The sequence below is a fragment of the Styela clava genome, chromosome 12 (genome assembly GCF_964204865.1).
Source record: "Styela clava chromosome 12, kaStyClav1.hap1.2, whole genome shotgun sequence".
Taxonomy (NCBI): Eukaryota; Metazoa; Chordata; class Ascidiacea; order Stolidobranchia; family Styelidae; genus Styela; species Styela clava.
In genome coordinates, this window is record NC_135261.1 from 20528521 (window position 1) to 20600609 (window position 72089).

The window sequence follows — 72089 nt, forward strand, 5'->3', positions numbered from 1 at the left end:
AAAAAGGGATAGTATGATAAATTATCTAAGTTAATTAGAGCAAGTACGAACGAATATGGGGACTATCTAACTAAACAATGACTTATACACAGGCCTGAACAAGGTAGTTTCTTTATCATTCATCAAATTCTTCTCTTTGTTAATGTGGTATGATTTGAGAAATAGAATATACCTGTAATGAGTTTCATATTCTAATATCCTGTCGTTTTGCCAATCAATACTGTGATGTAGAATTATTCTAGGGGAAATGAAACTATTCTAGGAAAAATAATACTATTAGTTGTGTACTGGATTCAGTTCAGCTTTTCTGAATTTCGATATAACGATCGTTGTTCATAACAATTTCTTTTTTGTGTCGTCCGGATCACAAAAACTCACATCCCGCCGACAAAACATGTTGTTTTGACAGGATAGTCAAGGTTTATCATGTGTCTTGTTTGATAATCCATTAACTTTGAGACCACAATATATATGTATGTATAAATATATATACAATCAGATAATAAAATGAAAGAATAAGGCAAAAAAGGACAACATAGAGATACAAGATAGCGTCGAATTGTGACGAACAAGATCGGACACAACCGCTTCAATATGTCCTTTTATACACCAGGGTGGTCCAAGACACAGTGGTACACCGTGTTGGTGGACGAGGAAATACGTTTTCTCTCAGTTTTACTCTGCCAACTTTCTTTTGACACTCATTTTAAGATGAATTGTTACTTTTGACTAATTAAATAGGGCTATCGTCAAAGAACAATTAATTCGTCTAAGTTGGGATTTCGGAACCTATAGCTAAAAAAACTGGATGGCGCGGCGCTGAGTCAGCTCCGCGTTTCGTCACAGCTATGGCCAACGCTTAAAAATAGAGTAGTGTTATTACTAAAATAAATGCACAAAACGTCTCCCAAATAAAGAGTTGCTTCACGCGAGCACAAAGCTGCGAAGTTGATATAAAAAGTGCGACTCATTTCATCGGCGGGTCCTGTTTGCACACGATAATTCATTCTCTTTGTACCGATCACAAGGTCGCAAGCAACACGGGGAATACCGAAAGATGAGGAAATTTTGAACATTGGTTTATTTTATATAGGCGCATTAACAGTGCGCTCGGCTTGAGAACATTTAATACACACAATAAGCCTGCATACTAATGGCCATCCAAATCACCTACCTTTACGAGAAAGAAAACTGTTAAATTATGGCTAAATTATAAATTTGATCACAATCATAGCTTTGGGAACACGGCACGTTGGAACAGCTAATATCTTTACCACTTCCGATTGGTCGCTTCTTTCTATCAATTACACGTCTTTGTACAAAAGAGTGTTATTTATTGCTTGCTTATTTCAACTGAAAATAATAATGTATTTCATATTTTTCCCAACTCCAAAAAACATAAAATGCTTTCGGGTAAAAGTCATGTGTAAAATATTAGACAACTTGCTCACAGAAAGCAACGTAAAACATGTCACAAATGATTGCGAGTCATCAGATAAAATGAGCAGCTGTTTGGGATTCTATGTTCAATTTCTTTGCTGATTTGTTTAAAATATATTAATGTGTGATTTTATTCCCGCAATTTGCTCTGGGAAACTTCATCAGTGACCTCGGGGCATCTAATCATTCATTGAAATAGGAATTACTACTTGTACTTGTGAATAAAGATAACAAACATCACTACTAATCCAAAAGTATACCAATAAATAAATAGTATGATTGATTTTTCCCGTCTGCTAGTTGATTGAACGTGGATCTGGTCCTAATGCAAAACAAAGAAAGTAGTTCACCGCCTTCCAAAATGAAGATTTATATTTGGTAGGGAAATATTTACGACCTAGATTTTCTAGAATCTAGATCAACTTCGTGATGGAATCGTTGAAACAAAACTAGGTCAATGTAGTGTTACCGGATTACAGTATACTTGTCGTTATTCTTCGCTTCGATAATCAGTAATCAAGGCATGCAATGAAAATGTTCAGATGGATTTTCATTGTTGATTGTGTATTCTCTAGGCATATGCCATCAGTATTCAGTCAGATTAAATTGGCAAATTCCGGAAAAATTGAACATGAATATGCAAGTGATGTATGAACAAAATTAGCAAAATCAAAAAAAATTATCAGTATATTAGGTGTAAAAAAGTTATATGGTATATAGTACATACAGTCTGATCCAACTGGTGATAAATATGACTTTTAAACATTATTCTTTATTTTTGATATTATAGATTATATTACGTTATTTCGGTATATAACCAACTTCTAAGTGTGCTTTTGCACGTCGAAAACTGCGATTAAAAACAATCCGAATATCTTACGCTGTAAATAAGTTTAATATATGCGTGCAAAGTATAATAAAGAGATCAATCGTCATTTGCACATGACTGTTCGTGAGTTGCTGTCGTGTCTATTGTCCGATGTTTTCAGTAATAAATAGACTTAAGTGGGGCATATAAGCTGTAGCTAATAAAGATATTGCCAACTCAGTGTTTAATGCGCTATATCTTTTTATTGTAGGAGTTCTATTAAATACAAATGTTTGTATAGTTTCAGTAATAGAATAGAGGAGTAAAGTTATGTAATGTAGCGTCTGTATTCTTTATTGTGTGGTACAATAGTGAAATTCTAGATTAATTTGGTTTCATGGCATGAAATGATTGTCTATCTATCATACAATATATTTATATATGGAAATCCGTAGATCATTTGGGTTAGCCTCAAATATAACAGAGACTGAATACAATGAGCAATTGGCAAAATGAAAATGATACATCAAATGGATTCAAACACAGAACTCGTACGTTTTATGCATGCTCCATCGGATTTGCTGGTTATGTTGGTGCAACTGTATGTGAGTAATTGCTTTATATTCAAATAGAGGAGTACGTATGTCCGAACACTGGATTCTATGTCCCATTTATTTAAAGTTCTCCATCATTAGAGAAGAATCGGTACAAAAGCGGTTTCTTTACCGTCGTATGTTGAGTAGACGATCATATTTGTGTGCGTATGCATTCTCGCATTTTTACTTGAATACTTCCTCGATATCAAGATATTTCCGCTCTTAATTCATATGTGTCACCCATGACACACCATGAACAATTACACTTTATGTTAGTTTCATCATGGAGGGTATAGAAACAGAATGATCATTAATTCACATATTGATTGGTTTTCTGATATTTGTGTGAGTTTGATTTTTATTCATCAATGAAGATTAAGAGTGGGAATGTAAGTAAAACTTCAGCTTAAAATGAACGAACATCTCCGCAGCAATACAAAAATGTGCAATTTTGTGATATTTCAAAAAACATTCTCAAATTTCATGCACATCTTCTCAAATATTTCATCTCCAAATTTTGAAGCGTCGAAAATCTATAGTGCGTTTTAAGGTTTTGTCGATATTAAGCGCGCATTCGAGTATAAAACAAATGATAAGCATTGTTTTATATCACCATATAATTTAGTATCCTGTAGGTGTAGGAAACATTAAAAATAATATTTTAAATATAGGTCTGGTAACACTTCAGAGCAGTATCAATGTAAAGAATGATCTGGGACCGAAAAGTCTTTTCATTTGCTTTATTTGTGGATTTGGTGGGATTTTTACGGCACCGTATGTTTTGAAAAGATTTGGACCAAAAGTGACATTGATAGCCGGAGAGATCATCGCTTCGTCCTATACCTTGGCGAATTTTTATCCAAGTAAGATTTGATGATCTGTTTAATCTATGCATCAGTTTGATTTCGTTTTGTCTCATTTAGTATATCCTGAAATTTATACCAAAGTTAATGATATCAGTATAATTTATTTGTGAAGAGAGTATATTATTATTAAAGCATGGGTTCTCAATATGCTCCATACGAAGCCCACGGGCTCCGTGGGAGGAACTTAGGGGCTCCGCTAGCTAGTTGTTCACTTGCTAAAACACTGCCTGTCTGAAATGAATTAAGTTTAACATTCCAAAGAAGCAATAACTGCTTTATTGAAATTTGACAAAGGTAGCGTCAAAATGTGGCAACATGACCATAGTCTAAATATGACATTAACTATAATTTTCAATAGATAATGGCATATTTCAATTACCGCCTTGTTGCTACATTTCGACACTACTTTATTAATATTTTTGTATCAAATTTACAGCGGTAAAGTAATGTGATCTGTGATTTGTAGATTTATTTCTAGTTTATTTTTACCCCATTAATAAAGAAAGGTTTAGTATTAAATCTGTTCAACAGTGTGTTTTTATAAAATTATTGCGGGGCTCCGTAAATAATAGTCAACCTCTTCACGGGGTCCATAACACCAAAAGTAAGAAAACCATTGCATTACTTCATTCTCTCCAAATGTAACTAGGTTACAGAATGGAGAAATTATTTTATTTGATTCAAGATTATCTTTTTTTTTTGTCATAGTTGGAATATGTTTGTCTGAAGGGTCTGACCTTGGTCAGAAGAAACGTCACATAAATACATTTGTGTTGGTGTGCATCAAGACTCTTGAATCAATCAGAATCCCGGGACTGAAAGTGTTAATAGCGCTCTCCGCTATTTAATTCTTTATTCTTTAGTCGTGTATGATTGAAAAATAGTTTTCAGCCACGACGCTAAGTGCGAATTATATAAATATCATCGATTTGAAAATGGCGAGTATTCGTTGCATTAGTGAAGCCCGCGTGCAGTAATAATTAAGGTGTGACGTCATCAAAATTGTCAACTGAAGTGTTGAATTTGTACATTCGTAAATACATATGTGAATTTCTGGGTAAAGATTTCAGCTATAATAGTGGTTGTGGTAACCTTTTGTTAAAAAATAACACAAAAAACCGTTAAAATTAAAACCAATTAGTCTTAATCTTCTACTAGGCACAAAAACAAAGTTTAAGGTTGTTTATTATCAATTTTGCGACATTAGGTCGCATAAATAAAACAATATTATAGAAAAGCTTTATAAAGTTATATAGCCGAATAGAAATGTAACATACGCTTTGAAAAAACTATCAGTGAAGCTTTAGGACCTGGATTTTAACGAAGTTTTTTTATTATTAAATGACCCATGCAAAATAGTCTCAGGGAAGCGGACTGAAAAGGGTTTTAAAAACCATATATTATACATTTGAGCCTATATCATATACATTATGCTGATATATAATGCGTAAAAATCTTTGCAACGAGGATATATTTAGTTTTCAGTTATATTTTTTCATTCACTGTCTCGTGGAATTCATCGCTATTTTTGGGTAGTATACGCATAAAACTATTATTGCAAAATAAGGTGATTGTTTGTTATTGGACACGTAGTGGACCTAAGGGTCGTTTTATTATTATGTTGTTGTTCCTTGACATGGAATTTTATCGTTGGGAAAAAATATTTTTTTCTTTGATTACTGGACCAATTGCCTTGGAATTTTCAGCGCTTAGAGATTGAATAGAAGGCTATCACTTTCATTCATTCCTAAATGTTCTATGAATCATATAATGTATGATATTTCATCCAAAAAATCGCTATATTTTTTACTCATGGGAGCACTGTTCTTACCTTATTTCAAGCGGTTCCTCGATCGAATATCAGCTACACCTACACAGGTACGGTACTGGTAAGTTACCGCACCGCTTACGATTTTGGGGGAATCGATGATAAAATATATTTGAGCATCGTTTTCTTAGTTATTTATTAGTACGATTGCTGGGCATCTTGATTTACATTTTGGCTTCCATTTTATTGCTTCGATATCCAATTACAAAAATTGCTCTGTCGAGAAGATTGAGGTACCACAATATTTCGTCGAATCCTACCAAATCCTATTACATGTAAAACACGAAATAAACAGATTTCATTTTTGCAGGATGGTTTACTATGTTTCCAACAGCTGGATTGTCAGGATTGATATCATCATCATTTACGTGGTCAGCAAGTGCAGTGATTGTTCACAGAGTGGCTACTGCTGAACTGACGAATAAAATTGGAAATCAAGCTGATATTGCTACTCAGAAATATTTTGGGATATTCTTGGGTATTCTGGCATTTGGGCAAGTGAGTTCTTGGACATAAAGTAAGAAACGTAGTTATTCCTGTATGGAACTTCAAATTAGAGCGAATGATATTTGATTAATGCTATTTTGCCAAATAATAAACCTTATATTCAAACATTTATCCAACGACTGTTAATTATTGTTTGTATGAAGCCCTTAGTAATTTAGAATGACTATCTATAATATATCATGCTATTTAAACGTCCGAACTATCATTCGGCTAATCATATGTTGGCTAGTTAACTCTCTCTCTCTCTCTCTCTCTATTTCTATATATATATATATATATATATATATATATATATATATATAGTAGATACCGAAAATATTTCAAAGAGAGGAATCAATAACTAATATCGGTTCAATAACTTATAAACCTTATTTTTACATTCATCCAAATGATGTCTATGATTAAACACAAAGCTTTGATTTTCTCTATGTGATTTTCAGATATTTTGCAACGGTGTCACTGTGTTGATTCTCATGTTTTTCAACGATTATATGTTCCCTATCACACAACAATCTGATACACAGATATCAAATGCAACAGCATATACTCCAGTATCAGAATATACAACCGTGAATTTCTCTATTATTGACATCTCACAATGTGGTTCAAGGGATTGTCCGGTAGGTATCATAACGAAAGTATTAACAAAATCAGAGAGTTGAAGTTTTCTTCAAAGTTTCAATTATTTCTTGAGTCATTGGATGCTGTTTTCGCATATTATCAATATATATATGTATATTATATTATCGCAAGTCATTATAGTTCGTGTTATTCACAAGAAAAAATACCAATATAAATGAAAATACAATTAGGCTTATAATTTTTCAAATTTTACACTAATGCCTACGATTAGAATATATTAAATCGACTTCGTGGTTTTTTTTTCAGAGCGAATATGCATTCAGCGATTCCAACAAACTTGCAGCATTTGTACCGGGTCAGACTACACGAAATGTGCTTTTGATTTGGTATTTAATAATGCAGTTAGGAGCCGCTTTACTTCATTTTATGTTAATGGATAGTATCGCGGACGATTTTCCCAGTCAAATAGTAGATGGTAAGCTTCTGACGCTGTTGGTAGGCAAATAATTTGGAGTATAGTAAATTTAATAAATAAAAAATTGTGGTGTTGATGTGGTAGTCTTTATTCTCGGTCATTCATTGTTAATCAGGAAAACTTGCCAAGCAACAATGCGTACCATCTTGTCCCACCTGATTGCCAACAAAACATTAATTGATACATGCTATTTACTTTGTTATATAATTATATGAATCCGAATTCCATTATCTCCGTAAACCGTTATCATCACATTAGTAAAAATTGGAAATATCCCAGAGCTCAACTTATTTCTTTATTATGATTGTAAGATATTGTGACAGTAATAGTATGCAGTTTCTGGAATTGACTGTTTCGGGATTATGACCAAATTACGTTCGGCGGATCAGTCTTTTTGGTCAATTGTTTTCGTTTCCTTATATAGTTGTGTCATGAAATAATTTTGTTTTACCAGTTTCTAGAAACGAAGAAGAATCTCCAACTCAAACCTTATTGAACAAGCCAAAAGAAAATGTTCATTGGTTGTTCAAATCAATAAAAATATCCTTCGTTTATCTCGCGTCATTGCAAGGAATTCTTTCTGCACCAGTTTACCTTTTATATGGATTAACAGTCTCATTCATCTGGTCGGAATTTAGTCGTGCTTTCGTTACATGCATAGTCGGATTAAGTCAGGTAGACTATATCCGTGAGTTTATGTAGCATTATGTATTTTAAAGTAAGGAGCTTAAAAAACACAGGGTACGGTTATGGACAACGTTTGCAAGTCTCTCACAAACTCGTCTTTCAGATATGATCTCAATAATTCCGTATTGCTGGCTGCAAACCCCCTCACTACTCCAAAATGGTATTTAGAATATTATTTATTAAAAAAAAATCAACATATGTAAATTAAACACTTAAACGTGGTAATTTAATTTCATTTATAAATCTCTGGTGTGTGGCACTAGTACATTGCTGTAGACGTTGTGAAAAAGTGTATGCACCATCGAATGAGTACAGTTCTGGACAATACAATCACACTTCCGAATTGGAACCCACATATAAGCATGTAAAACCCTGTCATTACTTATCGACGTTTCACACTGGGTGAATTTAAAATAGTCTGTCTTTTGTTAAATTATCAGGTTGGAATAACCAGCGCCCTCATTGAATTAATAGCATTTGTTGTATCTATGGCCATATCGAGGTGCGCCTCTACTTTTGGAATGTTCCATATCTTCGTGTTTGGTCTATGTTTCGACGTCGCGATGTACTTGGTGGTTTTACTTTGGGCACCAACTGTTTCTACATCCTATCTCGTCTATATTGTTGCGTTGATGTTTGGAATCACTCATGCTGTTCGGAGAAATACGCAATATCGTAAGTTTATTATTGTCGTTAGATTGAACATTTTCCTATAAAACTATTTCATATTTTTTTTATTCCAAATCCGCTTCAATAATCTTTGCTTATTTATAGTAACAACCTCTGCTTTTTGTCCGGATAAAGAAATAGGATTCACACTGCAAAATGTAATTGGAGGAATGGGCTTGATGCTGACATATTCGTGGACAACTGCTTTCTGTGTTGATGTTAAAATATATGTTATGATAGGAGTCGTCGTTATCACAACTGTACTTTGGATGTTTTCCTATAGAATATACAAGCAAAAGGTAGTAGCAAAAACTAATGAATCTTAGTTTGTGCTCCGGTAACGGACTTTGTAAAATAAATATATACTATATGAAAAGGTTTTTGAATGTGTATATAAGTTGAACGGGAAACGTATTAGTTTGAGATAATGAGGTTAAGCGAGTCCTAAATAATAAGACAAATAACCAATTTAATTCTGAATAAAAAATGAAGTAATTACAATATATATTTACGGAACCAACAGCGGGCAGTTTTCTGTTTTAAATAAATTCCATATGTAATGGGATGGATGAACAGTGCATGAGCTCATTTATTGTTATTTTGGCATGAGCTCACTTATTTTGGAAATTCATTATCTAATGTCTTTTTTTAACAAAATAATTTTGACATGAAAACAAACAATACTTTTAGTTACTAGATAGTTAACAAAACGCTATTATGGGATTCTATTTTCAAATTGCCATTCAAGCGAACCTATTTTTTGGATTTTCGATCATAATTGGGTTTTCAGTTGGTATTCTCACTGCCGCATATAGATCATCGGCAAAGGCGTCGTCTGACAACCAACTCCACGCTACTCGAGCGATAACAAGTCGGTTAACAGCTCATATTCTCAAATTCCATATTTGTTATTTTTATATATTCCTCATGGCTATTAGTTATGTGATTAAGCAGTCTCTGAATATATTTTAACCCAAGATATTTATGGAAATCCTACGAGGCACAACACTCAACACTCATCGACGACTTTGAATGAACAGATTCTATAATCGCAGTAAAGCTGACATCTAGATCATTTCTCAGTGATCATGAGAACACTCTATATTGTACGTAAGCAAACACCGAAATTAGGATATAAATAACATATATACGCGGTTCATTAAAATAGAAAACAACAAATGTTTCTAAACACATTATATATGACTAAGACTGATTTTTTGAAATATCCGGCAATTTCTTTTTGTGGTGTATTCTATCGGCAAGTATCCAAAGTACTGTTGCGGCAACCACTGATCCTATCATAATATATATTTTAACATAAACGCAGAAAGCAGTTGTCCAAGCATAAGTCATCATCAGGCCTATTCCACCGAGGACATTCTGTATCGCGAACCCTACATCTTTATCTGGACATAGAGCGGATGTTGTTACTGAAACACAAAAAATTGTAAAATGAACCTGTCAAATTAGTGATAATCGCAATTCTTTGTCCCATAAAGTGAATTTGGGTACGATAGCTTGTTAAATATTGTATCCTGGCCTAACAAAAACCCAATGGTTGGAAAGTTGCCTTGTTCAGTGTTACAACAACTGTGGAAATAAGAAGATATAATTTAATAATTAATTATCAGCCACTGAAAACAGCCTAATTTTGAGGACCGTTCGCTGGTGAAATTTCGCTGAAATTATTACTTACTAATGTATTTAATAATAATAAATCAGTTATTTCAAAACAAGTTAAAATATCACATTTATTTATCTCCATTTGACCTATTCGTTGAATATTGCAGGGACATGTGCATCTATCTACACACAAAAAAATTGTAGAGAACCAAAACAGACTGGAAAATATACGCGCGGATGCATGCGATGGCCAGCTGTTTTTCAACTGTTTTTCACAGGCTTGTCCATGGGGCATATTTTTCTGTCCCATTCCCATCCCATCCCATAGCAGTTATGCCTGTCCCATCCCATTCCATGGAATTCCCATTTGAATAAAAATTGTTAAATTTAGGTTTAGTGTCGACAAAGAAGACTACATGTGCGAAGAGACATGCAAAACAACAAAATTTACGGGATTTGTTAACTTTATATTCATACCTATTATAAATGTGTCCATCACTACCTTTACGAAGTGTATTGTTAATGCTGAATATATTTTGATCTTTATAACTAACAAGCAAGCTATGCTCAAATAATCGGACACGAAATCCATAACGAAATGTTTTACCATCATTTCTCCGAAAATCATGCGTTTTTCGTGCCCCATGGGAAATACAAATGTTTGCTGTCCCATCCCATGGGACGTTTTTCATAAACAAGCCTGGTTTTTCAAGTAAATTGTCCATCATTCCCATATCATTTACTTGCAATTACATGTGTTACATTTGGCGCACTTACATTTTTATTTTAGAAGCTGAGACTTTTATTTTGGCAGCATTACCCAAATATATCACGAGTAAAAACAACTCACGATATTGTGTATTCCTTCTAACTGCATGAGTGACTCCCAAAAGTGGAGCAAAAATGTAGACAACATATGAAGTGGATGATGTTGGAACCCAGACCAGAGTAGCAACGTACAATGCAATGTCGTAACACATACCAAAGATGAAAATGTAAAACATTCCAAAATTTGAGGCACATCTTGATATTATCACAGATACAGTAAGTGATAGCAAGTCGACCAGCGCACTTGTTAGTCCAACCTGAAATATAAAAAGAGATATCATTTCTATTTGAGATCATTTGGTGTAATTAAATTTATCTTCTGAAGTGTGAAAGGCATATTATGTTAATTCAAAAAGTGCCCTATACTGGGTGTAACTTCTATATAAGTGTAATAACATTATTTTGTTGATATTGAATTAATTGTACGTTAAAAACTAAATTTTAATTCAGCTCTAAACACTAATGAGCAGTATTAAAATTTGCAACCATATCAACATTCGTGGTTGTGCACACGAAAGATTTTCTCAGGTGCATGATGGTTTCTCCTCACTATTTGATATTAAGATATTTCAATACCATATATTTGACATTTCATTGCAGGCTGGGGATGACCTTGCAAACATTTGCCGGAGAAATGTTCGAGTCACTCCAAACCCCGTCAATCATTACGAGATTTTTTGAGAAAAATCTTATAATATCATGATATTTTTCCAAACAAACAAACCTGACTTAGCCCAACCACACATGAAACGTAGGCACGACTAAACTCTGACCAAATAAATGAAATCGTTAATCCATATAACAGATAAACCGGCGCAGAAAGTATTCCTTGCAAAGAAGTTAGATGCAGAATTGATATTTTTATTGGAGCGAACAAAGCCGAGCAATCATTTTCTTCTCTTGGTTTGTTCAGTAATGATTTTCGAGTGGGAGATTCTTCGTCATTTTTGTTGGCTGTTTATAAAAATAATTCTATTTGCAAAACATGTCGAATTCAGTTAATAGTTGCCTTCTTAAATATATATTGGTATATTGAGAACGTTTGCATTAACAAATGCAAATTTACATCAACTATAAAAGGAAATGAAACAAAAATTCAATACTGAAATCACACAACAACACAACAAATATTAAGTAATACCAACCAATACTGTCATAGTATCCATATTACAATCATTATGCAACATACACACAAAATAAACAAAAATGTTCATTGGCTGAGGTTACAGACAGTCAGCAATTTTGATTCTTACTGATTATATTTTTTCTATGAGCATCAACTGGGATTGAATCCATCGCTATTGAATGCACTAAAACGGCTCCTAGTTGCATGAGTAAATACCAGCCCAACAGTACGTATCTAGAAGAATCGTCTGGTATGAATACATCGAGTTTGGTAGAATTACCGTATGCATATTCAGCCTGAAAGCAAAGTAGAAAAAAGTTTCTGATAATGATTAATAATCAAAATCGAAATGGAGTAATTTGAATTAATATACTAACCGGACAATCTCTTGCCGCGCATTGAGAAATATCGATAACGGACGAATTAGTAGTTTTGTATTGTGGACCTTGTGTAGGCAGTGTTGAATTAGAATCAAAATTAGTGTCCGCTGATTTATGATCAGGTCCAAATAAATCGTCGTTGACTAATTTAAGAATCAAAACGGTGACACCATTAGAAAAAATCTAAAAATAAGAATATTATACAAGTGAATAAGTGATGATAAAATGGCAGATTTGTAAAACTTCCAAAGATTATAAACTATATTCGTACATCTATAACTTGGCAACCATGGCCGACAAATGACATTTGTTGCGATTGCAAACGTAGGTTTAGATGTATTCATATTATATGCATTCCTAATATTCGGTAATTGGTATTAATCAAATACAATTTATTAGAGACATGACAATATTTAACATCTGCTAAATTTGAATTGCAAACCCCAAAAATTCCTTAGGTAGGAATGTATATATACAGTATACATTATATGTTCATAACTATTGAGCATAATTTATTTGGAAACATTGAAATCTGACATATTTAGAAGGAATCGGAACTGGGGCCTCACCTCTTCCTGAATATGAACGACTCACCTGGCCAAACGCGACAATTCCTAAATATATTCCAAAATACTTTTGAGTGGCAATATCAGCTTGTTTTCCAATTTTATTACTCAGATTAGCAGTAGCCACTTTATGGACAATTACTGCACTTGCCGACCACGTGAATGATGATGACACCAATCCTGTTAAAGCTGCTGTCGGATACATGGTAAACCATCCTGGAATTAAAACACAATCTATATTTGTGAGATTGTCTCGGCACCAATACTCACTCGTGTTTACCATATATCTAACAATTTCAAGAAGTCATTGGTACGATACAGAATAAGATTAAAAAACTTTTTGATCGAAACTATTTGTATTTTGAAAAGCATGTTTGAATTAGAAAAAATCTTAATCCCTAATCAGTTTTATTATTGATTTCAATATGTTGTAGCACATGAGAGTCTCTAAATTAGTAAATACGGAAAAAATTAATCTTACTTGGATAAAAGTTCGCTATTGTAAAGAATGATGCTATGATTTCCCCAGTAATTAACGTTGCTTTTGCACCAAACCTTTTCAAAGTATAGGGCGCTGTTATGATACCGGCTAAGCCACACAAAAAACAAATCAGAAGACTTTTTGGTCCGAGATCATTCTTGATATTTATACTGCTCTGAAGTGTTGCCAAACCTGACAAATAACATATATATGTAATAGAACTGACGCAAGATAGAATGAAACTATCTTGTCAGGGTTCTAGATCTGTTATGAAGTTTTGCGACCACTTCACTAAATAATGGGTCATAGATGTGAATCACTATTTAAAAATGACCATACAAAGTTAACTGGAATAAATTGATTTTAAGTATAGACAGATTTTTAGCATTTTATAGAATAACAACTGCCTTTTATGGTAAAGAAAACACTGATAAACGTGATCAAATATGATTTTAGTAACTGTAAACACTAACCTCCGGAAATTATTATATTTAAACATCAGTGGTCAAAGCTAGGCTTCAGAAAATACAGTGAGTGTACTAAGATCACACTATTTTTCGACCTTTAAAACTTCAGATCATTCAAACAGGTTTATCGGAGAACGACTTTATTTTTGACAAAATCCTTTTCATTTTTATCTCATCGAGTAATAAATATCATACAACTAATAGACTGTCAAACGAGGTACAACAGTGTAACGCTTAAAATTGTGTGAAAGCGTTTTGATCTTGACGATGAAATAGGTCAAATGTAAAGCAAACAACTCATGCCTTTGAATACAGAAATAATATTTACAAGTTCCAGTCAACGGCATATGGTAAACGGGTGTTGACACGAATGCAAACGTGATAAATTCCATGATCGCAAAAGACTATTCATTTAATTGAAAGGAGAGAAAATGTAATAGGATTATAAGATACAAATCCGTGGTGCTATCAACAATTATAAACCACTAATCGTTTATTCAAGATATATGTAGAGACAAAATTTACCTATTTTATCTATGATCAAGTTTCATAACAGTGTAACATGCAATTTAAAAATCACATTTCAGCACTAATTCAGTCCAAAATTGATTCTACTTTAGTGACTATACTTCTGACACGTTATATATATTCGCTGTGTGAGAATGGAAGTTATTGTCACGAGATTTTTTTAAATATTCCAGATCATAAATATAATTTCCACATAACACGCGTCCTACAAAACCCACTAATTGTTGACTGGCAATGTAACTCAACCGAAACATAAGCACAATATTCCTCTAACATGACATGATATAGGAAACACTATATACCATATTTGATTTGGCCATAATAGCAAGTAAACTATTACGTAGAAAGTGCATACTTTTTGACGGTTTTTGTAGCGTAATCTAATTTCTAATCGACCAATCATTTTATTTATTTATAATAATGACTACTCACTAAAAGTTGAACCAACGTATACAGAAAATCCGAATGCACATGCATAAAAAGTACGTTTCCGATGGGTGAACTTCGTCGATGTCGCAATTTCATTAACTTCAGCAGCGCTCATACTTGTGAAGTTGATTGCAGATTTGGTGAATTCATATAAATAACAAGCTCTTATTCAACAAACCCTAAATTGATTTGCTGATATCCTTTTTACTTGAAATGTACAATCGTTTCTGACAGAAAGTTATTTTTTGCATTTCATGTATTTTATTGAGTATAAATTTTAATTTAGTGGCAATACTTTCTTTTTGTGGGGCCAGACTGACATTACCCATCTTCTGACGTTAAAGTGCGCTACTATACACAGTACACACTAGTTTTACAATGGATGTGTGTGTGAATGACTAGATTGCAGTAATTCCTCTCTAAAATACAAAGTATTAGAGTAGAAGCTCAACACCACCTGTTATATACAATCGAATTGGGGAAAAGCTAGAGATCATAAACCTAGTTTTCCATGATAGGAACAATTTTGTTTGGTTACCTTCATAAACTAACTGATTCTCAACAAGCGTCGCCACATAGCTTCACTGGATAATAAACGTTATGTTCTCAGTAATATGATATAAAAAGCTGAATCGCGTGATGGTCTGCCTTTTTCTCAAATATTTGGCGACAGCAGATTATTTTTTAAAATACTGAAATCGCCATGCTGGCGGGCATCACTGATTGCCGAAATGATTATCATAATGTTTCATTCCAAACAAATAGCGAGTTTCACCTTTGGACAGGCTGATGGCAACATTTACAAGGAAATTACAACGCAGCAATTTCAGTTGCATTAATATTCATACGCTGTCTTGAGGTTTTCGATGATTTCGAATTTTGACTGATTGTTGCTGAAAACGCTGCATGACTAACTAAACTTTGCGCAACTCTACACCAGTGGTCGGCAACCACCGGGCCGCGGCCCATCGCCGGTCCGCGGAAAGGTTACTGCCGGTCCGCAGAGAGGTGACACAAAAACGGACAAGGCCGTAATAAAAACTAAACAATCTGCACCCACCAGTAAACCAGACAAACACAACACCAGGGTTTGGAAAAATGCGGCCCACGAGCTAATTTGTTGCGGCCCTTAAACGGTCCGACATTTAATAAATAAAACAAAAATCAATCCCAAATTTATCATTGTTTCTACACGGATTTATGTGGTGATAAGTGCTGCTGTAGGGCGCTTCTTATGTGACAAGTAGCGTCAGTTGTATGTCGTTCGCGGAGAGACTCGGGTCGAACATTCTAAAGTGCTTGAACGGAAAAATATTTTTTCCTCTTGTGCATTCCAAAACCGGTTTTCTCGATATGCCCAGTCATCATCGCAGTTGTTAAGGGTTTCAATGTTAAACTCGTTACGAAACGAGTCGTTGAAAATTTGACCCCGAGACCCAAGACTGCGCCAAAGCTCATCTGTGCGACAGTGAAAACGTGTAATGTGCACATTCGGAAGAACATATGGCCTTGAGCAGCTTTATCTAAAATGCACGATTAAAATGCAGACGACGAGTTGCCATAAAAACGTTATCTTTCACATAGATAATAAGTACATAAAAACAATGTATTGTTGGATAATAAAAAACGCCATACATCTCATTGGGACAGGCTTTCAACACCGCAATAGAAGGGTAGCAATGCGAATGGGCCATAATTTGAAGTTTAATTATGGTAGCGATTGTTCGAAGGCGGAAATATTGCGGCCCGCGCGCTACCAGAAATGTTTATATTTGGCCCGCAAGTACATGAAGTTTGCCGACCACTGCATAACACTATTGAGCATCATGTCTGATTTCATAAACAATTGCCATGTCAGTATGTCGAAATAATGCTGGGTCAATTGTTTTCTCTACGCCCGTATAAGAATGTCTCTCATCAGTCCGACTAAGATCTCCCCAACAAAACAATACAGGCATTGTTAACTTTCCCAAAATCCTAATGTGAGGCATGGTTTTCAATATTGATTACTACAAAAACGAAATATCGAAATAGGCTGAAAGTAAGAAAAACGTTTCGTGTGTCAATGTCGACCATATCTCGGATATGGGGACAGTTAATGGCCATCGAACAAATACAGACATCACATTAAATAGCATCACCGTCGTTTTTAGTATATTGTCAACATAAATTTCCCAATACGTATAATTTATTGCATACTGCTCTACACACTTGTCATATCACTGACAAAGTGTTCAAGCAAGTTCTTTCATTGCTAACTCCATGTGATGAGCATACGTCTATAGGTTACGCAATCAAGGTGCCCATTTCATGTGTGCGGATGTGGAACCTTTTAATTAGAAATCTATCGTTTAATTAGGAATCAGTGTTGGTCATCAGTTGATTGGCCAATTTTGGCGTCTCTCACATATATAGTTATACAAGCTGGTAGTTGCCCAGGATCTTCGCTGATAGTTTAGTTGAGGCCCACACTCAAGCAAAACTTGAGGATTTACAACAGCGTGATTCACTGAGCGTGTTACCAAAACTGCCAGTTCATTTAACCGATGCGCGTTTTGTAGACATTCTTGCGTGAGTGATATACTTTATCTATAGTAATTAAAATAATACAGTCTTTTCGTCACTTGTCTATCTATGCAGAATTGCAGGCGTACAGTGACCTCGCATTGCAGTGAATAGTTTATTGTAACTGCCAGTTCATTTGAACGCTGCGCGTATCCTTGCAAGAATGGTGATACTGTGGCTAATAACTAAAACATGTTCATTAAAATTTCCAAGGCTTCTACAGTTTATGGATTACCGAAATAAAAAACGACTTGTGCGAACGAGTGTTTTCGTCTGCGGAGGGTGGCGTTGTTGGAATTTCAATTTTCGACTTAGTTGATGAGATATTGGCGACAGAATTGTATGAAAATGTATCAACAATCGACGCCTTTTTTCGCTGTTGCCATGGAAACGAAACTTCAATTCCGACCTTCGATGGAACGCACATTACCAGGGTATCAAGCTAAGCCACGTGTTAAATTCCGTAAAATTGGCCCAGCCGTTTAGAGTTTAGACGCTACAGCTTGGACACGGAAACAGACACACAAGCCGGTAGGCGCCGAGTAGGGATCTCCACCATTGCTTGAGGCCCGCGTCATTTCAGTTCAATAATGAGTAATAGGGAGACGCGGTTGTACCAAGAAAAGTTTTCCTTTTTGAAAATCAAGAATTTTGGGAATTAGGGATATCTCGATTTAAAACAAAATTTTGGTTAATTTAGTTGTTTCAATGGATGGAGAATATTTACATTTGCAAGCTTCAATTGCAAACACCAATAGACACGATACGCTATGGTCCGGGCAAGATGTGCTTTTACGTTGAATGAAAAATAGTTTTTGGTAAGGCGATTAATCAATTTAAATTTTATTATTGCCAGCTAACATTTTTTCTTATTTTATTTATCCACTCATTCATATATGAAGTGGACGGATTATGATGCGAATGCATCAAAACCAATCGTTCACAATAAACTGCATGCAAATGTATACGATTAAACATTTAACTATTGACGATGGTTCTATTTACCTAATTTTAAACAAGTTTAGAAAATATGTTGTCTTACAATTTAAAGTGATATAGTCAGTGCTTTTTTACGACTGTATTACGGTGAGTTATGTGGGAATATTACATCCATAAACGAGCAAGCTTATAATTATTTCTATTGATTAGTGGTAAATTGCATTCACTCTGCACTCTAAGCAAAGGAGTTGCCTAGAAATATACATATCTATATCTTATTATCAGGATTACATTTAAAGGTATTCTCACTATGAATTTAAATGAAAGTCAAACATGTCAGGACATGAAATAGAAGATCAATGCGCGGAATATTTCCCCTGACGTTACAAATTAAATACAGGTATATATTAAAGTGAGACTAGGATTCAAGTATGCAGCTGCTGGACACGCAGCGAATGACCATGAAAATGCAGGTCAAATTTGATAAGTTTGTTGAAGGCGTTTTTTGAAATATGAATAAAGTACCTGAATTTTTTCAAAGTAACGTTTCTCAACCGAGGAAAATTCCTCCCCGGAGTCAAGGGCAGAATTTTGCTTATTAATTGCTATAGTACAACTACTAATATTTTTTATTAAGATTACTATAAACGTGAGTCCGACTCGCGCGTGGTATCAGCTAAGGATTCATTGAGGACTGAAAAATAAACTGATTTTTATGCGTGAGGAAGGAATATAAAGTTTCGATATAGTCAAAGGGAGGTAATTTAACAAACACGGTTGGAACCCAGTGATGTCTAAAGCCCTATGGTTTTATCGGTGTCATATTTTGGAAACGCTAGAACATCTAGTTGGATTTAGCGACTGTGTCGATGGCGTGAATTTGGAAATCACCTCAGTTTCCAATTACCAGTTGTTTAACGTTACTGTGCATCATAGAAAATTTAAAATGGCACAAATCGAATTTAACAGATTCGTTATATGTTGTTTCGTACGTAAAAAGCTATATTTTGGTTATGGCGGTTTTGGTACATTTCAGTGGCTTGGCTCGTTTATTGCTTATGTGGACTAAGCTGCATATTTTATTAGACTTAATTAAACAAGTTTTATGTGAATTGAAGTTGTCTAGAATTTTATAAATCTGATATCTGAGTATATATATATCTTCATTATACCCTGTGTTGCTTGCAATTTTTCATTTTCAACAGTGTGTGCAATATAATTTTCATCGGTAATTTTATAAATCAATTTTGCGTAACTCATTCGATATGACTGGCGGCATTTTTCTAAATTGTTTCGAGGAAATTAGTATTCGCAGTATCGCATTTGCTTTAATTACAGTATCTATGATTTGATACGTGATTCGTTCAATTTAAATCTCACAATCTGGCACGTACAAGTAAATATTTCGGATATATTCGTACTTTTCCAGACAAATTTCTGCGTATCGTTATCCGACAAGTTGTATACTTTGGTATGTATATATATATATATTGGGGAAACGGAACTAAGAAAAACTAAAATGGCAAATATTTTATCGTCAACATTGATTGTAGCAAAAATACTTAACAGACATCTTTGAATTCTGTTCACCATCCTTTTAACAAATATTTCTTGAAAAGCAATTGTAATCTTATGAGAAGTATTTCAGTATTTAATTAAAGGAACAGAAATCTTACGCAATCTGCTGAAAATCAGGTTATATAAGTTTCCAGGGTTCAACAAACATATTGTCACAAAATTGAATACGGATTACCCTTAAAATTTCTAACTAATTAGAGTTGAATGAAAAGCATTTTCAAATGTACTCCGTATGTTAAATGAGCGTTGAAAATAAGGCAAACTTAGTAACATTCATGATATGTAATCACAAACTCAAACTATATCATGTAACTAGCTATTTTGTACAAAATGTACAAGATTTTAATTTTGTTTGTAATTTTGTTTGTCTGGCTTAATCCGATAATTAACTCCCATTTAGCTCAAAGGCCGGAATTCCTCCCCAGAAATGAATTGTGAAATACTTGGGGTGGAACTCTGCTTAGTATTTGCTACAATAAAACCTTTGATATTCTTTAGTAGAACTACTATTATTGCTATAATTCTTATTCCTATATATGCAAAATAAACTACTTGAACTGTCTGAAAACAGAGACATTAGCTATATATCCTGAATGAATAAAGATTTTTGCATAGCGAGAAAGAAATAAAGGGCTAAAAGGGGAATTCAGCTAAAAAGGTTAGAGACGACTGATATAGATGATAAATTGTAGACGAGAGAGAACTATCTTGTTTAATAAAAGAAAATACTCACTGAAAGTTGGACCGACGTATGGGGCAAATCCAAATGAGCTTGCATAGAAAGTACGTTTTTGATGTTTCAACTTCGCCGATGTCGTGTTTTCATTTTTATTTCCGGTAATACTCATATTGTAATTGATATCGACACTTTTAATGAATGGCAAATGATGTAATTCTAGTTGATGAGCTTCCATATTAATTTCTTATGTATTATGGTGCAACGCAAAATACTTGTCAGACTTGACGAAAAAATAAATTTGTCTTGGGTCATTCTGATTTACATTTATGGTATAGATCATTTAGAACATTAAAGTGCTGAATATTTTAACAATCACGAATAGCCATTGTAAGGCGACATGGTCAAGTACAAAAAGTACGCAAATGTTCAATGGAAATGTAAGAAACTTTTGTGCGGTAAACTGAAGAGAATCGTCTAAATACAACGTTTTATCATTCTACATTAATGAATGTCTGATCTTGCAATTCTTTTTTCAAACAACATCAGAACATAACGAATGTTCACGGTCCGGCTTTGAGACTTGTATCGGGAACCCTTTTACGTTCTAATAAGTGCAAGCCAAGCTCCAGCACGTGACAAAATCTCGCAATAAAGCGGTAGTATTTGCTCCGTTCTACGTTCCGCCCTAGTGAACAAACTTTCCATTTCCAGGATAATACAGAAGGAGCGTGTCATGCATTCTCCGTTGGTTTTACAGCAAAGAACGTGCCTAACCACACCGACAAAAGTTCCTTTTGTTTCCGATGGAGGCTTTTGCACACGCACAGGAACGAAGTATACATATTTATATGTAGAAGATATAAAATGTACATGCGTACGTACATAGCAACTCTGACTGATGTATGGGTGGGCACCAAATTTTTTGACAATTTTCTATCAGCTCGTTCCACGTTATAGGAGGTATTCGCAATAATATATTTTGTTGAAAATTATTTACGATTGACATTTATTTTTGTAAGATTACTACTACATTCGTCGGCTTTCACTCGTTTCCCTGTGGACATCAGCTTAGCAGTGACGATTTATTACATGAATAACCTCAACTCATTATTCACCAAATATGAGAAATTAACATTAATGAACTGAAACTCACGCTTCGTATTCGAACCGCTCAAAGTGCAAATGGAGAGATCGCCGTGGCAGTTGCACGAAAGTTTATATTTTCAACCGTCTGAGCTGAGATCAGGAAAACGGAAGTCTCAGCGTCGATAAAGTTGGGATTGTGAGGTAATAATAACAATGTTTTCTTGAGTGTTTGAGACATTTTGGATACATGTTGTACAAAAATTTCACATTTTATATATTTGCTCACAAAATGTTCACAACGTAAATGTTAAATAAAGAGCATATGCATTTAATGATTTTATTTCAAAATTTGATTGAATGTGATTGTTTCAAGGCCCCGAGCATTTAACGTAAAGTGGAGTGAGTAGCATATTTCCATTGACACATTAAAATTTAGATCCAAGTGAACAAACTCCGTTAAAATATCCATAAAATTAAATATTATTCTATATAAGGGTAATATTTTGTAATCTCGATATTGATTTGGGCCCAAACGTTTTTGTAAATCATGAGTTTTATCGTAGAAAAACTTTCGATGATCAGAATCAAATGTGACAGGAATATTACATGCAATGGCTAATCATTGATTTGTACGGATTTGCACTAAATGATCATGGCAAATGATTCGATATTATCTGTAATATTAAAAATCAACAAAAGATTCAGCGATTTAAAATGTCTCCACAATTTATAAAACAGAACAATATCAGCACATTTACATAATTCGGGACAAGAGGATTCGGAATTCAGTTCATTTGGCATCTCTGTATCACGATTCCAAAGACTATAGGCTAGACTGAGGCTTTACCCGATCCGACAATAATAAAGGAACTCATTAATCCCTGCAATGCTCGATGCATATTCGAAAATGTATAGTTGCTTAGTATATCTCGATTGATTGCATTAAATGAGTCCCAATCTATACGAGGTCAAAACTTTTGAGTTGAACAATCGACTGAGTCGGAATTGACAAGTGAGACTTATTATGCTGGAGACCAAAGATTTCGGAATGTCGATATTGGGCAGGCATTGTGTTCGGTATATTATGAAATACGCAATACTATTCCTCAATATACTCCGTTTTCGTATTCAAAGTGCAATATTGAAAATCTTCTTTTATGATCGAACTCAAATCGAATCTTTATATTTTGACATTGGGGTTTGGTGTTAACGCTATAAGATCAATCGCATTCATATGAACTTCCATTGTCCCAAACACGTTTGCATAAATGCTGATTCTTATTCGAAAACAAGAATAGAATACATCAAATGTCGGTTAAAATGCAAATTAACATCAACCTCTTTACAAGATCATAAAAAAGAGCATATATACTGATAAAAATGTTTATCTCATTTTAAATTGACTATACCCCTTACTAAGATAGTAAATCACACTTTAGTTGATTTTTACTTTCGTATGCGTTAAACGTATGCGGAATGAAGATTTGTGCCTACAAGTAGATTAATAAATCAGCCGTCATATAAGTATCAAAGCCGCGCTTGGTCGATTACTGCAACGCCAACATACGTTCAAGCTTGAGTAATCAAGTATTCTGTTCGCCACCTTAGTATTTGCTTTTTTCATAGAGATGTGATAATCCATCCCTCAGTATGCATTGAGGGCCAGTCTTTTCAAAGTTGATATCGTGCTGCACCCATATCGTTTGTTTCTAAGGCCCCTTAAATACCTTGGTGTGATATTGTCAGATTAGTCTCTTCAATTAGTTATTTTGGGCACAGTTTACATCTTGAGAAAATTGTTTCCTATACCCTGATATGATAACCTTTGGAGAGTTACACGGCGTAATAGAAGGTTAAGATATTATTAACCAAAAACGAATTTAAGAACTGATATCAAATAATAACAATGGTGCATTCATCGATCTGTGTAGAGCAGCGACAGAAATATAATTCGAGAAGGTAACCATCAATAAAGATACGTATATAGTCGATATTAATACTCGTAGAGATGGGCCGTGATTCGGATCAAGGCGCGGATTCGAGTCGAATCCATGCATTTTTAAGACTCAGACTCGATATCAAATCCTCGCCATTTTTGCCATTTTCATAAGACTCAGTACAACAATATCTAGTTGAAATTATGTGATCGTCAAAAACGTATTTTTTCATTTTGATTATGACTCGAAATATTCGACTGGATTCCATGTCCACTTATTACTTGGATTCGCCGAATCCGACAAATGCGGCACAAATGCGACACAAATGCGGTCTCATCCCGCACTTCAAACCAGTATCTTCTGTGCTGGTGGTAATCAATCACTATATGTCACGATTCTTCCAGCATAAAACATGTGAAGAATATACAAATCATATGCAGGAAGAGGGAAAATATCTTGAACGATCCATCTCAATTTCGTCTGGTTGGCCTCATCAAGGATTTAATTCGATCTCCTTGCTATTTTCGTCGATATCTGTCACGTGAGTGCGTACTTGTACAAATCACTAATACGGCCATGCACTGAGAATTGCTGTCATATATGGGCTGGTGCTCATGTGATTGTATCAAACGTGCTTGACCGAATACGAAAAAGAATATTGAATATGATCGGCATCTATAAATTGAAAACACTTTCCCGTCGACGAAAGGTGGTGTCGGGGTCCCTATTTACGACCTTTATAATAAACTGCTTGTTCTTCTGAACTCTTGGAATTTGTTCATTTGAATTTTTTTTTATAGCCGTCAAAGTCCATTGCATGCTGTGTTTTTCCATTCAGATACTGTCATTGAACCTACAATGCAAAAACATTGTATGCCCAATTGTATTTATTTCAATATTTTTATGTGCAATCCGCTACTAGCTGATTTCTGATCGTTTTGATTTGATCTGGATACACGAGACATAAGTCCAAGAACATTGCTTTTTCAAATACATAAATATGAATAGCGCAGATATTTCAGTAAATCTGCCCAAAAATGAGACGCTAACTGTAGTGCATTCTGCCATTAGTTCCTTATACACAAGCACCAAGTTTCCATTGTAACACGTAGTACTCGTATTGCAGGTAGATTATTGAAATTAATGAAGTGCAAACTTGCTTGGACCTTGTATCCGTGTTTCAGTTTTATATATCTTGCAATTTCCTCGTAGTAGACTCAGCGACATAGCAGCAGACTTACCAACGTAATTCATTTCTCGTTTATTTAGTCATAAAAACATCGTATCTTATATGGTATTCAAGCATAAGTTGATAGCAAATAAGTTATCGTCTTGAATAATGAGCTGCTGAACAATGGTCGCGGTGATCAATTTCCTTAAGTTTAACATTTTATTTAGGATATGAGAAATTGATGTCATGTTTGTCGTTAGCTAAGTAAAATTATATAATTTCCCAAATGATTCAAAAAGCACAACATTATATTGACTATGGACAACAGTTATGCAACGCTGCCAACGTTCAAATAGAAACCTTACCACAAATCACAAGGCGCCATATGTTTAAGAGCAGGGGGCTGTTTTATGCGAATGTTTTGGAAATGTGAATGTCATTCTGTTATAGCAAGCCCTCCATATATTGAATAATAATAACCAATAATTTTGTTTAGTGAATATTTTAGGCAACATTTGAATTTGAAGCTTAACAAAAATAACGTGCTTGATCTATGCCTGCAATGGAAACGCTAGAAGAGAAACATTTTACGAATGTTTGGTTATATATATTCAAAATATTATATTTTTGCAATCCTACATAATAAGTGTATTCAACTGGTGTAAATGTTTTTAAACATGACTGCTGAGCTGGTTCAATTTAAATTGTTTAATTTATTTAGTTTAAGTGTTTGTTTTAATCTAATTAACGTTTTGCAACACGTTTTATAACATTATTCCTTGAAATTGTAAACGTAAAAGCACACAGATATAATTTTGGGGAAATTTAATATTATGACAGAATGTTTAATTTTGTTTGTACGTTGAATTGGAAAGGCCCGAAATAATATTTAATGATAAGTATTGATTTAATGACACATCCACGCCTGCATTTCACCGATTAACTCGAGGTCGCGCAATGAAATGTGTCGGAATATTTTATACTGTCGGGTTTTTATTTGTCTGCTATTGATTAGGTTTTTTGCTTCATACTTGGCACAGCGTCATGGAGTCCACTCCATTCCCGTTAATACGAACCGTTCTCCACAAGTATTAACCATTTTGACCAGGAATTTTACTGGCTGATTGGAGAAAACTCAACATTTTTAAACGTAAGAAGCTATACTTGAAATTGTTTTGACAATTGAATTGATTGACAATTTGGATACATTAACTTAGAATTGTATGATACACTGGTTTCGAGCTTAGTGTGTATCAGTGCGAATATAATATCTGAATGCAAAAAGCATTCGTTGAACGAAAATTTCTTCCGATGGAAATGACGACAATTACTTCCACCATTATCGTTATTCACGGGCTGTTGTATAGTTTCAAATACTACCTAAGAATTGGTAATAAACTTTACCAATCTAATTATACCTTGTTTAGCTAATATGGGCAACTGATTTATATTCTTATCTATCGCACAGATATATTTTTCCCTTTTGCAAATTAAAATTTGGTATGAATAATGGTAGAAATGTTTGAAACTTTTTTTCGGAAGAATATATTTCTACTTCCTGTACAATCAATAAGACTCAAAATTGGAATCATCCCATTGCTATTTTATTGGTGATATTCTAAGGAATGTACTAAATATATTGCATTTCTGCTAATGTTCTCTTTATTTATTGTATATATAAACATTTCTAGATCTTTGGTTTACAAGACAACGTTTCCTGATTCATTATATTCATATAATGCAGTGGTGAATTTAATTTATACATCGATGAAATGGATTGCATATTAATGTCAGTTAAAATAGTTATAGAGAAATGTTGTTATTAGAAACCTATCCTTATCCCATTCAAACAAATTATAAATATTCTGAGAATTTTTCTCATTCGAAATACACCTTTTTACAATCGAAACTCAAGCAAGACTTGTGGATTATTTAGTCTGCAAGTATTTAATTTTGATTGTTACCAAAATAACTTTTATGACGCCTATCTGTCTCGTTTGTCTTATTTATGAATAATTTCCCCTGATAGTCGCCTCTAAAGTACGAGTAACAAGTTTAGTTAGAACTTGTAACCTGAAATACCGATTCATTCAGGGAAATTTCAACGACCTCTTCTATTAATAATGAGAAATATTTGCGGATATAAAAGTATGCGACTGGTACGCCTCGCGTCATACATATTTCGACAAGCCGTACATTCAAAATTCCAGAGAAATATTAAAGAGTTGAAGAGAATTGTGTTCGACAAACTATTGAAGCGAACCTGGATTGTATCCGAAATCAAGTGGCTTTAAATTCACTGCCAAGTTGGAAAAGAATTCAACTAACAAATCCGATTTCAAAACCATGTCTGCTACAGCAAGTACAAAAGAAAGTCGCGAAGAAATATATGAACAAATTGAACCAAGATCAAGACGAAAGAAACTAAGAACATTTTATGATAATTGGGCGCAAAGTTACGACTGGGACATGCTGGATATGGGATACAGGTACAGGTTTTGATTACATAGTTTAATATTTAAAAGAAAAGTTGAAGCCTGACATATTAGCCCAACAAGCTGTTATATTGATTGTACTCTCAGTACATATAAGCACTGCTCTCTCGCTTGAGGTGTACTGCGACGTAAGAGTAATACGAGTAATTCACGTGAATAGCACTCCCTTTAATTAAAACTGTATATTGATTAAATTTTAAAATACATTGACCCGTTGTTCCTGTAGCAATTTTTTTGTCACTGTAACTCTGTATATCCTGCATGATATTTTTTAGTTTATTGAGGCGGAGGTGGGTGTTTTAGAATAAAATAAGCTACGTGTTCATGGTTGATTATGGGATTGGTTGATTACGAATTAGGATTCTATCTTATTATGATTATTCGCCACATTTGAACAGAAGCCAAATACAACACATGGTTAACTTATTTACTTTATTTTCTAGTCTCCATTCGACTGCATCAATCCTTCTAATGGAAAGGTTATCCACGGCATATCAAGAAAATTGTGTTATTATTGATGTCGGCTGCGGAACAGGTCTTGTCGGATCAGTTTTACGAAAGAAAGGATATTGCGGAATTCTGCATGGTGTCGACGAAAATAAAAACATGTTGAACGTTGCAAATAGAAAGAACGCTTATAACGATTTATATTTACAATATATGTCTCCAATTGATCCAATCAGTGTTGAAATTTTATATGATGCGTTTGTATGCGTGGCTGCTTTTGGTCTTGAACATATTCATCCGCTCTTGTTACCTCACATGGTGGATCACGTTAAGCCTGGCGGTGTTATGGTGTTTTCTGTAGCCAACCACATTTTAGGAGCGGATAGAAGATTGCTCGAATCCGAAATAAACAAACTAGTAGACTCTAAAGTAATTCGAAAAATCAGTGCCACTGATGAATTTTATTTTAAAGATGGCCGAGAATCCAGAGATACAGACAAAATCGCAACTTGTAGACTTTACTGCTACGTAAAATCTAAACGTAAAAATGCCAAAACAAAAGTAGGTTCCGACTCCGAAAGTTCTGAGTCACCTAGTTCAGAAGCAGAATAAACACTGATTTTTTGATATATGAATAAACCTGTTCCAATTTCTGCCTCATTTAAAAAAAATACCACATTTATGACATCCAGCAATGAAACTGTGGAGTTGTGTTTTTTATTATCTGGTTGTAGTTTTACACATATTTTTACAAACAGATTCTGAAATTCTGATATTTGTTTAACGTTGATCATAATATTGATAAAGTCTAAAATGTATTTAATGAATAGTTATATATTTGATTCTTTATAATATGTTTTATTTTTTGCACGAATGGTTCGTCGATGCATTACCTGTATAATGTAATATCTTACATTTTCTAGCTGTATAAAAATTGTGAAATGCACTGATATTCCCTTTGTAAAGCATTGCTTGATGATTTCACCTGCTAAGCCTAATTTTTATACCAAATGGGAAAACAATATGTATAAATTGTCAGGTTAATAATATGAATTCCACTGTGCACAATCTAATAATAAATAACAAAATACTGATACTAAAATATTAAATGTTATTTTTGGATTATTTAGAAATTCTCGCCTCAATTTACTGTTGCAAAATTAATCTAAACGAAATTCATTAACAATATTGTATGCTAATCCTGTCTGACCGAAAACAGACGACTCTAGATTATCCATACGTGCAATAAATCCGTGCTTATATTTCAGAAATATAGCATTCTTTTACACACTTATAAAGTTATTTGCATGCTGCACGATATTTAAATAATAATTACCTCATTTCTAAAATATATTATTTAAATTTTCAAACTAAATGCAAATTGTAATGTACCTATTATTGGAAAGGGTCATTTCGGCAGTTGTCTAAGAGAATTTTACCTACATATTTCACCAACCGTTTAGTTGGCAAGAAAAGCGTGAATTTGGTAATGCAACACCGTTTCATTCAGTACGTAAAATTAATACGAACAATTAGACGTTTCTTATTGACTTGCAGATGACAAAATTGTATACCGGTAATATTTTATTATAAGACACCGTCGATCCAAGATATCAAGTAACTCAGTTAAACACTTTTTGACGGAAAATTTGCTCGGATATGTCATTTTGGTTTGATGCATTGAGTGACATTTCTTGCTCTTCGTCAACATATTGTCGCAGCGGAATTATTTTTTGTAATCATCGTTGTAAATGTTACCAAACCAAACTTTATATAACGTTGTCGTAAATAAGAAATTATGCAATAATTCAATAAATGTTTTGCAAAATGTTATATAGTTCACTGGAAAAACCTGACTCACGTACACTGCTTAAAATTGTAAAATCATTGCGATTGAACATCAGTTTCTTGGAAATAGGTATCGAAAAGCTCTAACAAGATATGAGCAATGCAACCAAATAGCACATTTTCAATGTAACGGTTAGCGTGTTAACCTTACAGGCCACGAATAGATTATATCGTTATAATATTATGGTGGGTATTATTATGGGTCCATGCTATCGCCTATATTCAATTGTATCCCATACCACATCCATTGTTATGATCGAATTTTTCATTGAGAAAACTGAATTACAATTAAATTGGTTTTTAGCTATTCAAATGCCATACATAAAAAAAACAGATCTTTATGTAATCAGTTTTGCGATTCCCACAATCTTCGCCACATGCGAAATCCACGAGCATTCAGTAACTGTATAACGTCTTAAACATAACTCAATAATTAAACTTGTCATGTCATTATATATAACTGTTTTTCGGTCCAATTGAATAGGAATACAAAATTACCAACTTGGTTGTGACGAAAAAAGATTTAAAACGTGGGTCCCCGTAGAATGTGGTGATATGTCCACTAAAACTGGTAAGATAATTACTAGTTTTAGACTAGTTTTGATGGTAAAACATTCATTGCTTAGAAACTCGCTGTAATCGATGCTACGTGTTTGGTTGCATGGCTATAGCGCCATAATATGTTACAGCGGATGTGACTTGCTCAAATATATGGAACGAGTAAATAAATACTGACAAGATGATCAACAACAACTTAATAATAACGAAGCGATACATATGTATAGCCTACCTTGTGTCCAATTACAAACTTACGTTACTGTTCTGCGGCACTACACTTGCAGAGCTTATTGGTGGGTTGCCCGCTAAAATTATTATAGCTTCTGAATAAAAACATATCGTCACGCTAATAACCGAATTGCGTAAGTCATTTTTAGCAGTTTTGAGAAAAACGTAAAAAACTTCCTATATTATATTGCTATATTGAAATATAGTGCGTTTAGGATAGATTTACAGGAACTCACATTATCAGTTGTAAATTTTACTTCCTACGTTCAACGTGACAAAGTCTGCTCTGTGTACAAAAAGAAATGAGCGCACAATTATATTGAGATATTTGTATTGGTTTTCAGTGTAAATTTCAGATTTGTCAAGTGCTACGTTATGTTACAGGTTGCCTTTGTTTTGCGAACTGTAGTGACTTCTCCCACCTTTTATCAAGAGTTTCAGGCACGTGATAACCTGATGCGCATTGGATAGAACGTGACATCAATCGCGTGCAGAGCATCGTATCCAAATTGAGACTGTATGATTGAACATGCACGTACCTCGGAATGTCTGCTAGCCGTGCTTACATCTGTGTATTATATATCTTTCATCTATGTATGCATGTTCTATAGATGCTATCTACCATACTTATGGTCTCGATTTCAAGGAGTTCTAAAGATAATGCCATGGGATATATTCAAGGATCACCTAATATAAAATATTAGCTTTGATTTTAAGATCTTGAATTCATTTCAGTTCAGATACTTCGCAGAAAGATACAAAAAGGCAAAAGTTGACAAAAAGTTCCACCAGGAAATTTGAGAGTTTGTCAATTGTTTTCCAATTTATGTGCAAAATATTATGAAAATATCCAAGTTTGTTCTTTCTGCCGGCGGATCAACGTCGCTGGTAGGATTGTAAATCATCTTTACCTAGACCTAGTCATATAATTGAACAGGATCTTTGATTTTGATCATGAGCGAGACATTCCCGTAAATCATGTTTGTCTGTATGAGAGATTGAGTTCGTCGAGCCGTTTTCCGGTTCCAAATAATTTTCCTTTGTAGTTCTCACCGAAATCACGTTTTTTCGACACTGAATTATTCTTTCATGCATGAAATATTAACACTAACTTATGTAGGGTAATACACAAATGAGCGTCGTCACTAACAACTAACTATTCTTTTGCGATTTACCATTCAAAAACAAAAATTACTTCAGTTTACGAAGGTGCTCCCCCAATTTGAAAGGAAAAGAAAATGTAGAAATAAAAACAACTCGCTTGAAATATTATTGGTTGTCAAGATATCCAATTTTGGCACCAGCGGCCTTGAGATGTGGATTGATCAGAAATGCTGGGTCATGTCTTCCATTTCAAAAACATGGAAAAGAAAATTTACATTCGTCTTTTGCAAAGGTGGCTGTGTAGAATAGATATCGACCCACGCGCCTTTTGCGTGCTCTTGTGTTCATTCCACAACTACGACAAAATTTACACTACACTAAAGTCAGTAAGGAGTAGAGATGGGAGACAGATGATCTCGATAAACAATATCTGCATGGAAAAATCCCAAGTTGTTGCGCATAATTTCTGAACTATTGGTATAGCTGGACATTTAAATTGTTTTGTATGATAAATATAAATTTGGAAAATGCGCAGGAAACATTTGGCCATGAATTCGGTTAACAACTATGCAGTCTTGAAACATAATCAAAAGTATGCAACTTGTATTTTGGGTTTTCATATGCGTTTGTGTGAGAGATGCAAACACACCATGCTCGTTTTGGCATTTGGCAGGATAGCGTATAGTTGGCGCGTTTAAATTTTTAGTATTGTTATCAATGTATGCAAGTATGAGTACCCTTGTCCGATTAATTAAGAATAGTACAAGGTGAGCCTCAAAAAATAAATCAATAGTTTTACTCCTCTGAAAATGAAGAAAATTTATTTAATTTTGTTTACTCTTGATCTCATATTCGTGTATGATTGCATGAAAGTTTCTGGAATCTAGGACGCTTTACACAAAAGTTATTTTCTCTCTTCCTTCTTTATTGTTGCATGTTTTTTGCTCTGAGATCCCCTTTCCACTCACACAAGTTGTACAACAATAATCATCTTTCTGCCAACAAGTCCCTCGCGCCATACGCCATTGCGACACAACAATGAATATTTCGAAAGATTGTATGAATATTTTAAGTTACACCACAATGATCACGGTGGTTTTTGGACAAATCCCTAGTCTAGAGGCATGTTTCTTCAGACAAGCAATTCACTAGAATGAATCGTTCGACTATCAAACAATCATTGAAGAATTTGGAAATGTGTGAAATAAGATTTTTTTTAAACTTTTATTGGGTAATGAACATTGGCATTAATCATAATTTTTATAACGATTCCTAATGATAACATTTCTATATAATTTACAACGCAATGAGCGCTGATCTATCAATTCCAAAGATAATTATTTATTAGTGTAATATTGGACAAATCATGTTTAATTTCAAGTCGCCATTTGACCTTTTACGTATCACTTTTATTGGTACGACTGTTTTCTGTTCCATTCCCATCCCATCCCATAACAATTATGCCTGTCCCATCCCATTGAAATAAAACTCAATATAAATTGTTAAATTTAGATTTGGCGTCTACTAAATAGAACTACATGTACGAAGAGACATGCAAAACAACAAAATTTATGGACTTTGTTAACTTTATATTCATAACTAATATACATGTGTCCATCAGCTCCTTCCCGGAGTATACTGTTAATGCTGAATATATTTTGGTTTTCATAACTAACAAGAGAGCTATGCTCAAATATATGGACACGAAGTACATAACGAAATGTTTTACTATCATTTCCCCGAAAATCGGACGATTTTCGTATCCCATGGGAAATACAAATATGTGCTGTCCTATCCCATGGACGTTTCCCATGGGATTTCCAGGAAAATCCCATACCCATGGACAACCCTGCATATATTAAAACAATCACAATCTCAATATATATAAAAATAGCAGTATAAATTGACAAAGTGGATCTTTTCGTATGTAAAAACTCAATGTTAATAAATGACTTTGGGTTTCGCAATGGAAAGCATAAATGCCCTCTCCATTTCAGTTTACAAGTAAGGTATCGATGACTCCAACTTTCGATGTTCTAACTTGCGACATAGTAGTCATATTCAGATTATCTTTTTTAAACATCTCGTGTGTTCAAGCGTGGTCGTTGAAGCATGTTTACAATTATACGCTGGATGTCGTAGCTGAGCTTACACGACTGGTATGAGTACGTTTTTGTGGAGTTCCTGGCGGGACTGCACAAGGGTTCAATGATACAATCAATTTTTTAGTTTCCTTCCTCATTTTGCTGAAAAAAAATTTGATTATTACAAACTTTCAAACTCATATACGAACCCAATTTCTGGTAGATCAATTAGATTAGAACACACAGAGTACAGACGATCTCTAGAAAATATGGGCGGTGCTTCTGAGTTTACACGTGAACAGCTCAGATGAAAACATCGCAAGCCATTAACAAAAAGAAAATAAAAACAAATGAAAGCATATTAGACGCACTATAGAAATACATAATATTCACCTTGACGCGAGGTTATAAAAGACAGGATTGAGGCATTCAGAAAATCGCAACAAGATGTATTGTACCATTGCAAATTTCCAATCAAACTTGTTCAATTCCGGATTACTTTCGTCAATAGTGAAACCAGTGTACCAATGAAATGCTGAAAAGTATAAAACCTCATATTTCCCGTTTTCAAATATATATTATTGGCCACAAACGGTGTTTAATCGTGAACAGCAAGAAACAAAAACAATTAAATTCGGGGTTTCAAATACACTACGTATGAATTATTTCGATGAAATGCGAAACTCCACTCCAATTATTACATATAAATTACTATATTTACTCAATATACCAACTATTTTACATCTTATATTTTATTTTAGATAAAAATCTAGGTGGACATCATGTAAAAACAAGGGTCTCTGTTTTTTACCTATTTGAACTGAACCCCAATTTTTACTACTATTTTCGTCTTAGAATTACCCAATGTTTGCAAAATATGAAAACTTACCTGTTACTGGAGCGTATCCGAGTAGAAACGAACCGACAATCAAGAACAATTGCATTATGATATGTTTATCTTTCTTCCGTCTGGACTTGATCTGTCTGGATACAGAATTACTTGCATCTTGACTTTGCGATGCGGTTGTGTCCCCAGGTCGCTTGTGAGTAGCTAACTTAATTCCGATCGCAGCAGATATGACGATGACCAATCCCGCAGGGACGTACAAAAAGATAGGATATGCAAATTGGATGTAAACCTGCCATGTACTGAACCACCTGCTAGCCAAGCTGCAAGAAGCCCATCTGGCCTGAGACGAATAACGGTCAACAACTTTCACTTCATTGAAGATAGCGTGGGGGATGAATCCACATCCAAATGATAACGTCCAAATTGTAGCCAACCAGAGCTAAGAAGTATAAAAATAATTGAATATTTTGAAATAACATTTAGGAAATATTTTATTAAAGGAATTGATTACCTAATTTTTTTTGAGTGTCATAATATTTCAAGAACACTCATCTTCAGAAAATTTTATTACCTATTTTATCGATTAAACTTAATATTAACTTCTTACTTTTAACTCTCCCATAGAATAGTACTAACAATGAGGCTATTAATCGCAATTTCGACAACATATACTTGACATTTTTTTGATAAAGATTGCTCTTACCGCGATATGCTTTCCATTAATTTTCCTAAATGTTGTTGGCCACTGAACTCCAATAAATCGCAGCAGCGCAAAAGATAGAATATGCATAGCTGTTGCATATGATGTCCAGTAATCAACACCCCAGTAGAACTGAAAATTGATATTGCATGTCGGAAACGGATACGTAGACAGTAATAAAATCATATGAGAAAGATTGGCTGCACCTTTACAATCATTCCTTCCCGAAGGTGGCGTATATGGAAACTATGTCATTATACTGCACAAACAAATTGCGACAACGACACATAGTATATGCTTCTTTAACCAATGATCATTAACTAGTAGAACAGTTTTCTATTTTATAATTCGTTTGAGAATGGCATGATTCTATTTTAAACGACGACAGAGCCTGGTTGATTTTTGAAATTATATGCTATTGTATTAGAACAGGATATAACCTTATATGCCGTATTCTCACCTTGCAGAAGAAATCAGGCAGGGCAAAGTAATCGAATCCCCACGTTCTTCGATATAGGAAGAGAGGACTTAAAAGGGCGGAAGTGAGGTCAGATACGCATAGACTGAGGATAAGCGTGTAGTACTTCGTTCTGATAATAGTAATAAAAAGCCATTATTTTATTGTTTAAAGAAGCTCGTGAAATGAGTAATACCCATTCACCATACAGTTTTCTCGAAAAGTGAGTAGGCTGCTTTGAATATGAGTAATTATGAAATATATGGTTAGGTTTGAGCACGTAAATGTGTTTCTAGAAATAGATGCTAAATATTTTGCATTCCCTCGAATATGTTCAACTTTTTGAGCCTTTTTTCTCAATGAATATTTAATGCCAAATATTAGCCTCGATTGAATAAATACTTGACTATGAAAATAGGAATTAACTTCAGAATATAATTTGGATATAGATGTAATCTGATCATCACAATCGATAATACAATTTGAAACTGCAAACATAGTTTTGGGGGTTGATGGTTTAACCAGGGTGGTTTTTATCCAAGCTTTCTAAACATACATAAATACCTGCATATATAAAACAATCTGATCGAAATTTACGTCATATTGATAAAATACTCGAATTAGACAGTTTTTGGGTGTGACTATAGTCAAAACAAGTTCTTGACATCATATGAAAATAAGCAGTTCAATAATTCCATATTAATTTATTGTGAAACACGATCAAAGGTTACAGTTTTGCCTTAACCACTCACCGTAGTTTTGACGATTTTCTTATGACAGCAATAGTAAGCGAATTTGCGACGGTCCCGAAGATCATCATGGCGAACAAGATGACGGCTGAAACAACGACCCATGCTGTCGTATAGGGCGGTTGCCATGGTCTAAAATGATAGATTGATTTATAAGATTATACAAATTAATGTAACTTCATTATCATGAAAAAGCTTAATACATTTTTCACTAAAAATTAGTTGTAGAACAATCGTTCTTAACTGCAAAAAATAGGTTGCGACTTTCTCTATTCCATCCCGTGCATTAAGTATAAGGGAGATAGATAAACGTTGCAAATACTTACCCAACTGTAGTCAATGAAGTACTTTTGATGTAAATTGAATTGTAATTTTTTCAATGTTATTTTGTTGGAATACGATTATAACGTCGTAAACAACTTAAATTTAATAACAAATTGTGATAGAATGTCATAGTTTGTTTTAGAAAAGCCTTAAAAATTGTTATGTATGAGTGTTCGTTGTGTGGCAAAGATATATGGTAAACAGGAACAAGTTATTGGAAACAGCAGGTATGTTGGATATGTGCAATCCTGCGTTGTTACTGGATTAATCATATGTTTTAAAACTTCCGAATTGAAATAAAATCATAATTTACATCACACTACAACTTGTGGTTTTGGCAAAATAATTAGAACAAAAACTGCTTTGATTGTCTATAATGTACAGGTTTGAGACTCTTGGTATTTTGATTTGTATAAATGGTGGTATCAGATTAATTAGAGCAAACTGTATTGGATGAAAGTTTGTCTATTCATTCAACAGCCCTACCATCGCGCCTACGTGGGTTTTGCTCTTGAACAGTGCGATGATGAAGTAAAGCGACGATATTTTTAAAGAAATTTGATATTATTGCCTTCGAGTGAGGAAATGACCTATAATGTATTGGCTACGAAATGGTTTTCATCCCAGAATTGTCTTGAAGGAGGTGTCGAGTTGAATACAAAAACAAATTAAATTTCAAAGTCGCTGATGTCAATTTTCATGTGAAGCGAATACATGAGCTTCATTTTTATTCACCACAGACAATTTAAATTTACTTTGGATTTTAAAAATGCAATTTCGGTTGTCGGCTTCTGTGTGACCATCGACTGACCTCCAATGTGAATACCGACCGAAAGTTTCCATACTGGGAATACAATCGACTTTTGTGACGTCTCGCACGCGCGGTTTCTAGATAGATATCTTTATTCATTGGATTAGTTTCCGCTGGCATTTGTACGGACATTTCACAGACGATAGGCAAGCATTGTGATAAAATGAAACAACTGAACCCTAGAACTTGACTCGGGACAATTCCTATCGCTTTCCAATATTCGTAATTGATCTGATGACAACTTTACGCCACATTGAAAGTATCGACAACATTGCATGACGACAGCGTGGTATTATATAAATTCAACTGGTACTTTATAGTTTTATACAACTTGACCCACAAAACCTATTCGTGGGTGTTTGGTCGATTCGAAGCGGACCAACGTAAAAACTTTCTAATGTCAGATCTCTTATACTAACTAAGGCATTTGATTGGTTTAGATTAGATAACTTCCCAAAACAATCGCCAAGCAGGACAGTCTGAAGTGGCGTTTAATACCTAAAGCGAATACAATTGTTGTGGTTGTTGTTATTAATGCTAGTTCATTTACAAATTTCAATACGATCAACAGAATCCCTGATTGAAAAGCGAGACATTCCGTATTTATCCTAAACTTCCAATATTCCTAAGGCTTGATATATAAAAAATAACTTACTCTCTGTATGTTGAATTTTCAGTCACAATCGAATTCGCTCCGTCAGTAACCGTTATAGTTGTTGTTGACTCCATGAAATTGATATATTTGTGTCAGTTCACTAGTTCGCACTACGTATAACAATATATGCTACTCTGTTCTCGATCATTTCCAATTAAAATTATAGATAGAAGAAATATAATTAGGTTAAAAAACTTTCAACGGGCATTGTAAGGGGGCAAAGTCGGTCAGTGTTCACAGCAACAAACGCAAAACTCCTTTCGATTGTGCATGAGTATATAAAAGTAATGTACTACTTAAATACTAATTAATGTATAATTAATATTCAAGATCACCGTCGTTAGGATGCGACAATTGAAATGTGTATTAGAATCTAAAAGTCTTATTTATATATCGCCTGAGTATATATATATATATATTTATAAATAAATATATCGCCTGAGTTTTCGAATATATAACTTCTGTTTTTCAAATTTGTAGTGGATGACTGATGTGACATCATGGTGCAGTTTTCATAAATTTCCACCACGCGTCATAAAAGCATATTCATTTTAACGCCCTGATAGGCAAGCTATTCAAAAATCGAGTCGCATACACCCACTCACCGTCAAACTATGCGACAACAAATATAGTAAACACACTACAACTTACTATTTCATTCTGAATGATTAGATTATTTTTATAAAAATTACTCTATTTGTAGAACCCCTATGCTGCTACCCGACGACTGTCGGAATTTTACAACTCTCTACAATTTCGACGCAGGTGCGTTAGTTAAATAGTTCCGACGCATACGCATAGGGCACGATTTGCGACGTAATAGGGTACGCAACGAGGTGCAAAGAGCGGTTGCGTATTCTGTCAGAGTCTTCCGTTTTCTTTAATATCCATGTAGGTTCGCCATGTTCTGATAACACATTATGACGCACACTACTTTGAAACAATGGAAAATTGCGTTCTTAATTGATAAACAACCTATCGGAAGTTGTCCTTCTGTCCTTCCTAGAAAAGGTCATTGAAAGCAGCATTGCGTGCCATGAATATACCACATACACGTTATCAAACGATCAAAAATCAAACGTGAAAAAGGAGGTGGATTTTAATTTTTGTTTGTTTAAATGAGAGTGTTGACGTGCATGGCAACATTACTCAGGAATTTACGTTGTGGTAAGTCCCCATTAAATTCGACTAATATTTTGACTAAAGCATGCATATCGTCATATATACGAAAAATCATTACTGAAATATATTAATTAAGATAATTATAGAGTTTTTTTGTTTCAATGTTTCAGCATCGCGATGCCGATACTACTTTCGGATATACCCGAAACAGATTTCAAATGTGAAATTGCATCAAAAAAGAAAATTATGAATATTATTAGAATTACAAACACATTAAAATATTGGCAATACCTCTTCATAATAGTTACGCTATAAAATCGTATTTTTTCGACTACCCATTACAAAAAATCAGACCCATACCTATATTGTATAAGCAGTCAAAAATTATTTTATTCTGTTGTCCAAAGTTCGCGCTTTGCGTACGAGTTTGGATCTTTGAAAAAAAAATTCGCGTTTCGGCCTATTATTCTGGAAACCATTCCCTCCGCCGATATATAAACTATATTATTGCCTATAGATTTTCCTTCAGTCAGAATCTTTTTTGTTTGTAATATCAAGAACATGTGGATTTTTAGTTCGCGTCCATCATACAAATTCAGAATCACCTTCTCCGCCAATGCAATCATTATTCAAGTCACAAGACCTTATATATATACATGTATGTTTAAAATACTAATAATTGGGACTTTTTTCTGCAGGCACTCGTGAATTGAAACAAACGCCTACTTCTGTGGCACAAATACTGCATACGTGCTCCTAGCAGATATCAATCAGTATATTCCTCATATTTGGCACCATGTGATGGATCAGCGTAGAAAGTAATCATCTTATTGTTATCCACGGGATTAGAGCACAAAATATTAACTGGCATGAAGACAGATAAGTGAGTTATTCTACATTATGTGTCTCACAGTGAGTCAGTGATCACACGTGTCTCATCCTACGCCGATCAAATTCGAACAGCAAGCTGTCGTTGAGTGAAGGCTAATCAAGTTCACACAAAAACGGGGAATACTGACTAAATATTTTTACCAAATCTATTAACCGATTGCTAAACAAAACTAACGTTTATTTTGGGATGTAAATCGGTGATTAACATAAAGCGCTGGTTTATAATAAATTTTAATCAGTCTTGAGATAATGCTCATCAGTAATTTCAAATCGGAAAGACCATATGCACACTTCCAATGTCTTTCTTTAACATCAATTTTATCAAATAAATCTTTCATAGGATGATTTAATTCATCCTTATTTCCTTTACATCGGATATGGCTTTCATTTATTTCCGCTGTTATGCATGCCTTTCCTAATTTAAATTTTAATTAAGTATAATTACAACTCGAAAACAACTTAGTTTCAAAGTTAGATTTATTGATTGAATTTCTCCGCGCTGTTCATATGAATATTTAGATACATTTGAAATATATATCGTCCCGCTAATAACCAAATTGCGTAAGTCATTTTTGGCGATTTTGGGTTTTTTATAAAATAGGTATTAATTAATGTAATGCTGCGCAACTGTCTGTTACCTCAGATTTTATTTTAAAAATTCCCAAACCCATAAAAATGGAGATTTAGTATGACATGCACTTTTATGCAATTGTTTCGTCATAATGAATTATCGTTGTTACCGCAGGATTATTGTGACGTCACAAAGGCAAAATAACCTCGGCGAAGTATTTTCGAGTTTTTGCATCTCGGATTCTAGCTTAGCGCGTATTAATTTTAATTTATACTACAGTATAGGAAGACGTGCACTTGTGATATTCCTGTCCGAGTCCAATTCATCTTGGTTGGCTTTTATATTGGGTGCATTGCTGTTTTATTCTTTATATTTAATCTTAGTCTTATTTCGGTGGGTGTGCAGAACGTGTTATATTGATGAAATATTTATTTTCAAACATAAAATATATTGTAATTGAAACTGATTAGCTATTATGGGGATTAGACATTGTAGATACTGAGAATTACATTCGTTTTTGGAATGTTTAGTTTTCAGGACTGGTGCATATAGTAAAGTTGCAAAATTGCGTATGTCCCCAAGTCATAGACACATTTCTGCCTAAGTCACAGTGCGCCATTATGACGTCACTTAACTGCGTCATACAAATTAACTTAAATCCGGCTACGATCAAAAAACACTCAATGGCATAACAATATCATTAGGAAGTTTTTTACGCTTTTCTCAAAACTGCTAAAAATGACTTACGCAATTCGGTTATTAGCGTGGCGATATGTAATTTTCATATCATAAAAATGCAGAATATATGTTCGTTCATTTCAAAGAGAACTTCTACATGCAGTCGATGTCAATAATTTAGTACAATTCTATCTCGGAATAAGAATTCTTATCTGCCGATAACATAAAATATGTATTTAAAACATAATATTAACAGATAATAAAACTACAGCATATCCTCTACTTCCTTCCAACCGACAAATTATGGACAGCAGTTTAGTCCTATTAATTCGTTTTCGTATTCAAGTACAAGTTACATTAAATATTCAAGACTTGAACATTTTCATTCAGACAGAATCATTATTTGAGCTATGTGTTGAGATTACATTAAATATTCAAAACTTGACATGACGGCATGTTAATTTTATCAGCTATATATTTGATGAGAATGATAACGTTGGTTCATAACCATTTAGGCTAATTAAGTAGGGTAATCACAACTATAATCAAATGTGTTATCCATCAGGTATAAACCACACTCGAGTATAAATGAATCGCCTCACCAAAACATGAACGAATGAACAATGACGGGATGGTGTTTACTATTTTTGGCCAATCAAACCAATCCCGACCACTATTTTTCCATTTGTTTCGATCGTTTTATAGAATTTCATTATATCAACTTCCCATCAGAAAGTATATGTTCATCAGCAATCTGGGTAGTTTAAGCTTCTATCCATTCAATGATAAATTTCATTATATCAACTTCCCATCAGAAAGTATATGTTCATCAGCAATCTGGGTAGTTCAAGCTTCTATCCATTCAATGATAAATTTCCCTGAAAACTATTTCATGAAGTAATCGGGAATTTTCATTCACTCATCGTTATATGATGGAGTATAACAATGACATGAAAATGGCTAATGCTACTAGGTACGTGATGCAAAAATTCAAACAGCACACTTATCACCAGAGCGAATAACGGTTATGGGTGTAAATTCTCTCACTAACAAAGTTTGAGATAGGAGTGAATTGCTAGTTAGCCAAATATTGTATTTCATTTACCTGACTGGCAGGAATATTATAGTTGATATGCGGGATGAAAAATTTCAAAATGATACACAATGAATCGATTATTATCAGCAATATTTTTTTCCAGATATTGTGAGCTGAGCGGATTATAACTTTCTCTTTCGGTAAATCCAATATTTTTTTATCAGTCCGCCGAGGTGAATATGTTGGAAACCACTGGTTTATACAACCATACCATTCACTGATAATACGTTGTTAAGTTTAAAAAAAACTTTGAGGTCAAATTGTTATTTTGCAACATCGTGCATTTGATTTGAGCCAGGCTTGTCCATGGGACATATTTTTCTGTCCCATCCCATCCCACAGCAATTTAGGCTTGTCCCATCCCATCCCATGGGATTCTCATTGAAAATACAATTCAAAGAAAATCGTTAAATTTAGGCTCAACGTGTACTAAATATAGGGATACATGTACAAAGAGACATATAAAACGGCAAAATTTATTATTGAAAATTTCGAAATTGACCCGTAATTAATTGAAAAAATAAGGCAGAAAAATTCTAACAATGAGAACTATATAAACAGTAAAAACAACAACAACATAATAAACCGATCAATAAAACGTCCACGAAATAGGGCCGCATGTACAAAGAAACATGCAAAACGACAAAGATTGTTGCCTTTTTCAACTTGAAACATTCACAACTTTTATATAACCAACAAGAGAGCTATGCTCATATATACGAGTATGGACACGAAGTACATAACCAAATGTTTTACCATCAGTTCCAAGAAAATCATACGGTTTTCTGAAGAAAAATTGAAATTTTGGATGAAATATCAGGTCTTATAGGATTCAGAGAAAATTTGAGACAAACAAACGAAAGCTACAAGCCTTGTCGCAAAAATACAATCAAAGATTGGAAATTTCGAAATTGGTCCAGAAATTAATTAAAAATATAAACGTTTTTTTGTTCATAACGATAGGCAGGAAAATCCCAACGATGAGAATTAAAGCAACAAAAAGAAATAATACTGTGAAAGTTCTGACAATATTTCTTTACCATGCTGCTGGAAGTTTCCTTGTCAATATCAACAATAACTTTGTACAACTGATAGTCTAGGATGAAGTATAACAGCAAAATTAAATGAGATGTAGCACCATCAATTTCTAATTTGTCAAAAAAGGTTTTAAATTTCTCATGTATAAAGATCATTCCTTTAATCTGAGCAAAACTCGGAATGTGATTCAGAAATTCCTCATCATCTTCATTACAGTAATGTGAGTAATTTTTCAAATGGGCATTGAAACGTCGGTAATATGATCGCCATTCCCGTGTTGCAGATTTTGTTGGTATAGAAAACGGGAGCTGTGATGCCTTTGACTTTGTAAAATGTTTCAATATATGAAAGTTGGCACATGAATTGGTCCAGTTCAAAAATCACGCCCACTCTGAAGGTATCGGTAACGCATGTTGATAACCTGTGCTCACAGTACAACCAGATCGATGAATTTGTATATCGGTATCAAACCGTCCATCAAACGCGGCCTTCATGGTTGCTGCATTATCCGTACACACAAATAATGGACTGGAGAAAGTGGTAGACTAGATTCCGCAAGAAATTCACGTAAAAAAAAGCTGTGTGTAAATTTCGCAGTATGAGATTCACTATTATCAATATTAATAATAGTTAGAGGAAAAGTAAACCATTTCCAATTCTGATCTAGTCCACAGGCAATAATTCCACCATATGGCAACAGATATGTTTGTCTAGCAGACCAAAAATCAACTATTCCTGAAATTGCACACTCTGGATCTTGTGCCATATTTTGGAACAATTTCTGAAATTGAAGTTTTGCTAATTTTCCTTGTTTCAGAATAGAACGAGACACTGTTTGTCGTGATATTGTGTAATTATATACCTTGTTTGCAGCATGGGTAGATCTTGCGATAAAGCTAGCAGCATCAATAGAATGTCACATCCAGCCGAAATGGATAATGTTGGATGTGATGAAAGTGGAGAGGTATGGGCCACCAAACTTTGGAGGGCCATACCGTTTTGGCCCTTTGCACTAAATAATCACTCTTTCACTCACTAACTGCTTGATACAGCAGCTAACCATCCCCAGCATTGTTTGGGGGTTTTCAGAAGTAGTTTTGGAGAAAAGTGAATTTTTCCACAAAGATGTCATTTTCACAAAAAAAAATTATCATGCGAGGTATGGGCCAGGCGTTGTCAAGTATGGGCCACCATAAAAAAACTAGAACCCAGTGCTTATTGTAAAACACAATTTTATTCAATGCCAAACTCCATTAAATAACACAATTTCTACAATCAATGAAGATGTTTTTTTTTAATGAAACTTGTGTAATATGCAACGAAATTATCTTCAATCATAGAATAGCCAGTATATATATCCGAGAAATTTGCAGCTCAGCTACCTATGCCTCTCTGGCATCCACAGTACCCACAAATTCATATGTGACTGCTCTGTCACAAGTGAGTGCTGGATCTTTCAAAGAGCAAACAACATCATCCAAATCAATTTCAAAAATGTCACTTTCTTTAACTTGGAATTTAGTTTTCTCTAGATTTATTGATCGATAGCCTTGGACTCTGACCCAGTCTTCATCTGGGTCATAGCTTTCCAAGGTTTGTACAACATAGCGGTATGTTATGGGCTGCCGACGGCCACCCTTGACCTTGACTAGCATCCAATCACCTGCCTTCATTTCTACTGGAAGAAACATCTCGTTAGGACTGACTTCAATTCTGTTTACTTCCTCCTCTAACTGAAGCATTTCATTTCCTGAGCTCTCTAGCATTGCTACTGTTAGGTCATTGTTGAAGAATTCTAAGATTTTTCCTGCCTTTCTGATTTTTTTACTTTGCTTCACTATTTTTTTACTTTGCTTTAGTTCTAATTTATCTTTTTGAGGTGTTGAGGTTAGCACTACTGGAATTCTTTTTTCTCTACCTTTGCAGGAGTTGAGTTTTCGGGCAGGAGCCTTCGGCAATGGTCGTATAATTTCAGGGGAAACAACCGTTCGTGATGATCCTGGCAGGTCATCTGATTTGGCAGGAGTTCTATGCTGTTCCTGCTCTGAAGCATGTTCAAGAGGTTGATCAGTGGGTGATGCCCCCAAAAAGTCTGCCTCTGTAAACGCATCTGAGTTTGGCGGCCAGATTACGCTCCTTTCGAATCCCTTCACAATATTATGAATGGTGAAGGCTTTGTTGAAGGCTGTTTTTACTAGTCCGCTGACATCGTGGATCGAAAGTGATCTTCCAGGATTGGTCCGGTGCCATGCACATGCTTCGTTAGAATAATATGTTTTGAAGGGAAACATTACGCTGACGTCCAGGGGCTGCATTTTGTGAGAGCAGTGGGATGGCAAAGTGACAATCGTCACTCCTGTATCACGTGCCTTGGTCACCACATCTAAGGTGACATGAGAGGCATGATTGTCAAAGATCAATAGTTGTGGGTTCTCTTTTGACGCACCCATTTGCTTGATGAAATGATCCAAGACAACCGGAAATTGTTCGCTGGTCATCCAGCCACTATCATTAGCTAGAACTAGTGTGCCAGGTGGAGCATTAGTTGACCAGAAAGCCTGGATTTTTTTTCGTGGATATAATAACACTGGTGCAAGCGCACGACCAGCTGCATTCACACATGCACATAGAGTAATGAGGACACCCCGCTCTGCAGAAGAAATTCCGCCAACCTGCCGTTCTCCCTTTTGGGCCAAAATTTTAGGTATTTTTGTTACTGTTGATACACCGGTCTCATCCAGGTTCCAAATGTTCATTGCTTCAAATGGATGTGTTTCAAGAGCACTCATATACACATCATTGAAAATTTTAACATTGGACTTGTTGAAGGCTGAGGCGCGAGCAAGGCTTGTCCCCTCTGCAACACGCAGAGATAAAGAGTGTCGATGACGAAAACCACTGGACCAGCCTGTTCCAGCCTTGCGATTTTCTGCCCATGTTGATGGAAATGTCTTTTCATTGACTACTGCAAATTGCCATGCCAATCGGCATAAGTCATCAACTGTCAGGCCATAAAACATTTTAGAACAATTGATGACATAAAATGCCAAAACTTTTTCTTCTTCCTCTGAGAATATGGTATTAGTAAAAGTCTTGGATATATTTTTAGCTTGTTCTCCTGATGATGTAACTGATAAATATCTGTCCAGGGTTGCTCTGCCTATTTTGTACAGACGGCAAGCTTCTCTTTTTGATATATTTCCGTCTCTCACTAGCTTTATTGCTGCATTCAAGTCGCTTTCACTGAATTGCCCTTTCTTTTTTCTTCCCATCATTCTGTTGTTCTCAATACCGCCTAATTAATAACGCTAGAATTACACTGCAGAAATACAAAAGAATGACAAAAAATAAAGACATTCTCATTATACATTACATTTTCTGAGGTCACTACCCATGTTCATAATGATTAACAAGAGTACTGACATGGTATGGGTCGGCCCATACCTCAGCATCTAAAATGGCCCATACCTTAAACACCCTACCCGCCATGTTTTCAAGCAAAATTTGACTACAAAAAAAGATGAGCTGTTTTATCCAACACCCTCTTTAACAGGGCCAAGACACAGGTTCCTAGCCCTATGGCAGATTTTATTAAAGAACCACAACTGGTTGTGCTATCCCAAATATTCCAATTTTTCAGAAAAAAGCTTTTACTACAGGAAATTACTTAGTACCTTATAGCTGAGACACCTTCAGAGCTGCTAGCCTGCAAATAGCATGTGTTACTTGGTGGGAATTGCGCAATAATCACACCAAGTTACAGGTGATGGTGACATCATAAAACTGTTGAACTGGCCATGGCCCACACCTCAAGGTGGCCCATACCTCTCCACTTTCCCTAAGTAGTTCAACAACTGTTTTTTGCCACGTATTCGCCAATGCTGCTGGTGGTTTTTGTACCTCCTGCTGCTTGGCATCAAAATATCTTTTGATATCCTTAGACGCGCCAGAAGAACCACATTTTATGCTATGCTGTATTGCAACTCCGTAACCACTTTGATTAACCCATTTACCATTGATCAACTTATACCAACTGTATAGAGTTTTGCACTTTGCGCAGCAAAGAAATGGTGCCAAAATACCATCAGATATTTCCACCGCTTTAACATTGACAGTTGAAGACTTTACATGTTCTTTTGGAACACCAATCAAGTGGCATTTTTTATCACCCAACATCTTGGAAACCACACTTTTAGATAGATTTTGGAACTCATATTTTTGATTGCTCATTTTCGGGTGTTGGCAATAACTGCTCCACAGCACTTTTTATCAAACCCAGCTCAACGATTCAGATTTAACTCTCCTCTGTACCGGTAGACTATAATTCGTCTTCCTAGTTTAAAATGCTAGAAGCGAAACAATGACGTAACAATGGTTCCCGGCGTAAGTTTGGCTTTTATATTCCAGCCCAATCAAGCGTACTGTCGTGATACCACGTTACTTCACTACCATGTTAAAAGTTAAAACTGCACCGTTGAAGACAATAAGACATAATGATAATTTTATACGTGCACAAAACATAATCTTATGTAGAAATGGGTGACTTAAAAATTTCCCACGTGTCCCACAAATTTGTGTTGTCCCATCCCATGGGACGTTTCCCATGGGATTCCCATGGACAAGCCTGGGCCGCCATTTACACATAAATATTATGACTGATATGACTAAAAAAAGCTTATTAGCGATGCACAATAGGTTAATTGAATGAAAGATTTTATTTCCACATATTGTGAGCCGAACGGGAATTTTAAGCGAGTTTCGAAGAATTGGTAAATATTAATTAACGGTACAATGGTAGTCAGAGCGAGGGCGCAGGGTGATATGCAGGACGAGCAAATGTGGTAACTAGAATTGCGGAAGTAACGATCGATTAAACCTTATATTTTACTTCCTACCTATGACCTTTTTTCAATTCCCTTTGTGGCGCGATATTTCAATCAAATGTTGCTGTTTTATTTTGATTCGCGGAATCACACCTAATTGCGTCAGCCCCGACCTTCAATCATTTCAGTTAACTCGATGCTCAGCTATCAGGCTGTAATTTAGTAAACTATTTGTTGCCAGCGAACCTGATTTTGAGATGAGTAGATATTTAAATGGGAATAAATTTGCTGTTCACTTACCATTCCAGTCCAAACACCAAATGCTCCATCTTTACTTCCAGACAGCCATGGGTTGATGTACAAATTGACTAAATCATATAGTTCTTTGCTTTGGACATCAGCTAATTTTCGTCCGATATTGGCGCAAATTGAAACGGCAGAAACAAAATTTGTTGTTGTTTCACCAGCTTTAACAGGCAAAATACATTTGCCGTCGTGATAAATGGGGCAAGATATCTGTAAAATGCAATCAGTTATGTTTAAAACATCTCAGACTGATATTACAACATATGGAAAATTTTCTACTCTTCCAAAATGCCCACACAAAGGGGATCACGAATATTATTTTCTAATAACAAAATATGTATAAATGTTTGTTTTTTTATAGGCATCCACATAATATTTTTACCACTAAGCCGCTATACACAAAGTTGCAAAACTTACCCTTTTTTTGCTGCCACATTTCTACGTAGTTGGCCAATTATTTCTGAAGGAATGAACAGTTATATTATAATCCTCACAATGTGATTTTAAAACTTTTTTTTCCTCTCCTGAATTTTGCCACTCTTGCATTACTGGACACGAAATGGATCGTTTTGTTATTATATTGTTATTATTCTCCTACTTATGAAAAAATCACTTTTCTCATTCACTAATGGACCAATTGCTTTGAAATTTTTAGTGGTTAAGGATTTTGTTTTCAGATAGAAGACATTTATTTGTTTTTAAATTTTCTGCGAGATCTAATATTTCATCTAAATTTCTAAAATGTGCCCTATAATTTTTAATTATGGGAACGCGTTTATACACCTCAACGGACATATTGCATTCTCTTAGTCCGGCGTTTTGATTGTCGTGTCCATATATTTGAGCATCGCTTTTTTGTTTCTTCTCGCAAAGAATTTTGTGATAAATAAAATATTGGATATAAAACTAATCGCGCGAGTTGATCATATTGATACAATTTAGTCATTGTGTTTAGGTGATAGCTCTATTTGTCTCCAATAATAACAAGAGAGCTATGCTCAAATATATGAAAATGTCACAAGGTGTAGTTATTTTTTATTCTGACACATAAAAAACTAATCTCTTGAAGTCAACAGGAATTTTTAAAATAAGTAAAAGTAATAGCCTTCTGGCAAAAAAAAAACAATCTTTGGCCACTGAAAATTTCAAAGCAATTGGTCGAGTATTCGAAGAGAAAAGCGATTTCATCATGACGAAGTAGAAGAATAACAAGAACAACAACATAATATTGAAACGTTATGTACGTCGATCGTTCCCGTGCAACGTAATTCTTGCTCTGCTAAGATTTGTTCATGAGGAATAGCGATCAACGCCGTACTTGGTGTTATACTACCATAGTGACTCGGATCGGTGGTGCTACTACAGTTGTGAGTAGGACCATCTTGTAATTTCGATTCACGCTGTCACAAGACAGGAATTTCTGAAGACAGGGCAGTTCCGGTACCATAACACAGCGCGGTGAGGCTGAACCAACTAACTAACTCATAACTGTCTCTTGAAAGCGGGGCTTGCAGTCACTGTTCTGTTGTAACTAATGTCTCAATGTTGGTGCTTTTCTTGGAATCGGTAAACTGTGCCATACTGAGTAAGACATTGTAACATAGCCATGTAGCTGCTTCACTGTTCAGTTTTGTTCAGGATACCCTATTTCGATGAAAGGATGATAAAATATTTCGTTCCTTTTTACGTGTCCATATATTTGAGCATAGCTCTCTTGTTTAGTAGCAAATTTGTTTTCTTCATTACCAAATTCGCGAGGCGTTACGTTCGCGGATATCATCACAGATGGCGTGGCGGTGCTCTGTTCATTGTTGCGGAATCGTACAACTCAGATGCGAAGACTTGCTTGTATTTATATATATATATACATATTAGCGTAAATATAAAACAAGCCGATAAAATAAAAGTATATATTGGATTCGTATTTTCACACCTTCAACATGAACGCAAGGTTGTGTGCACAAAAATCAGAAACGAGCATTTATGGACTTGTAAGTGTATAAACGCCATAGGTTTCAAACCTAATGTATATATTCTCGAGTCGGTACTTCTTGACTTAATAAGGCATATTTTCTTATTTCAAGGACTTTAGAAGGGACTAAAAAGGTGAATACTAAAAGCATTATCGAGTATTTTACGTTGCTACGCTAACTGCCCCAATAACATCAAAGGAAAACAGGAAATCCCAACATCGTGGCTTAAAAGCACTATAGTTATAAAACCAAAACACAACCCAATAAAAATACGAGGAACAAACAAGACAGTTCTAACTCCAACGCCCGCCACCCCAACGAAAACAGTCACGCCCGATAGTAACTCCCCCAACATAGTTCTTTCTTCCAAACCGCTGATATAGAAAGCAAAGAAACAAAAGACTGGTCTCTTAGTCTCGACAATTACCCCCACCGCAATACTCCGCCACAACACCCCCAGTAGCTCCCCGCAAACCAAAACTCAAAATTACATCGGCCATTGGAAATACACCATTTCTTCCTGGAACAGAGCCGAAACGAAGTCCTCTTCGTCCTCGTCAATCCCCCCGCCAACAGCAACAAAGGGAAAGTAAAGATAGCACCCCGGAAGATATACTCATATGAAAATTATCTCCTGAAACATTAACAGACTCATGAGTCACCCACATGAAATCAAATATATTCTCCTAAACCCCAAACTAGAAGTGGCCCTCCTGCAAATATAAAAAAAAATCGAGACCAATATCGAACTTGAACCTTGATTATAAAATACTTGCCAAAATTATCTCAAACCGCCTACGTCATAAATTCGCACAAATTATCCACCAAGCTCAAAAACTCTCAATTCCAAACAAACAGATCTCAGATATTCATAGAAAACCTGATTAGATAGGCTACTCCAAAAAAATCAAATTCCAACATGTATCCTTACAGTTGAACGAATGAAAGCATTCGACATGATAAACCACAAAAAATTGGTGTTGGAGCAAGAATATTTACAAAAACTCTGCACACGCTTAAGATAAAATGGATTTAACAATTGTACTATCAAATGTTACAGAGTGTTGTACTGTGGCGTGTAACTTGGCACTGTATCTCTGAGCGAGACTTACAGATCATCATTCATCAGAAAGGCGTGTTCCCTGTTTGTTCCTGGTGAAGTACATGATGTCAACAAATGTTGATTCACAAAGATAGGTTGAACCAAACAATAATCTTGTAAAATAGGATTGCTGTATGATTTGAATCGCGAGCTTTTTCTGCACGTACTGCGCTGACCTATATATAGTAAGCGTAATATCACTCCGTTTTGGAAAAGCACGGTTAGGTCGATTATCGAGGATTTACTTGGTGGTCTGCGGTGCTCTATTTCACCCTTGATACTAGAGTAGAAATATCGCACTGATTTGGTTCCGCACGTAGATGGTTACTGGACGATGCCTTCGTGGATGTCCCAAAGCGCTTACCACCACGGTAACGTCGTGGTAGAGAAGGACGGGGCAAGCAGTGCGGCGGAAGTTTTTTCGGTCGTGCAGGATTTAAAAAATGGCATTTTTCCGGGACCAGTTGGGCTCACCTATGGATTTTGGAAGAGCATTGACCAACGGGATGAAATTTTCTCCAAGCCTTTTCCAAATCTGCAGGAGTTCCCGGCGTATTTTAAGTTCATGGCGTTCCTCTAAGACAGCATAATGGACTTTTCTGTCGCACAGTACTCCATGACAACGACGAGAATTTTAAATGTCTTTCTATTTTAATTGAATTGTGTTCATCATGGAAACTCGCGGTTGCGTCGACTTACGACAAGATGAAAGCATTACTTTTTTTGAATTCCACTGCCATCTGCGAACATAATAATGAGAGAATTTATTGCCTGATTATATTCAGCTTTGATACATATTTTTTGCGATCTTGTGAATTTGTCATCGCTGTTAGAAAAAATCATACTATCTGCTATAAATTTCCAGAATGTACAACTTAATTTAGTATTTATTAAAAATATATTTAAAGTATATATATCAGTAAATCGAAAAGTAAATCAGGCAGTGGAATTCATGGCCTTGAAATTCTCAGTGTGTGAATTCGACATTACTACTGTGCGTACTTACTGTGCGACATTACTAATGTGGAGGCAGTAGAGAATCCTGAAGGAAATACCCTGGTACGTATACTACGGTAGAACCCGAAATTTTGCGATTTGCTATGTCTAAAAAACGTTTTTAATCGGTCCCGGACCGCTTTTAAATTTAGAAAATTTGGGTTACCACCATTTACACCTACTAGAAAAATTATTTATTCCTCGTTGTTCGAACTCGCGAGAAACACCTATTGCGAATCTATCGAAGCGTGTACAGACTCTTGTTTTCGTCGGAAATCCACAAGTGAGTTGTGAAATCCAATCGTTTGATTAAGCAATTCGCAAGTGACCTGTCGCGTCACTTGTTACCAAATTTTCGATTAGTAAATGTGCTATTCTAATAGTTGAATATTCCAATATATGCCCAGCCCTACTCAGTAACCAGTAATTATTGACGCAATTAATGTCATGTGAATAAACTGACTTTTTATGTTTTTTTTTTTATAAATTCTAACGCAAATCCTAATTTGGCTGATAGTAATTAAGTTTCGCAAAAACGTTTGCGGCCCGCATTGAATTTCTGACTCGTTGCGGACTCATTTAAACGCTCTGCGGACTCATTTGAGACCGCGGACTCGGGTTGGGAAACACTGCTCTAAGATAATCCTTATTCCTAAAGACCTGAGGGGTAGTATGAATGACGTCGGGAACTGGAGACCCATCGCAATCTGCCGCACGCTGTAGAATATCTATGCAGCTGGATTGCACGTCGTCTTCAGTCTTGGGCAGCTAGGGGGAAATATTGTCCCCGGAACAGGAGGGCTTCGTTCCTTCTGAAGGCGTCTTTGAGCATGTTTTCATGCTTGATTCGGTCATTGCAGATGCCAAGAAATACAAGAGAGCTAGGCTCAAATATATGGACACGTAGCGCAACCCAATAGCAATAATTTTGATGACGTCATAGCGAAAAAAAAGTAATAGCCTTCTGGAGAAAAATTTCATCTTCAACCACTGAAAATTTCAAAGCAATTGGTCCAGCATTCGAAGAGAAAAGCGATTTTTTTAAAAATGACGGAGACAAATAACAGTAACAACATAATATTGAAACGATCGCTATGTCCACTACGTGTCCATTACGCGTAATCTTTTTGTGGCGTGGCTTGACACCCGTAATGCTTTCGGGTCGGTATAGCATAGTGCCATTCTCGAAGTTCTGCGACATAGTACATGATGGAAACAATTGCTGACGTTTACAAGGATAACCTGTTCACCATTCGAACTCTGGATCTACGGCAACCATCAAAATGTTGTGTTCTTGCATTGGTTCGGTCGGGAGGAACGATGGACGCGTTTTCCGGTTACTAGCCCGGACCTGTCAGCCGTTTTTTTTCATTCAACGGCTGCGGTCGGACGTCTGTGCGTCCCGAATATTGCCCTCGAAGCGGACGTATTCGGGTCATCCATGCGTTCAAAACTTTGAATTCTCCCGAATCTATGGTCCGTTCGGTTGCTCGTGCTCGGCTAGGTGAGATTGTGGCGACGCAGGCCCTGATAATCGACTTTCTCAATCGTAATAATTCCTCTGAGCCAGATGGACGGCTCTTTGGCCCGTGTGATGATCTATGGGGCCAACTGCGCCCTATGGGTCATCGTATAGGTCTTTGCTTGGATGTTTCCTCAGAGGGGAACTTCACAATCACCACTAATAATCTCCTGATCGAGAGCGGCAAGAAGATAAATCGGGTGTTGCGCCACGTGTCCAACACCCGTTGGTTGAGGCAGTGGGGCGAGCTTCGGGACCAGGGGAAGACAGTTTCCTATCATTACCGGTTCGGTTGCTCTAACCACTTTCTCTCTACGTCTCTCTCGCTCAGGTTCAGATTTCATGGGTTTTGAAAGCTCGCTTAAATCTTCTGCAGCTGCGATCCGTTCGTAGACGGTTTGCAGCATATGCGGAACCACGGGTGACTTGTAGTAAGTGTGGCTACGCAAACGAGACTCTTCCTCGTGTGGTGAATTACTGTCGTCCAGTCAAAAATATCATCAAGGAGCGGCACGATTCGGTGCAGGAAGAGATCTTGGCTCACCTACCCCCAGCCAGGTTTTCTAGGCGCGATGTCGACGTAGTTTGTCGGAGCACGCCACTAGAACAGCTGAGATGCTGCGGCCCGATTTGATTCCCGAGGAAATCGGAACAAATCGGGTCGTAGCACTCGATGTGGGTGACATTCGACAACGGCGAGGCCGCTAGATGACGCGACCCGTCGGAAGCACTCAAAGTATGAGGAGTTATGTCGCTCCAGAATACAGAAATACCAGAATACAGAATACAGAATACAGAATACAGAAATACCAGAATACAGAAAGTTATGAACAATATCATCAATGAAGATCAAAGAGGATTTCTTAAGGACAGACAAATGGGTGAAAACATTAGATTGGTATGTGATTTGATAAATTATACATCACATCATAATATACCGGGTGCAATTTTTAACTTGGACATTTGTAAAGCTTTTGATAGCGTTGAATGGGCCTTTTTATTTAAAGTACTTGAGAAATTTGGCTTTCACAGAAATTTTATATCTTGGATCAAGATCATGTACAAAAACAGCTCATCGTCTGTTATAAATAATAATTACATATCAAATGACTTTTTATTAGAAAGAGGGTTAAAACAGGGAGATCCCCTCTCACCATACCTTTTTATAGCGTGCATCGAAGTTTTGGCCATTATGATTAGATCAGATGAAGGAGTTAGGGGAATACGAATTGGCGATTCTACTATTAAATTAGCAATGGCAGCTGATGATACAACTGTGTTTACAGATGGCTCAAGTACCAGTGCTGAAAACCTTTTTAATATTTTAAATGTTTTTGGTTATATTTCTGGATGCAAAACTAATCTGGAGAAATCTCACATAATGCAAATTGGAAAACCTATAAACATAGATTACATTGCTAATTTTGGCCTCAAATTGACATCCTCTTTAAAGTTGCTTGGTGTAAACATTCCTGTTGACTTATCCAAGTTATTTGATGTAAATTTCCCCCAAATCATAAACAAGGCAAAAAATATTATTCAAGTATGGAAAATGAGGAATCTTACATTATTAGGTAAGGTGTGTATTATTAAGACATTAATTGCTTCTCTTTTCACTTACAGTTTTACGTATATACCCGTTTCTATACCAGATAGATATATAAAGTCACTGAATGCTGCATTATATCATTTTTTATGGAACTCCAAATGGGAACGAGTCAAACGAAAAACATTAATTGGTCCAAAAATGTTGGGTGGGATTGACATGATTGATGTACATAGCTTTATAATTGCACAAAAAATTAAGTGGGTGGGATTTCTATTAGACGATGCCAAAGTTTGTAAGTGGAAACTTGTTGAACTTAATTATTTGAATGATTTAGATTTAGCATCCTTGTTAAAGGGAAATTTATTTCGGAACTCTCATTTTATCAAAAATATTCCATTTATCACTATTAAGGACATGTTAGTATACTGGTATAACTTTAAAAATATTGTTACAAATGTACATATACTCAATCAATCCATATGGTACAATAGAAAGTTGCAATACAGTAGAAAACCTTTTTATATTTCAACATGGAAAGAGCATGGTATTTCTGAATTGAAACACTTGATTTCTAGCAATACTTTTTATACTTATTTCGAGTTAATTAGTAAATATTGCATGCCATATAATGCTAATGATTATAAAACTTATTACAAAATCATAGGCAGTATTCCTGAGGAATGGAATGAGATTGCTCAATCATGTGATGACTTTTGTGATTTTGATTTTAGTGCATTCCTTTCATTCACTACAAAAAACTTCTCATGTAAAAATGCATATAGAATAATGATTGGGAAAATATTTGTCCCACCAGACATGTACAAATCCTTTTGGCAGGAATCTTTTAATATCCCTAGTGTGGAATGGAACAAGTATTTCACAAACTCATATTTATCAACTATTGAAACAAAACTTAGATCTTTTCAAATTAAATTTTTTTATAAAGCTATAGTTCTGAATAATGTTTTATATGGATTCGGACTAGTGGAAACAAACCTCTGTGAATTCTGTAAATTACATATTGAAACCCTTTTGCATTTATTTTATTATTGTCCAATCACCAGTGAATTTTGGTCTGACATAGACCAATGGATTGTCTTTAAGACCGATAACTTGGATTTTAATCTTGGAATGAAAGAATGTTTTATTGGCTTCGATGACATTTCTGATATGCAATTCATCAACTGTGTGCTGTTAGCTGCACGTTTCTTTATATATAGATGTCGGATTCAAAAGCGTAAACCAGTTTTTGATGTTTTTTATAAATTCATTTCTGATATTCGAAACAATGAGAAATATATCGCAATGAAAAATGGTAAAATCATGATACATAATACAAAATGGCGTTTATTTATATAATCATTGATTAATTAGCTTAAACCTGACAACTGTGTTTTTGTTCTAATTTGTTTATAGTCTTTATATAGCCTAATATATATTTAAAAGTGTGAGATGAAAAAAAAAATAAATCTCTCATGTTTATTCTGTAAGATAATTTGATTAAAACTGTTATGTTCATGTTATGAAAAAATACTCTTATGTCTGTGTTATTGAGTAATATTACTATTTATTTATTTCTATGTTTTTATGTATAAAATCCAAAATTATCTGTGGAATGGTTTAAGGAATTTATTAATATTGTTTGCTGCTATATAATGTTTTATAATTTATGAAAATCCAAAAAATGCATGTCCTATAAAGTGATCTGAAATGATATTGTTATTTATTATTTTTTTGATTTTGAGCGATATTGTTTATTGCAATATTGTTTTTATTTAATAAAAATCCAATATAAAAAAAAAAAAAAAAAAAAAAAAAAGTTATGTCGCTCCATTGCTCTTACCTCCGGCAAAGTAGTGGAGTTTTATGCATTTGTGGTTGGTTCTCTCGGCAGTTATGCCGTTGCAAACCAGACTGCTTTTTGTGCTTTGAGTGTGATCGGGGGTGGTGCTACGGCGGTCTCCGTAACTGCGTTCCCATCCCATCGCGTCTGGAAGGCCTTGTGTGGACTTCCTGACAGTGTCGGCTAATCTGACTTCACCTTCTTTTCCAACACTGAAAACTTCTGTTTTATATTTTCTTTCTCTTGTTTTTTATTTGTGGGATTGCGAGCTTGCGTGTCTTTTTCGTTGTCATATTCACGCCGTTGAATCCCACTAGTGGTTTCTCTAGGTAGTTTGAGCCCTTTGCTCATTAAATCAAGTTCAATGATATTGCGACCCGGATTAGTTTGTCTGTACCTTACTTTTTCCCCACCACTTGCCTCCACAAACTCACTCTCGGTGATGGGCTTGGGCCCACTTAGATACCATATATATATATTAGTGTATACCGCTTGCCTTAATTATCCCATTTTTAATTTGCAGGTATTGCACACTTTTTGTTCCACGGGGGTTTATTAGTTTGATTGTTTCCTATTAAATCTGATAATCTATCAAATTTTTCCACATTATTGATTCCGAATTCACCCCGGTTGATAGAAAAACGTGAACGGTAATTATAATCCAGTTCGATTTTTTCGTGTTTAGAACCCATCGCCGAGTTTGCCAGCCTCTCGCTACAATTTCATCTTTGTTAATATTTTTGCTTGTGATTTTCTTTCCTAAATTCTTTGAGGGGCTGGCAAAGTTAGATAAGCCGTACACTTTCTTAATATTGACTTGTTATTTATAAATACCGTATTTGCCCCCCATGCGGGGGAGGCCAGGGTTACTGGCTAATGTACATGTTAATTTAAATGAAAGTGCAAACAATATCTTATTTTTAAAAATAATCCGTTACTTCTGCTGACGGGAGAGAAGTATAATATTCTGTTGGATACTAACATCATGACCAATTAACATAAAATCTGTTCGTTTTATAACGAAATAACTAATACTTTTAAACAACACATGTATGTTTTGATGGTAGAAGTAAAAAGATGATAAATATTGAAACTTTGAAACTCTGTATTTGATGTATGTTATGTAATGAACTTTGTAATAGTTACAGAGATAAAATAAAAAGTGGGTTCACGGTCCTACAACAATTCGGTTTCAAATTGACTCCGACCTCACGAAATCTTGAACCATGCAGCTCCGTGGGGATATTTCCTAGATTGCAGGACTTTATGAAGACGCAGACGTGCGTTCAGGCTTTGGGTTGGCTTAGCGAGGGATTTCGCCGTTTATTTACCCTGTGCTTGTGACTTCCTTCTGTGTTATTTTTCGACAATCATACAATAATATATTGTAGGAGTGGAAATGACAACATTTATAAGTTCCAGGGTAGCGCTGCATGGTGAGTGACTACGGTATTGGTACGGTACCGGTTTCAGGGTTTAATAGTGCAGTAGTGACGCATAGTCTGATAGTTAACAAAACCGCGGCGATACTGCCATAGTCGGGTCTCGTGTAGTTTCGTACCTAACGTACTTCTAGTGGGCGTAGCATAACAATTTTTTGATATGTCAATCCTAACCCCCATCTGACTACGCCATCCAAAATTCTGTCACTACCGTACGGTACGACATCACAATCACGTCATAGAGCTTGCTAAATATACATACAATCGCCTGAAATGGCATTGGCGGCGACGATAAAGAACTGACTGACATTATCGATCTCTCTCCTATTGAAATCGTTGCGACGAGAAAACGAGAGAAATAACTGTTCGATTTCGGGTGCTCGTTTGCGCATCTTGGATGGCAGTTTGTATAGTTTGAAGGGCTCTATTACGTCACTGTGACGTCGCGTTGACGTAATTTTTGGATGGTGTAGTCAGGTGGGGGTTAGGATTGATACGTTAAAAAATTGTCATGCTACGCCCACTAGAAGTATGTTAGGTACGAAACTACATGAGACCCCCATAGTCTACCTGCAAAACTGATTGATTAATCGGTAAGAAATTGGTTGATTGTCTGTTGTCAGACAAATGCCGACTGTCACACTGTGGCTATCTAATCAAAATAGACAAAAATGGGGTCTCGTGTAGTACGGTACTTCTAGTTGGCGTAGCATAACAACTTTTTGACATGTCAATCCTGACCCCCACCCGAATACGTCATCCAAAATTTACGTCACTACGACATCCTGACATCACAATTACGTCATAGAGTTCGCCAAATATACTGATATACGTACGATCGCCTGAAATGTCATCGGCGCCGACAATAAAGAACTGACTAACGTCAACGATCTCATTCATGATTGTTGCAACGAGAAAAGGAGAGAAATAGTTGTTCGATTTCGGGTGCTCGTCTGCGCATCTTGGATGACAGTTCATATAGTTTGAAGGGCTCTATTACTGTATTACGTCACTGTAGCGTAGTACCGATAGTGACCTAATTTTTGGATGGCGGGGTCAGGTGGGGGTTAGGATTGACACATGAAAAAATTGTTGTGCTACGCCCACTATAAGTACGTTCGGTCAGTAGGTGCTAAACTACATGAGAGCCCAAAAATGACTATCACTCACTGAATTCTGGAATTGCTTGAACCAAAGCATTGATCATTCATCATGTTGTCATCATTACTGCATTACAGCATTAGCTTGATAGTGACAAAATGCTAATGTTAACCGTTCATTTTTTCAGGTCTGAGATCATGTTTTGGCAATTTGAAAGACGGACCTGTGCCTGTTTGTGTATGTATTAGATTTTCATCTTAGCATCCAGTAATATTCAAAAAAAATTGAGTTACTCTGTAAACAATTACTTATTAAGTGATCAATGATGTATCAAACTTACTTGTATGCATTAATACATTTTTTATTCCCTTTTTCAGATATTGCGCAATACAGCTGGTGTATGCATCAACAGGTTTTATGCTGCAGCAGTAAAACAAGTCTATCAACGTAACAAACCACATATAAATATAGGAACAATTGGACACGTTGATCATGGAAAAACTACACTTACTGCGGCTATTACTAAATGTATTATTATTTATATTGAAAATACTCACAGCCATGTAAGGTTACAGATAGAGAAAAATGAATGAATTCACTGGGTATTTGGTAATATTCAATTATTTGTCACATGCTTGGGGTGAATGAATTATGAATTGACGTAAAATAGGACCTGAGATTCCTAATATTTTATGTCAATATATTTGGCCCAACACACTAAGCACTAGGCTGAGGTCTACTAACTACTTTTGAGTTAATCAGTATATTTCTTGGTAGTTCTGATTGAGTGATGCCTGGGTGAAAAATGTCAGAATGCCCAAAACGTTTTGACATCATAGATCCATTTTGAAATACTCATGGTACGATTTATTTAGTTATGAACCAGTTAAATTTATCGAATTTGAATATGAATGTTTAAATACAGTAAAATTGAAATTTTTTTGCAACTTTTTTAGATCTTTCTGCAAAAACTGGATCTACGTTTAAAAAATATGAAGAAATTGATAACGCACCAGAAGAAGTATCGAGAGGAATTACTATAAATGCTGCTCATATTGAATATGAATCTGAAAAGAGACATTATGCACATGTGGATTGTCCTGGACATGCTGATTTTATCAAGGTCATTTATTCTTGGAAGTTTGTCAATTAGAAGTAGAACCATGCATAAGTAACTTGTGTGATCTAGGTAAATTAAGACTGTGGTTACAAATTTCAACATTGTTTGGTGTTGTTTCTATTATGGAATCTATTAAAGTTAATATTGAAGTTTCTATTATGGAATCAACTATTCCAAGTCTTTGTGGAAATGAGAATTGTTGGGGCACATACTACGAGAGTACCGAAAGTAGTATATGGTTAGAAAATTTTTAGTCATCAAACTATTGTTATATTTTGCCCATTCTAAATTACTAGTACTAGCAAAGTGTTTTCAGTTTCGAATTGAACTTGTAAACCATTCTACTACATATTTAGAACATGATCACCGGAACAACCATGATGGATGGTGGAATCCTAGTTGTTGCTGCAACAGATGGTGCTATGCCTCAGACAAGAGAACATCTCATTCTAGCCAAGCAAATTGGGGTGCAAAGTTTGGTTGTTTATATCAATAAAGCTGATGCTGTAGATTCAGAAGTTTTAGAATTGGTAAGAACTAAGAATCATTCCTGTTTGATGAATTTCTTGTAAAAATTGACTTTGCTATTAAGTATTTGCTAAAATTGATTTACGTCAGGGTAATCATCTTGTTACAATTTAAAAATTGTGTTACGAACAGCAAGCCAATCAAAATGTGGAAATTACTACTCACCGGTAAATAACACCTTGTGCCCAGGGTTTAAAAACAGATCAGTAACCACTAACTGCAAATGGATGTCATCCTTTGTTATGATTTTAGCAAAGTATTCCATGACCTTATGTAAAAGTGATGACTCGTAATATTTTTATTTTTTTTTTCATTTACAGGTTGAGATGGAAATTCGAGAAATATTAACAGAACATGGATTCGATGGCGATAACACAAAAATCGTTGTTGGTTCCGCACTTTGTGCTCTCGAGGTATTTGTTATGTATATGTATCGTCAATTTCACAATAAATAGTTATGCAGAATCGTACACAAGAAATTAAAAATTTTTTCATTTAATATATGCATTCAAAATGTTGCAACCCTACATGCTCATTTCCTGTATACAGATCGCAGGCTGTCATAAGTATGCTTTTCTATCTAACATTGTCCTATGTCGTCCATCAGGAAATTACCAAAAAATTGGTTGCACATTGTGTTTGTTGCATACATATTTATTTATAAGAATGATTGATTGTAAATTTTATGCATATCACATCAATGAGATTTGATGAAAAATATATGTTAAAATAACGTATCTCAATTTTGTGCTTTGCTTTTTATTCCAATATTTTTGCAATGCACAGGATACAAAACCAGAAATTGGAGAAAATTCCATTAAAGAGTTGGTCGATGTAATAGACGAACATATCGCTCTTCCGCAAAGAGATTTGACAAGTCCGCCGTATTTACCTATTGAACATACTTATAAAATACCTGGCCGAGGTGAGAACTTCATTCATGGTAAAAGCAAGGGTAGGGATAAGTGTCGATATCTGAACATTTGATAAACTGTCCCCCTTCTGGTTTCGATAAAATTTGATTATTTTAGTGACATATTAATAAAGCACTTATTTTGAGATTTTCCAATATGTTTTCATTATAAAACTTGATAATTGTCAGAGCATATTTATTTCTCAGCAAGGCATATATATCTGCCCTGTCATTGTTCAAATAACAAATTCATCCAAAGTCTTTTTATGGTGTATCACTAAATTTAATTTGCTTCTGTTAAAAAAATTTCTCTACAAAACAAACCAGGTACCGTTGTCAGTGGCAAACTTACTCAAGGCGTTTTAAAGAAAGGCGATCAAGTAGAAATTGGAGGATTTGGAAAAATGATCAAGTCAACAGCTTCAGGTTGTATATTACATTTTTCATCCCTTTTGAATTCAACGCTCCCCTAATCAGGCTGCAATGCATAAGCAACATATCCGATATTCTGAACTTTGAAATTGTCGGTTATGTCCAGGGTGCAGGCTGGTTAAACTGGTCCAAAAAATATACATATAAAGCCTCATAAATTTCCATGCAATGACTTCAGAAACTGGTGCGCGATTACGCTACTCGTTAAAAGAGCCAAACTTTATAGCAAACGAGGATTTTTCTGTTTCTCAAAATATTCATTCCATGACCAGTAAAAAACTTCGAAATATCAATTATGTTCAACCTAGCTCACCGCTGTATCTACTCTGAGTAGACCAATTTCTAATGATTCTGTTTTAATGAAAAGTTTTTTCAGTTGCGAGTTTGTAGCATCCTGTGAGTTAATCTGCAAATTTAAATGCTTTTGAATTGCATTCTGGTTCATTAATTGTGTTTGTATTGCTATTGGGAGTTCTCTGGAATTATTCAAACTAAAAACTTGTATGAGTGAAAGGGATTCTCCTTGCAGAGAAATGATCACTATTTGGGGATTGATCACTATTGTCGAATATGACAGAAATTTTGTGTCAGATGAAAGTAAACATCGTCGTTACTCCATATTCCAGAGTCTTCGATGATAAATAATATTGTTCATTTTGACATTTCATATCCATTCGTCATGACGCACGGGAGGGAATTGTATATGTTTCTTATTGACCCTGAAAGGTTGAGAAACACATCTATAACTAAAAATAAAGATTTTTGTTTCAATACTTGATAACTTTGCGATATATGCCACGCACACATTGATGTTTTTGTACTAATTACTAGGTATCGAAACATTCCACAAGACTTGTGATGTCGCAGAGGCAGGCGATCAACTCGGGGTTCTGCTTCGTGGTGTAAAAAGAGAAGACGTAAGACGTGGCATGGTCGTCGGTAAAGCTGGTACAATTAAGTTGTCCCAGAAATTCCAAGCAACGGTTAGTGAATGAATTTTGAATTGATTGATCCTTATCAACTAGTGCACAATCAAATGGGAAAAACCCTAGGTTAGTTTATACGAGTTAACATTGCCTATATTTGTCTCTATGTAAAGGTTTATGTCTTAACAAAAGAAGAAGGTGGATTTGGAAAACCAATAACCGGCAACTATATGGCAATGCTGTATTCAAAGACATGGAATGTCAACGGCCGGACTCCTGCTCCCGCTGAAGATGAAGAATCGGTAAGCAATGTGAAACAGTTAGTTGTTGTTTTTATCTGGTTATCTGAAATTGTTTATAGGAACCGCTGGACTACATGAATTACTATGCCCATCTTACTTAACCAGTGTACCAAAGATTTAAAATATTATTTTTACAGAAAATGGTTATGCCTGGAGAACAAGGTTCAATAGACTTCGTTTTACGCGTCCCCTTGGTTGTTATCGAAGGCGATAGATTCACAATTCGTAATGGAAGAACCACAGTAGGCACAGGACTTATTACAAAAACAATGCCACCAGCAAAAGGCGAAGTAGATAAGCTGTTCCCCAAATAGTTTTATTTGAAATATAAAAAAATTTGATGCATGAATCTGTGATAATAGTGTGTTATCTAGATTTCGTAGCCAGGACCACCGGCATACATATATTCTCAAATTTGGATGGCCTGAAATGATTTCTGTATTATAAACTCGCTAAACTATTTTTTACAAACTAACTAACAACACTGGCTCATTGTCACGAAGTCTACACCAGCCAATTCTTGTCCGATCAGATGACTGTGGTAAAAACAATGCATCATTTACTAAAGAAGTGCTCTGTCCGTTTCCTGATGCTAATTTTTATTAAAAAATGAGTTGGAGTTATGGAGTGTCCCGTTTTTTGTACTCTGTTACTCCGGTAATTGTGGGACATTTGCTTCTGTGTCGACCTACTTGTTTGATATTGTGTCACTAGAAATGAAATTATGGGCACCTTCACCATAGAGTGCGCCCTGATTAAGCTTCGTTGCAAAAATATAGAATTCCACTTAATGACTACGCGCCGACATTGCAATATGTTTGAGACGGGAAGCTTTGCAGATTTCCGCCAATCTAGTCCTGTTTTGCACATTGAACTTGGTCATCTCTTGTTTAGCTGATTCATCTGTGTTTGTATTTTTATAAAAGGTTGATCAGTCGTATCTTGGGCTGGGCATTTCGAATGTAGGCCTGGCCAACCTTTTTAGTGTCGCGGGCCACTTTCACATCGGGAAATTCATTTCGAACTGCAAACGTTTGTATAACAGCCAAGTTCTGCTATAAAATTCAAGTTTATTCATGTAAAATCGGTTGAGTCCATAATTACTGAATAGGACTGGGCAAAATATTCGAATATCGTATTGAATATTAGAATAGCAGTTTACTGTCCGAGTAATTGGTGACGCATGATCTGGACACGTCATCTAACTTGCGCGTAGCTGAATCAAATGCTTGGATTACACAATGCAGAAGCGGAAGTTCATCGCATATATATATTCTAACATACATTTTCAACAACTCCTAAAATAGCTTAGCTGTCTGTAGCTTCGCACAGATACAAGTTTTTGAGGATCCGTAAATGGCTGTTACACCCTCTATTATAGTACCGTAGTAGTATATATTTACTATGGTACACCACATCGAAAACTCGTATCGATACAAATGTCGTATATTTGGATTTACTAATCTATGATATAGGCACAAAATATCTCAGGTTGTCATGGCAAATCTATGGGTTAAATCTCGGTATTTGCGTAAACGGCACCTCGTTCATAATATGCTAATAAAATCCAACTCAGTTTTACCGACAGGTAGAAGATAGGAAGTAGGTGTACATAAATGAATATAAAATGGGGGAGTGTTTGAAGGTCACGAACTGATAAATAAGTAGCAAAACATTTGAGCTTTGCCCAACATTATCGTCATTTGTGATGGGCGACCTCAATATGGCGCTAAGACACTATTGTGACATAACAATAGCTATTTCTGAGCTTGAATCACAATGATCCTTCTCTTGGCTTCCCCTTTATAGATATCTGATTGCGCTTTTTGTTTTAACCGTTCAATAACATGGGGTCGACGTACGGATACCAACCGCCCCGGGATGGCCGGGCCAGTCGCGGAATTGGCGTCCCGGGCTGGGCTACGGTTGTCCCGGAATTTACTGACAACCAAGCGTTCTAAACAGTATCCCCTCTAAGGTGTGCGCGCGCACACAGCTTTCAGAGGCTGCGCACACGCATAGATTTACTGCGCACAGACGTATTTCGATGTAATGTAACAATGTGCTCGGTTGGCAGGTTGAGAAAGTTTGTTGTTGGCCCACTTATTACCCGGTTAGAACGCCAAAATTTCTTCATTGGTTTTTGCACAAATATTAGTCATTTCCAAAAAAGTGCGCACACACCAAAATTTCTGCGCACACATACTACAAAAAATTAGAGGGAATATTGGTTCTAAATTAGAATGCCATGTAAACGTGTCGGCTTCGTTCAAAAATGAAAATGGGAATATTTTTTGAAATAAAAACGATTAAATCTGTATGGTTCAATCAAATAGAAGTGAGTTGAAACTTGGATAAGACATGTTTCGTCAACCGTGACCTCCTGATGATAAGCTGAACAATTGCAAAATGGATTATAACATTATATACAGCAGTCATCTTAATTTGAGAGGATCATTCAACTTGGTATATCAATTGAAAAAACGCAGGTAGTTTGAAAACGGTTCTGTAGCTGTAAGTCCGTAAAAGGCAAGTAAAGGTGAAGATTGGATTTATTAATTTCTATAAACTCAAATTTATATATATCCTAGTACTTATCAATATATTTCATGTAAAAAAGGTGTTGGGGGGAAAGTACTTTTTATTACTTTAGGGTTAGGTTTAGTAATTTAGGGTTTTTCCTAAAGACCACAAAGAGAAAAAGCTTTCAGGCTCGCATAGCCTTCTGTTTTAGGACGCCTTGCTGACAGCTCTTTGTCTTAGCGAGAGTTCATTAAATATTAAATTTCCGTAAGAACTACAAATTTTAACGTAACTTTTTCCAGATAATACCAAAGATATTTTGAAAGCGGCAAAATCACAAGAAAAATACAAATTTAAATACCAGAAAGATTAATTTTTCGTGATATTTGTTAAATAATAAAATCCACTCGGCACAAATTGTAGCCTACATTTTTATTGTTTTAGTTTTTTTCTGCATTTATGCCTGAAAGAGTCAACAGTTCATTAGTTTATTTGATTGTGAAGAAATTATTTACAAGCCGGAGTTTGAAAAAATAACCTGCACGATCATCACTACTTGAAGAGCAACGCGCACTGTTGATTTTGATATCTTTGATATTTCGCAAGCTTCTGTTGCATCAATTTTCAAATTCTTGACATTCAGGCGTTAGGGTGTCCCAGAATGGTTTAACACAATTGAGTGAACAGATACTTGTTTAATGAATCTACAATTTAATAAGAATTAGACAAATGGAAACAAAACGCAGAAAAGTGGATGCCGGATGCAACGAGTTCAATGGCGCAGAAAAATGTTCAATGCAATGCAATGAGTAGATAAAATCCATATTCGAGAGATGTATCACTGCTTGATGAAATATCTTCTTGAGGGAAAACTCAAAGTTGGCAACCCTAGGTCGACGGGAAATTGCCGAATAACGCAGGAGTTCGGCAAGCTCGAAAAGGAAACACCGGTCTATTACGTGCGACATTGAATGTGGAAATCTGTCAATTGTCTAGCTAGATCAGTGGTTCTCAACCGGTGGTCCGCGAAGCATTTCCAGGGGGTTCGCGATTAAATTAAGATTGTAGGAAATTATTTGCAGTTTAATATCGTTTTTTTTGTGATACGATCGAACATTTGCTGCCTATGTGACAATAGCCTACAAAAACTATTTTGATTTATCTCCCGTAGACTTATTGTGACAAATACGAGTTATTACATGACAATGATAATACGAGAACGCAGCTACAGTGATCACTTTCTCAGTTTTGGTGCGCCATTTTGCCGTCGTACCCAAAAATATCGATGGAAGCATTACGTGTTATTGTTCCATTCGCCTCCACATACCTTTGTGAAAGTGGATTTTCTGCTCTCGTTCATATCAAATCCAAGGCTCGTAACCAACTAAACGTCGACGACGATATGCGTCTATCGTTATCAGAAACAAGACCACGTATTTCAAGACTTGCTTTTAATATACAACAGCAGAAATCCCTTTAAGTGTATTCGATTTGACAAAATAAATGAAAATGTCCACTAGTTTAGTGTTATTTTTGACTTGGTTAAATCTGTATGGAACATTAGGTTGCTGTTTAAGCTATAAAATAAATTTCAAATGAGAAACTTTGAGGGGTCCGCCACCGCTTTGGGTCCGCAAAGACAAAAAGGTTGAGAACCACTGGTCTAGATAGATCATAGGTTCTCAAAGTGCTCCATGCGGAGCCCCAGGGCTCCGTGAAAGAAACCTAGGGGCTCCACAAACTAATCGATTACTGATCGGCTAATTTTGTAACTGTCCAAAGAAGCAATAACAACATTAATGAAATTTGACAACTGTGGCGTAAATATGGCAACATTGCGGCAATTCAATTATATATTTGACATTATCTATAAGCAGCAGCGCAGCCAGGATTTACAAATAGAGAGCCGGTTTAAAATTTGGAATCGAAAATTTCCGCGCAACATTCTTCGCGATTAGGCCACTCATTGAAAAAAGATTTTTGAAGCGGATAACGAGTTTTCTGTTGCATAAAATATTCAATCCGTGGCCGATGCGAACATTTATAATGTCAGATAATAATGTCAGATTTATTTAAATGTGTTCATTGTTACTCGCCTTTGAGTTGAGATTACTGTTACGATAAATGAAATAAAATATTATTATTCTAAAATGACATCAAACACGTGCTAAACTGATAACTTAATTAGATTAAAATCATATTTTCGCGATATTTCGATTCGTTGAATTTGTGTTGTTTTTTCAGCCCTCAAGATTATTTTTAAGCAAAATATCGCCATTGCAAAATCCCAAGGTCGGCGTAAAAATCTCAATGAGTACAATTTATAATTGAGCAGTTTATGACCAATGCATTGTTCATTGGTTCAATTGTGTTGGATGTAACTGTGGTTGAGTCGACTTACGACTATATAAAACCATTACTTATCAAAACTGCCTCGGGTTTGCTAGAACAAAACTTATGTCCGTTCCGTTTTAGGTTTTAGTTTTAATATTTTATAATGCCGCTTTTCAATCAAAAAATTTGGGTTGCGAATCCATCTCTTTATTAATTATTTTCATCATCTCGTTGTCGATAGTTATAATATACTAACTTGTCTTTCACACTGAACTCACAATTTCGCACGGGAACAAAAAAATAATTAACTATCGTCCTGTTCGTAGAACAATATATTCGTGGAAACCTTAATATCAATCAGGGCCAGAGTATGTTTTTTATATGCCCTAAGCAGTATTTTCCATTACTAAATTCGGGGCAGAATTACGACTAGTTTTCATGATTTTTGTGCAAAAACAGTTGCAGGCTGGAAATAAACAATCTCTTCTCCCTGGTTTGTTTCTATTCTCAGTGCTTTTGTTCCTCTTTCTTTACTTTCCCCCTAAACTGCTCTCGTCTTGTTACCTTTCGTATAGATGACTTATTCACTCTCTCTTGTCTCCATATCGCTTGGCCATCCCGCTGATAGATTTTCGCTCACTCCTCCAAATAAACAACCTTCTCCCTGGTTTGTTTCTATTTTCAGTGCTTTGTTCCTCTTTCTTTACTTTCCCCCTAAACTGCTCCGCTAATCGATTTTCGCTCACTCCCATGCTGGCTCCTATTTATTTCCTTTTTATCTCTGCTCTCCTTGCTCTCGCCTGACCCTTACCCCCTTCAACTGCTCGTCTTGCTATCCACCCTGATCGCTTAGCCATCCCGCTGATCGATTTTTATTTATTTCTTCGATTCTTATTTATTTCCATTTCCTGTATGCTTTCCTTGCTGCTGCTCTCGCCTGACCCTTCCCCCCTCAACTGCTCGTCTTGCTATTGTTCGCTCGCTATCTTGAGCCTCGATGACTTCACTCTCTTGTCTTCATTTTTGACTCCACCCTGATCGATTGGCCATCCCGCTGATCGATTTTCGATCACTCCCACGCTGGCTCCTATTTATTTCCTTTCCATCTCTGCTCTTCTTGGCTGCCGCTCTCGTCTGACCCTTTCCCCCCTCAACTGCTCTCCTTTTTCCCATTCGACCGTCTGCCTTGTCTGATGGAACACCCCTCTAACTGACTCCACTGTGGGTTTCGAACCACGGTCCCAATGTTTGATCATGTCCCAACGCTTCCCCTGAGCTACCGCTAGTGTTGAGGATAGGGTGGATAAAAATCTTACTTGATTAACGACGTCACACTTGACAGCCCATGACGAGGCTAATCGCCTACAGAACTGATGGCGCACAAACTGAACCTAACCTGGTACACATACTATGTATAAGGTTGTGCGCCATCTCGGTGCATATATTTCGGGAGCTCCCAAATTACATTGATTCGAAGCATGTTTATTCATATCTCAATTGAAGGCGTTCATCTGGGACTATCGTGTTCGCTGCTTCAACTGTTGAATGCGTGAATATCCCGTTTTAAAACTGTTGTTTAGTTTAGTTTTTAAAGAAAATGCTAAGATAATTCAAACTAGTGAATGTGCAAACCAAATTTCTGACTGTCAGTGGAGGAATACTAATTTAATCTTTCCGGCTCTTGTGCTAACTAGCCGTCGTACCTCTGGTTTACTTTTCTGAATTAATAAAACATCTCAGATCAAAATTGGCGATGCGTTATGCCCTTTTATAGATTGAAACGATATCATACACACTAAAAAATGAAAGCCACCGTGAATTTTGTCTAAAGAGCCCCACGACATGTGAAACATGCTACCCCAAGCACTAAAGATGTAGTAAAAATGTAGTAAATTGCGCGTGCTATGCACCTTTCTATTCATTCTGATACTACGTCGAGGTCACGCGTCATATTTCCCGTAAAATTCAAGAATGCTAGCTATATCGTAGACAGAAACTGTTTAATCTCTTAAGTGCTCAAAATGTCCTCCTCCAACATTGCAACATTCTTCACACCTGTCCAAAACACTCTTGACACATAGTACGGCACAAATTTCGATCTTCATCAATTTCTCTGAATGCGTCATGAATGTAATCTCTTAATTCATTTATTGTTTTGGGATTCTTCTCATACACCCTATTCTTTACAACACCCCAAAAAAAAATCCATTGGTGTCAGATCAGGTGAGCGTGGTGGCCATTCAATCTTCTTCCGAACCAACGCTGCGGAAAACTTCGTTAAGGTAATCTCTTACTCTTAACGAATAATGTGGAGGTGCTCCATCTTGCTGAAAGATAGGTTCATCAAAATTAGGTTTGATTTGGAGTTGTGGCGTCACCACTTCACGAAGCATTTCCAAATAGTTCTCTCCATTCACACTTCCATCAAAAAAGGGGGGCTAACACTTTCGCTAGACAATGCTCCCCAAACTGTAACGCCAGGCTGGTTGAGTTGGGTTTCTATTGTGAAATTAGGGTTTTTATCAACCTAATATACACAGTTATGCCTGTTCACATGACCAGATAATTTAAAGCAAGCTTCATCCGACCAGATGATCTTATTCAAAGTTTCAACTTGTTCTCCAACAAATTGATCACGCATCATTTTGCAAAACTGTAGTCGGCGATCTGGTCGTCTTCCAAAAGACCGTGTACCAATCGTGGTCGGAAGGGTTTTAATTTCAAGTTATGCAATAAGCGTTGCAATGATAATCTTGGTATGGATAGTTCAGCGGAAGCACGTCGTGTAGGTTTTTTTTGACTATTAA

At 35.5% G+C, this 72089-nt stretch overlaps 5 protein-coding genes across 9 annotated transcripts; 3 read left to right on the forward strand and 2 right to left on the reverse strand.

The window, feature by feature from the left end:
- The first annotated feature begins 2561 nt into the window (after positions 1 to 2561).
- Positions 2562 to 10819, forward strand: LOC120330004 (protein unc-93 homolog A-like). Of its 3 annotated transcripts, none has more exons than XM_039396816.2 (8): positions 2562 to 2853; positions 3516 to 3707; positions 5849 to 6036; positions 6486 to 6665; positions 6934 to 7102; positions 7557 to 7777; positions 8230 to 8464; positions 8594 to 8838. In XM_039396816.2, exons 1-8 carry the CDS (start codon positions 2745 to 2747, stop codon positions 8782 to 8784), a joined length of 1485 nt encoding a protein of 494 aa, XP_039252750.2. In that variant the 5' UTR covers positions 2562 to 2744; the 3' UTR covers positions 8785 to 8838. The 3 variants fall into 3 exon arrangements, with proteins under 3 accessions (XP_039252750.2, XP_039252753.2, XP_039252751.2); XM_039396819.2 differs by lacking the exon at positions 8594 to 8838 and adding an exon at positions 10473 to 10819 and having other exon boundaries at positions 2563 to 2853; XM_039396817.2 differs by having other exon boundaries at positions 2565 to 2853; positions 8564 to 8838.
- On the reverse strand, positions 9023 to 20822 carry LOC120330119 (protein unc-93 homolog A-like). Of its 2 annotated transcripts, none has more exons than XM_078118759.1 (8): positions 20702 to 20822; positions 13463 to 13654; positions 13010 to 13197; positions 12413 to 12598; positions 12163 to 12331; positions 11634 to 11863; positions 10932 to 11166; positions 9023 to 9888 (listed from the first exon to the last, which is right to left on the reverse strand). In XM_078118759.1, exons 1-8 carry the CDS (start codon positions 20814 to 20816, stop codon positions 9662 to 9664), a joined length of 1542 nt encoding a protein of 513 aa, XP_077974885.1. In that variant the 5' UTR covers positions 20817 to 20822; the 3' UTR covers positions 9023 to 9661. The 2 variants fall into 2 exon arrangements, with proteins under 2 accessions (XP_077974885.1, XP_077974886.1); XM_078118760.1 differs by lacking the exon at positions 20702 to 20822 and adding an exon at positions 14890 to 15452.
- A 750-nt stretch (positions 20823 to 21572) lies between these two features.
- On the forward strand, positions 21573 to 29496 carry LOC120329825 (methyltransferase-like protein 27). Of its 2 annotated transcripts, XM_039396611.2 has the most exons (3): positions 21573 to 21934; positions 27052 to 27330; positions 27780 to 29496. In XM_039396611.2, exons 2-3 carry the CDS (start codon positions 27188 to 27190, stop codon positions 28393 to 28395), a joined length of 759 nt encoding a protein of 252 aa, XP_039252545.2. In that variant the 5' UTR covers positions 21573 to 21934; positions 27052 to 27187; the 3' UTR covers positions 28396 to 29496. The 2 variants fall into 2 exon arrangements, with proteins under 2 accessions (XP_039252545.2, XP_039252544.2); XM_039396610.2 differs by lacking the exon at positions 21573 to 21934 and having other exon boundaries at positions 26921 to 27330.
- Positions 29497 to 33016: 3520 nt separating this feature from the next.
- LOC120329874 (galanin receptor 2a-like) lies at positions 33017 to 38366 on the reverse strand. The gene is made up of 7 exons (XM_039396668.2): positions 38152 to 38366; positions 36365 to 36493; positions 35616 to 35745; positions 35159 to 35287; positions 34495 to 34894; positions 33999 to 34140; positions 33017 to 33767 (listed from the first exon to the last, which is right to left on the reverse strand). Exons 1-7 carry the CDS (start codon positions 38223 to 38225, stop codon positions 33644 to 33646), a joined length of 1128 nt encoding a protein of 375 aa, XP_039252602.1. The 5' UTR covers positions 38226 to 38366; the 3' UTR covers positions 33017 to 33643.
- A 20541-nt stretch (positions 38367 to 58907) lies between these two features.
- LOC120330463 (elongation factor Tu-like) lies at positions 58908 to 65048 on the forward strand. The gene is made up of 11 exons (XM_078118767.1): positions 58908 to 59097; positions 60392 to 60441; positions 60582 to 60732; positions 61161 to 61327; positions 61681 to 61854; positions 62173 to 62265; positions 62639 to 62777; positions 63093 to 63191; positions 64029 to 64180; positions 64297 to 64425; positions 64563 to 65048. Exons 1-11 carry the CDS (start codon positions 59061 to 59063, stop codon positions 64737 to 64739), a joined length of 1368 nt encoding a protein of 455 aa, XP_077974893.1. The 5' UTR covers positions 58908 to 59060; the 3' UTR covers positions 64740 to 65048.
- Positions 65049 to 72089: the final 7041 nt, after the last annotated feature.

Excerpts from the sequence above, each read along its gene's own strand:
- LOC120329825 (XM_039396611.2), top strand. The coding sequence starts at position 27,188 with ATGTCTGCTACAGCAAGTACAAAAGAAAGTCGCGAAGAAATATATGAA. Across the intron at positions 27,331-27,779 it reads ATGCTGGATATGGGATACAG|TCTCCATTCGACTGCATCAA; the intron begins GTACAGGTTTTG and ends TTTATTTTCTAG.
- LOC120330119 (XM_078118759.1), bottom strand. The coding sequence starts at position 20,816 with ATGAGTATTACCGGAAATAAAAATGAAAACACGACATCGGCGAAGTTG. Across the intron at positions 12,332-12,412 it reads GCGCGGCAAGAGATTGTCCG|GCTGAATATGCATACGGTAA; the intron begins GTTAGTATATTA and ends CTTTGCTTTCAG. Across the intron at positions 9,889-10,931 it reads TAGAAGGAATACACAATATC|TAACAACATCCGCTCTATGT; the intron begins GTGAGTTGTTTT and ends TTTGTGTTTCAG.
- LOC120330004 (XM_039396817.2), top strand. The coding sequence starts at position 2,745 with ATGAGCAATTGGCAAAATGAAAATGATACATCAAATGGATTCAAACAC. Across the intron at positions 3,708-5,848 it reads CTTGGCGAATTTTTATCCAA|GATGGTTTACTATGTTTCCA; the intron begins GTAAGATTTGAT and ends TCATTTTTGCAG. Across the intron at positions 6,666-6,933 it reads GTGGTTCAAGGGATTGTCCG|AGCGAATATGCATTCAGCGA; the intron begins GTAGGTATCATA and ends TTTTTTTTTCAG.
- LOC120329874 (XM_039396668.2), bottom strand. The coding sequence starts at position 38,225 with ATGGAGTCAACAACAACTATAACGGTTACTGACGGAGCGAATTCGATT. Across the intron at positions 35,288-35,615 it reads TGCCTGATTTCTTCTGCAAG|TTCTACTGGGGTGTTGATTA; the intron begins GTGAGAATACGG and ends ATCAATTTTCAG. Across the intron at positions 34,895-35,158 it reads TTAATGGAAAGCATATCGCG|CTCTGGTTGGCTACAATTTG; the intron begins GTAAGAGCAATC and ends TATACTTCTTAG.
- LOC120330463 (XM_078118767.1), top strand. The coding sequence starts at position 59,061 with ATGACAACATTTATAAGTTCCAGGGTAGCGCTGCATG. Across the intron at positions 60,733-61,160 it reads TACTGCGGCTATTACTAAAT|ATCTTTCTGCAAAAACTGGA; the intron begins GTATTATTATTT and ends CAACTTTTTTAG. Across the intron at positions 62,266-62,638 it reads CCGCACTTTGTGCTCTCGAG|GATACAAAACCAGAAATTGG; the intron begins GTATTTGTTATG and ends TGCAATGCACAG.